The 72089-nt window shown below is 42.4% G+C and overlaps 1 protein-coding gene across 1 annotated transcript; it reads right to left on the bottom strand.

Annotated features, from left to right (window-relative positions):
* Positions 1-15258: 15258 nt before the first annotated feature.
* On the bottom strand, positions 15259-63163 carry KCTD8 (potassium channel tetramerization domain containing 8). Its single transcript, XM_035112412.3, has 2 exons — positions 61469-63163; positions 15259-17201 (listed from the first exon to the last, which is right to left on the bottom strand). The coding sequence occupies exons 1-2, from the start codon at positions 62364-62366 to the stop codon at positions 16741-16743; spliced, it is 1359 nt and encodes a 452-aa protein (XP_034968303.1). The 5' UTR covers positions 62367-63163; the 3' UTR covers positions 15259-16740.
* Between the last annotated feature and the right edge of the window lie 8926 nt (positions 63164-72089).

Below are 72089 nucleotides of genomic sequence, written 5' to 3'. Positions count from 1 at the left end.
TCCAATTCAGCAACTTCCCTTTCCAGTCTGTTCCTGAAATTTCTCTGTAATAAAACAGCTGCTTTGAGATCTTGTATAGAATGTCCTGGGAGATTGAAGTGTTCTCCTACTGGTTTTTCAGTCTTATGGTTCCTGATGTCAGATTTATGTCCATTTATCCTTTGGCGTAGGGTTTGGCCTGTTTGTCCAATATAGAGAGCTGAAGGGCACCGTTGGCATTTGATGGCATACACAATGTTAGAAGATGAGCAATTAAATAGTCCTGAGATGGTATGTTGGATGTTGTTGGGGCCAGTAATGATGTTGTCATTGCTTGAAGCATGTTTGGTTCACTAGAGGTTACGGCCTGAGGTGTTATGTGAATTGATTCCAACGAGGACTGCTGAGCACAGCCAAGATAGTATTTAAGCTTCCTGAGCCCTCTGCCTGAATTACTTTTTGTTTTCTCCAGCTCTCTTATTTATCTTCCTTCTGCAGGGAAGGATTTAGTGGACTGATAATACAGCGTGGGAAGGGCTGTGTGGCTTCCCTTTGCTCTGTGTTTGTTTGCTTTGGCATGAAGTAGTTGGGTCTGTTTGGACGGGGGGGGGGCAGCGGGAACGCAATGCCACATCAGGGCAAGCATTGAGGCAAAGGGTTAATTTGAAGCCCGCTGGTCTTAGGAGATTAGTTCAGGTTTAATTGGTGTCTTGCAGCCCTTTTCGAGCTCTGCTGAATCCCAGATGGCAAATTTCTTATTAGAGGCAAAAGCATTGCCCATGGATACCAGAACAACGGCACTCAGCCCTTCTAAGGTCTGTTTTTTGAGTGTTCAGAGAACATCATAAACATTATTTCAGCCATCCTCCCATTGCATGTTATGCACATTTGACTTGCACAATTTCCGTGCTGTGGGATTGTTACATGTCACATGTTTGTTTACATTCCAGCACTGATTATTGGAGTCTTGTGAGCGGAAAGGGAGATACGCTGTTTCCGCTCTGCATAGCTATTGTTTTTGCAGTTCTCTCTCCGAGGACCAAAGACAGGGGGAGAAGCCATGCTTTCTTCGTTCTGTTACATTTGATTTCGCGCACAATAAATTAGGCTTAGAGGTTACACCTCAAGGCTCCGCTTCTGTTTGGACTCTGCTAGTCCTTTGCTCGTGTCCTTGAATATGGGTCACATCAGTGTGATCGGACACCAGAGTGATGAATCCTGGGCGACACTGCGTTGGGGGAGGGGCACTGGCCTCGGCGTTATCCCAACATTTCAACTATATGTGGTTGAAGGCAGGCTTGTGAGAGAAAGGATCAGAGATCCTGGGCAACAACTGCTTAACATGCCAGCTCTGGTGGTACTAGGGATTCTCTCCTCCCCCTTACCAACAAGCCACGGGGCAGCTACAAGGGCAGCTACTATGAAACCAATGAAACTTAAGCATCAGGACCCCTAATTCCAGAAATACCCCAGAAGTGACTTTAGCAGGCCCAATTTGAGCGGCATGATTGATCATTTTTTGTTGTATATATTTCAACAATCCCAAAGTTTGAGAGTTGGTAGCACAGGTGTTGTAAAAGGTTGTTGTAAACAACACCACTGAAGAAGAGAACAGTGGTTACTCAGGCCTTGTTCCTGGTTGTGAAGGGGGCCCCATGAGAGTTCAAGCTTTAGGGCCTCAAAAATGTAGATCTGCCACTGCCCAAGACAGTCTTGTTACAAGAACCCATGGAACTAACAAGCCACCACCCTCCAATAATAAGCCCTGTACTCTACAACCAAGCCTACGGGTGAATTGGAAGATAATATTTGGAGGAGGGGCCATCGTAGGTAATCTGATTCTCATACAGAAGGTCCCAGGTTCTAATCTTAGCATCTCAAGGTAGGGTTGGGAATGTCCCCCAATGGAGAGCTGCCACCAGTCTGCGTAGACAGTAACTAAATGGACCAATGACCTGACTTGTCATAAGACAGCTCCCTGTGTTTCAGTGTTCCTAAATCTACTACAGTCCTTAAGATGGCTCTTGGTGTTTCTTGAGATGTATCAATGTACCTCAGGAATGAAGATTTATTTCCTTTTAAGAAGTTGGTGTCTGTCTCATGGGGAACACTTCTGCAACCCCACAACCACAATGCAGAGTGTGAGCTGGGCTTAGACCATGGAAGATGGATCTGCTGTGATTACTGTTTAAATGGCACATTTCAACCTACGTATTGCCCCTGTATTTAGACCAAAACTGAAGGAAGCCACAACAACAACAACAACTTTATTATTTGTACCCTGCCCATCTGTCTGGGTTGCCCCAGCAGCTTCCAACAAATATAAAAGTATAAAAAAGCACCAAACATTAAAAACTTCCCTACATGGGGCTGCCTATCTCCTTTTCATCTGATGGGAGGGCATTCCTCAGGGTGTGCCCCACTACTGAGAAAGCCCTCTGCCTGGTTCCCTGTACCCTCACTTCTCGCAAAGAGGGAACCACCAGAAGGCCCTCGGAGCTGGACCTCAGTGTCTAGGCTGAATGATGGGGGTGGAGACACTCCTTCAGGGATACCAGGCCGAGACCATTTAGGGCAGCCCCAACATGTACTGGGAAACGTACGTAAATGTACACGACAAGCCCATTGGAGGACTTATACCAAGGATGGGGAAACTGTGGTCCGTCAGATGTTGTTGAACTCCAGCTCCCATCAGCTCTAGCCAGCTTGGTCAATGGCCAAGGGATGATGAGAGTAGCATTCCAGCAACATCTGGAGAACCAAAGGTTCCCCAGCCATGATTCATATCAAATCTCGTGTTAATTACAAAGAATTAAAAATAAATCCATCATCCACTGAAAAGAGGGCTTGGGTTTCCCTGGATGCTCTTCCAAGCCTAGACTTTATATATACATTTGTAATGTGATGATTTGGCTGTCTCATCTGAAATATAATTTAAATTCCAGATCACAGTGTCTGCAAACCAATCATTTGCTCTTTTAGAAAAATGGATTGTTTGTGGGGTTTTCCTGTGTCTGTGTCATTTTCATTTTGCATTATGATTGTTCCAATACACAGCACTAGCCGGGCAATTCTTCACTGATACTGTTATCTGAATCTAAAATATAATTAATTACTTGATGTAAAAGAGAGAGAGAGAGGAAATGGGCACTTTCAGACAGCTCCTTATTGCCTAACATGATAGGAAATATGAAAGCTGAGATAGTTTTCCATGCTGAAATAATTGCATGTGTCAAAGAAATGGCTTGCAGAAGCATATTTAATGCTGGATTTAAAAAAAAAAACTGAGAAAAAGTCTTCATACAAGGAAAAGTTATTTCTCTTCCTTTTAATAATAAACCTGATTCTCAAAGCACTACTACCGTCAAAGAAATGAAAACAATTTTGCACCCATGGAGGCCTCATTTGACTCAGTTTGGGGCCATCATGGACACCTCAATTCTCTATTTGCTGCTATGAATGGCAGGCATCGTGGGCAGCCTCCCAAGCTGTACATCTTCTTGTAAAGGCTCTGCAATCAAACTTTAATGCAGGCATCCCCAAACTGCGGCCCTCCAGATGTTTTGGCCTACAACTCCCATGATCCCTAGCCAACAGGACCAGTGGTCAGGCATGATGGGAATTGTAGTCCAAAACATCTGGAGGGCCGAAGTTTGGGGATGCCTGCTTTAATGTAATAACCTTTTTTCTGGTGATAAAACAGATCCAGAGTCTTTCTTCTTAGGATGCAAGGTAGAGGAAAAAAATTCCAAGCTTGGGTTAGCTTTAATGGGATTTGCAAATCCATGAGCAATACTTCTCTCTCTCTCTATCTATCTATCTCTCTATCTATCTATCTCTCTATCTATCTATCTATCTATCTATATATAAAATCTTAAAACGTTTTAGAAATACAAACCCTTTAAAGAGGCCTCCACACAATTTTGAGTTTTGGGCAAGAGTCTTCATACAAGGAACGCAAATGTAAACACTCGCAATTAGCATTTCTAGTCTTCCTCGCCCCACTGCTGGTGTAGGGTGCCTTTAGTTTGTACAGATTATTCTGGGAAAAGAAAAAGGCAGAATTTCTCCCCACAGTCCTACTCTAGCAGCAGGTTAGGGGGGGCTGGAAATGCTGAATGAAGGGTCTCGGAGGAAAAAAAATAGAAAAAGAATGAAAAAAATTCAAGGAATATCTTAAAAATTATATGGAAAAAAATAGATCTGATAACAGATTAAGAGGAGTCCTGAAACCAGAAATTAGGAGGATAAGAAATTAGAGGATGAAAATAAAACAACACGGTATAATAACTGAAGGAAGATGTAACGAAATGTTGATTAAAAAGAATATAAGATGTATGTATAAAGGATACAATATGCAAGAGGTATATAGGGAAGAAATGTACATTATGGGTTAAATGATTGGAAGTCAAGCACAAAGGGTGGGTGGTGGGTGGCGGAGGGTGATGAAGCTGTGTGGGATTTCTTGATTATAATTTTGAGTATGTAAGACGATATTTGTAGGGTGAAAGAGGCATGTATGTTAATTGTTAATTGTATGTATGTATGTCAATTCTATGTATGGATGTCAACTGTTTTTAACTAATTTTCTTTATTTCTAATAAAAAAAATTAAAAAAGGAAATGCTGAATGAACTTTGTACAATTATTCTGCACAAAGGATTTTATTTGTCACTTCCACCACATAAGTACTGAGGTGGGAAGAAAGGCTGCAGTTCACTCTTAAAGAGCAGGTAGGCTTTATCTCCAAATTTAGCACTCTGGTGCTTAACACAAATATTGGAGGTAAAAAAATCCCTCAGGTAGAGCAGTTTACCTCCCAATCACTTTGTGAGATTAGGTTTTTGGGGAGGAGGGCTGGTTGGCTCAGTTTAACTGGAATTTATCTCCTTTTGATATTTTTCAAATGCATTTTAAAATTACATTTCCCCAAACATTAAGAAAACAAAAACATGTGGCTTATGTACCCCCACACCTGCATCTCAAAAGAGCAAATGGGTGGGTCTTTTCCTCACCCATCTCACCTGTCTGGTAGGTAGAAGAACAATAGCCAGAGCTGTTGTGTGAGGGAGACGAAAGCTAGAGAGACATGTCTTCTTCTGTGCTGAACCTATGATGGACTTTGGGGCTTCTCTGCAAACCTAATGGATAAGCAGGATCTGTTGGGATGTTCATGTTGTTGGGGTTCCACAGGACTTTGTGTTGTCCCAGATGCTATTCAATATCTACATGAAACCACTAGAAGTCATTCAAGAGTCTGGGCTTTGGCATTGCCAATGGGTGGATGGATGACATCTTTCATCTTCGGGTTCCAAGAAGATCAGCAAACTTTTTCAGCAAGGGGCCGGTCCACTGTCCCTCGGACCTTGGGGGGGGCCGGACTATATTTGAAAAAAATAATGATGACGATGAACGAATTCCTATGCCCCACAAATAACCCAGAGATGCATTTTAAATAAAAGGACACATTCTACTCATGTAAAAACACGTTGATTCCCGGACCGTCCGTGGGCCAGATTTAGGCGGCAATTGGGCCGGATCCGCACCCTGCCCTTAGTTTGCTAACCCATGATCTTGACTATGGAACATAATGGCTTGTTATCTGACCATGTAAAATTATCCAGATTTTAGCAATCCTTTATCATAGCACATCTCTGCGTATGCAAAGAGCCAACCACTTTAGGCTTATTTGTGCATAGTTGAGACCAAAGAGAGCGTAACTTATTTTCAATGTGGATATAAATAGTTGTCTTAAAGTGCACTCATTTGGTGTTTCGTGTGACAAACGCTATTCATGACAGCTAGGGGTTGTGTGTGTGTGTGTGTGTGTGTGTGTGTGTGTGTGTGTGTGTGAATGTGCATCAGGTACTCTCTTAGTAATAGCTCTTCAATACATGCAAGCAATGGGGACGCGGGGGGCGCTGTGGTCTAAACCACTGAGCCTAGGGCTTGCCGATTGGAAGGTTGGCGGTTCGAATCCCCACGACAGGGTGAGCTCCCATTGCTCGGTCCCAGCTCCTGCCAACCTAGCAGTTCAAAAGCACGTCAAAGTGCAAGTAGATAAATAGGTACCGCTCCGGTGGGAAGGTAAACAGCATTTCCGTGCGCTGCTCTGGTTCACCAGAAGTGGCTTAGTCATGCTGGCCACATGACCCGGAAGCTGTCTGCGGACAAATGTCGGCTCCCTCGGCCACTAAAGCGAGATGAGCGCTGCAACCCCAGAATCGTTCGCAACTGGACTTAACTGTCAGGGGTCCTTTACCTTTACATGCAAGCAATATCTTTTAATGAACAGACAAGTATTATACTGAGCAAATTTTATTTCCACCATTCCTCCATGGTTCTCAGCCACATATGACAAGACTGTGAGGTAGGTTAAGCTGAGGCTGGTGCAGAGTGAAAGCACAGATACATCCCATAACAAACAATAAATTTATAATACAAGTACTGTGTTTGTACTCGCTGGTCGCCAGGAAAGAAAACATCTGTTGCAATGGGTGCAGACTTTGCCTTCAAAGTATGCTCAATATTGTATGCACTATTTGGGGCTTTATGCCTGTTATGAGGCTTTTTTTTTTAATGCTGCCTCCCATAGACAGTGCTTCCCTTGTGCCACGTTGCAATGGGTTAAGCTGTTAGAAGTCAGTAGCCATTATAAAGGTAATTTAAACTGGGAAACAGTGATGGCAACACTTTATGAACCAATAATGGGATACTAATGTCCCGAGCAGACTCTTGTTGTTCATTGAGATTAAAAGATGCACGTTTCAAAACCCAACCCTTAATTATATGGATGATTTTCTGACTCGGAGCTTACCATGCTGTCAATGTTGGCAAGAGCTGAGCTCTGCTTCTCTGAACATTGCGGGCCTTGGGTCTCTTCACCGCAAGCAACAAAGGCAGGGCTTCCAGATCAAACAGCATTTTTGTGGGTGTGAATTTTAGTGCAAAGCAAATCCGGTGGAAATGGGTTTTTTAAAGGCCTCAGCAGGGCCTCATGGGGCAGGTTTCATCTTCAAATGCAGATCGGTGTCTTACTATTTGGCAGCATCCGCTGCAGAAATGAACGAAACACCCTAGTTTCATCGGGACAGGAAAAGCAGCTGAAAGAGTCGTGTGTGGCGTTTTGGAAGCAGTCTGTTGGCTTGCTGTTCGAAATTCCTCCATGATACGGTTGGATGCCAGAGACTTCCGTAAATATCCCAGTGGTTAGGAAATGATATAGGAGCACAAGGCTCAAAGCAATAGATAGACAGGTAGGAAGGAGAAAAGATTAGCAGATCTATTGATGGATTGCAATATAGTTTGATACAGAGGCAGACTTTCCATCTCCTTTTGGGAAGAGGTTGTAATAAAGCAAACATACATGTCTATGATTAAAATTGTAAGTGTGTGTATTTATTTATTTTCAGGGTAGTAGCGGAAATGCTTCTATATTCTGCAGAATGCTGCGATTGTTCCCTTGGAGAACACATACTTGTTACCTGCTGCTTCTTAGCTTCTGGGTGCTGGTTGTCACCTTTAAAGGCTGGATTCCTTGCATATCCTAGGGCAGAAATGGGAACCCGTATCCCTCCAGAATTTGATGGACTGCTGCCCCCATAACCCTTGACCATTCACCATGCTGGATGGGACTCCAATAAAACCAAAAGTTTTTGCATGTTTCCCACTCCTACCTTCCTGAATGCTACTTCCTGTACATCTTTTCCCAAGTCCCGAGAGAAAGCTCTCGATCCTCTTTCAGAGGTGACAGGTTGGTTTGAACACAGAGTACACTGTAATCCTGTTCTGTGGTGTCCCTCCCCCAGAACTGCTTGCCAAGATTGTTTGCTAGTTTTCTTTCTGCTGCCAAGAAGAAACATTTCTATATGCAAAGCATCTTCATTGTGCTATTTTTGTAGATGTCTCTTTAGTTGTTTTCTCATAGCTTTATATCACATTCTTAAGGTTTTTAACATGTTGAAAAGTCACTTTTTGAGAACTTAGTTTAGTGGAGAAGCTACTAATATATATATTTATATATATATTAAATGAACTGTCCACTTTAAAGAACCATCCCATGAAAGCTTAGAAAAATGGGAAGGGGAAAGAAAATTAACCGCATGCTTCATTTCTCATTGCTTTCTTCTGTTTTCTGTGATGGGGGTGTTTTGAGAATTTTATTTTCCTAGTGACTGAACAGTCACACAAAGTTGGAGGAAGAAATGCCTCGAGGAAAAGGTACTTACCACAATGGACTTACCATACGGTAGTCACCCCCGCATTGTGTTAATCTCAGCATCCATCTCAGCTTAACAACACCAATCACTGCTGGTTCTTTAGACTCCAGCCATTTGCATGGCGATCACTACTAGCTCCAGGTGGGTTGTGTGCCCAACACTAGCAAAAAAATGAAACCTTCTGTCTTAAAAGAGGCATGAGGGAAGCTGCTCCACCAGTTGTACCTATAAGATTTGTATATCCTTATTCTCACATTGCAAAGACCTATTTTCCACCATCCTGTGCCCGCTTGCCTACACACACACACACACTCTTCAATCACATCCATCTTAACAAATGAGGAGCTTTTTCTACATAAAGTTTTCCCTCCCGTTACCTTATATGGAAAGGTGGTGCAAAAATATCAGAAGTCAATGAATAAAATGAATAGGCTAGTTCACACATCATAGTGGACCCACTCAACCAGCTTGAGACCAAACAGGACCACCAGCATGCAGTGCTCATGATTTCTAGCAACTCTATGTAGATCGGGTCCTGCAGACTCAGTCCCTGGAAATCACACAAACAATTCATTGACCAACAAACATGTTCCTGAAATAAGCACATGGGAGTCACTGTGATGTGTGAACTGACCCAAATAGAAACAGCATCATTCCCCATAGGCGACAGATGTACACCGTCATAGCGATAAAGGGCTGCTTCACTCTGTTTCAAACTGGGATGCGAGATAACTTGGCCGTTCAAAGATAACACTCTGTGGATCACAAAGGAATTCAGGAGCCGCCTGGTTCTGTTCAAAGCGATAGGGTAACGTCCATCGCGCCAAGAGCGCCTCTCCAGCAAGGAGGACCAAAGCAGCGTCATCCCCGGGCAGGTGTCCATGAGGATATCAAAGTCACTGAATATTTTCAATTTTAAATCCACTGCATTACGGCAAGCAAGGTCATTCTCACCGAGCTGCACCACCAGCAGGTCAGGGTAGCCGAGTGAAGCAGCCCGGTTTTGGATGGTCGGCAGCAACATCATGCCTCTCCTTGCAATCCAAGACACTTTCACAGATTCTGGGAGGCCCCAGACTGCTCCCCAGGCCCGCCACTATCGCCCTTTCCCGGGCCCAATGGACTATGCTGTGCCCGGGTGGTCGGCAGCAACATCATGCCTCTCCTTGCGATCCAAGACACTTTCACAGATTCTGGGAGGCCCCAGACTGCTCCCCAGGCCCGCCACTATCGCCCTTTCCCGGGCCCAATGGACTATGCTGTGCCTGGCTATTCAAACGCGCACAATCTGGCCACCTGGAAAACAAAGAATGACAACCGGGGATCAGCGATGGTGACCCGGTCGACGCTACGCACGGATGTACTTATTTGTACGCGTTCAATTTCCACCTCCCCAAGTCCTGAATTCTCTCGGATGAAAGGCTCAAGTGCATGGCTGAAGTAGCTGCGCCAAACCTGAAAGAGTGGGCAGAGAATTCGCTGGGGCTATAACCGCAGGAGGCAATGGCCTTGCGCAGGACCATGGCGAATTGGTGGCGGGTAAGCCTAGCCTTGTCCAAATGAATAAGCAGGGGACCCAGGCCAGCCGGACGCAGGTAGAGGAACCTCCTGGTATCTTTTACTGGACATGGACCTGCAGTGCCTGTTGCCGGGAGGCGTATAATAATGCCTTTTCCTTTCTGGTCAGTCTTAGAGCATCGGATGTGCACCATAGCTTGGGAGTCGGACAGTGGCACATCCCCTATTATAATGCCCCGTGTGATGCCATCAGGGTGGTCCTCGCAGACCACTTCACCTACTCTGAGCGCCCTAAAGTAGGCTATCGAGAACGCTGCTGAAAATAAACGCGCTTTGAACTTTGTCCAGCAAAGGGTCCTCAGCTGCTTGTGTATCTGAACCAACATGTCAAACGTAATAGGCCGCCTAGTATCACTGGCAGGTGGCTGGAGCCGACGCCAGCCCTCCATAGCACTGCGTAAGTGGAAGTTATCACGCGGGTCTGTGAAATAGAGTGATTTAGAGAAAAAGGTTATGGCTGCTGGGTGGATGTTAAGGGTCTTTGCGGCTCGCCCAAGATTCCTTAAATGCACTATGTATTGCATGACCTCTTCCTGAGTAGGCAGGCCAGGGACGAGTCAGCAGCTCCTTTTTTCTGAAGTTAGTGAAATCCGACCAAGCCCGTTTATAAGAGCTAAGGGTGGAAGGGGCAACCGACGCAAATACTCCCTTTAGGATTTCATGCTCCCAAGGCTCCATAGGTGTTCCAGGAACGGCTCTGGCCACTGGCGCGCCTCTGGTGCCAACAAGCGGAAGTGGTCCATCTGGAAGCGAGACAAAGCATCTGCGATGTTATTATTAAACCCCAGCACAAATTTGGTCGAAAAATGCATGTTGAATTGCAAGCTCAGTAAGACAAAATGGCGTAAGAGGGTGACACTCTTGCAGATCTTGAAGATTGCAGAGTTAGGACGCTGACCACCGCTCGATTGTCGGTTCTGAAGCAGACTCGTTGATTCCTGAATTCCTCGGACCACAAATGCACGGTTACCACTATAGGGAAGAATTCTAAGAATGTTAAGTCGCGTGTAATGTCTGTACCCTCCTAGCTGGCCGGCCAACGCTGTGCACACCATTTTTCTTTGAAATAGACTCCAAAACCCAACGTACTTGCCGCGTCCGACTGCACCTGAAAGTCGGAACGCAAGACCACGTTGTCCTGCCACAGAGATACCCCATTGTAATTTGCCAGGATTCTAGGTCGGCCTTTACCCCGTGAGGGAGTCGCTTCCTGTGGAACGGTTTAGTTAGACCTACCGTGAGTCTGGCTAATCGCAGGCAGAAAGGGCGGCCCAGTGATATTACCCTACAAGCGAAATTCAGGTGACCCAGGAGTGATTGGATTTGTCTAAGGGTGAGTTTTTTACAGGGGATGAGCTGTCTAATAGTCTCCTTGAGGCCGTTAAGTTTGTCCACAGGCAAACGTCAGCACATGCTCCAGGAAGCCATACTAGCCATCAACACTTCATTGTTTTGGAACATCGTATGGTAGTAGCAGCCAGGCTCTATTTTTTTTTTTTTTTTTGGAACTCAAATGTTTCCTGATTAATCTGGTATGCATGTGCATGAAATGGCATACAGGCATTCTAGCCATCAACTGGGTGCCATAAGAATGATGCATAATAGCCTACTATGCTAACCTAATCAGGGATCTCATACTGATAAGCTGGAGAGGTCGTACCGTATAACCGAGGCCAATACCTGACTCTTTCAGGAAACCCCAGAGATTGAAAATACCTAAGAGTTGAAGTATTATTATAATTATTATAGCAGTTATTATCATTATAGTTAATATTATACTTGTTGTATATATTATTCTTATTATTGCTATTATTATTAGTGTGGGGGGGGGAAATAAAGCCCCCTGCCACCTTGAAAGGACTGCTTACCCCTGAAACAAGAGGACGCCGGATGGTTCCCTAAATGCTTCTCACAATCATGCACATTCTGATATACTATACAAGATAAATTTCATACCTCAATAAGCTGCTAGTGGTACCGGAACCTTTATAACTGATACCTCTGGTCACCTAGCTTTTGAAGCAGCATGAAATATGATGTCCCAGTTACAAATATATACTGTTAGAGAGCACTTAGAAACAAAAGGCATAGCTTGGAAACAAAAAACAAAAAACATTAGACCCCCTAGGATATGCAGCTGCCCCGCATGGGGATCAAATTGCAACCTTGGCATTATAGGCACCATGCAACAGAGCATTCAAGATGGGGGGGGGGTCTGGTACAGTACAGTGTACACTGGCCTAGGCAAGCCTGACTGAGGGCCTTCTCGGTAGTGGCACCCGCCCTGTGGAACGCCCTCGCAGCAGATGTCAAGGCAATAAGCAATTATTATACTTTTGGAGTGGAAGACAGGAGTGCCTGGCGCGCTATGGTCCATGGGGTCACGAAGAGTCGGACACGACTAAACGACTAAACAACAACAACATACTTTTGGAAGACAACTGAAGGCGGCCCTGTTTAGGGAAGTTTGTAATGTTTGATGCTGTACTGTTTTTAATATTTGGTCGGAAGCCGCCCAGAGTGGCTGGGGAAACCCGGACAGATGGGCGGGGTATAAATAATAAATTATTAATATTATTATTATATAAATTATGCAAATATTACCACAATAGCAATGCATTAAAGGGCGGCGCCCTAACTCAGTATTGTTTATACTGAACCGCAGCCGAAAATAGGGAAGCGTACATATAAGCAAAAGAGAACGTATGATTAAAATTAATGCCATTAGGACAATTAAGCTAAAGTGAATTTCATTTAAATATTCATTTATTATTATTATTATATGTCAATATGGATAGTAGTGGATCCGAAAATGTATCCCACAGGAGCAACAAACGCTTAAATAAATTCAGTTATTTTAAAGAAAGCGACACTAATGAATGCAATGAGAGTGTCAGGCTTAATGCTAAAACAGGCCGAAACAGTTAATGCAATTAGGACAATTTAAACTAGAGTGAGTTTTATTTAAGTATTCATTCATTTATTTTATTTTATTATTATTGTTATTATTGTTGTTGTTATTATTATTATTATTATTATTATTATTATTATTATTATTATGTCAGGAACAATATAGGTAGTAGTGGATCCGAAAAATGTATCCCACCGAAGCAATGAAAGCTTAAATTCAGTTATTTGAAAAAGCAAATAAATAGCCTTCAACTGAACGTAATGAATTCCATGTAAATTAAGTTGTGGAAAATTGGTTCCACCAGCCCCTTTCAAAATGTCTATTAACTTATAGTAACTGCAGAAAAATCAAACGGAATAATGCCCACTGTGTGAACAGGCAACACCAATTAGCCAAAACATAATTGAAGTAATAAAGGTATTTATCCCAAGGTCATGAGTTCGGATAGGCAGCAGGTGAACAGGATGACTCAAGATTAAATGGCATGGTCACCAGTAGAATAGAATATTTTACTCACGCACCTCCTGCGCTGGCTAGGCTAGCCCTTAAGTGTTAAAAATTAAAAAACCCTGACCCTGTACCATTAAATTCTTTCACCAAAAATATATTTCTTTAATTACAAAGAGGACAATACAGACCTCCAGCATAGTTCAGTATTGTTTATATTCCCTATAATCAGGACTGAAATGATTTCAGAGTGTCCTACTTAAAGACACAGTTACAGTTATTTAGTTTCCACATAAAGACAATCCAATAAATTAAATACACCTATTATAAATCTGGTTATTGTAAGATCAAATTATGTTAGTTTAATCTTAAGGTTGGCAGATCTAGGCTACATGTGCAGGTCACCGTGGTAAAGCAGCACCAATAAATGCAATATTTAAATCTTATGAAGTAAATTTGAAGGTATCCCCCCCCTTTTTTTAATGCAAGGGACAACTAAAGATAATGAATGGTTATACGTAAGGATGCTAGCTATAAATCTATAGCAGCCTGCTGTCTACGTTTCACAACCACAGCTTGCAAACTTTCAGCAACATAACACTTGTAGCAGTCACAGATAAGAGAAACACAAAGTAGCAATGAAGTAGCCTGCTGAGTTACGGGGACAATGTAACATTGTTACAACTACCGCTGCTGGCTCGGAAAATGCCCAGAGAGAAAAGGCATCCTCTGGTGCAGCAACAAGGTTGCAGCCCTCGAAAATAGAGCAATTAAAGGCTCACGAAGCCACCAGAAAGGCAGAGTGGAAAGTGCCGGTCCTAACGACCCCTCTGCCTCAAAGTTATAGCTGCAGAAAATGCGGGGGTGGGGGTTGTGAGATAAGTGTAAAGATAGTAAAGGGGAACATGAAAATAAATCCCTTCTTACTTCCAACGGGCATGCAAAACTTGCCAATAAGCAAATGAACTGAAGGCAAAGCCCGCTTGTAGATTGCAGCTTCTTTAATTGCAATTTGTTATTAGTAATCCCCAAACAGCCCTGCAGTACTGGAGGGACAGTGCGTGCCTCTCCTAAGATGGCCGCTGCTGCCAGGCCACGTGGCCACACTTAAAATGGAGACCGGCAAGGAGTTGTAACCATGACAACGATACAAACGCCAGGAACCATGCTCCAGCGCCCGGGAGTAAATAAACTGAACGCAGGAATTAAAGGAAACGATGGGGGAATTAAGAAGAGGGCTCCCAAAGAGGCTGAAAGGCAGCAGCGGATGAATGAGTTGGGGGGAAAGGTGGGTTAGGAAGGGAAGCTATGGGCAGCAAGCACAGGCAGGAGCTAGCTGCAGCGCTCAGTAATGCTGAAAAAATATAAACCAAGCATTAAAGATAATCAAGCACAATCATGCAATTAAAGGGAGCTTGGGGGGAGGGAAAGAAGCTGAAATCTCAGCAGCCCAGTCAGACACTCTGCAGGAAAGGGAAGGGGAGCACTGTCGGAGGGGATTAACAGCCGATCGGAAAGGTTAGATAAGAGAACGAGCCTGTAAACAACAGAACTTTTACCCGAGCACTGCAATATAAAAAAGGGGCAGCCACCAAGCCTGCACACCCACAGAGGGGAGAGCTCTGAAATTCGCCCCCCACGCACGCTCCATGCAGAACACGCTCCCCTACAGTAACGAGCACCCGCCTCCCAGCTGATTGGGGGTAACCATCGCGGCCCTTTTAAAAACCCAGCAAAAATGCCCCTTTTCCAAAACTTTGCAACCCGTTTCCCAGGTGGGCAGTGGAGAGCGCACAGCCACATAACAATACGATACCGCGAATTGTTCGCTCCGGCGAAGAGGGACGAAAGAGGGAGCTTTTCCCGCCTGCAGAGTGCTTAAAGTTGGTGGCCCCGCCCCGACCGACCTCATTGGCTGGTCGGGGGGTGACGCAGTCGGGAACCTACCATTGCGTAGGGGCTGAGCTTGCAGCCCCTACGCGATGGTACAGTCGGGCAGCCCACAACCCCACCTCCGTCGCAGGCGCGGAAGTGGCTAAACAATTCATTGACCAACAAACATGTTCCTGAAATAAGCACATGGGAGTCACTGTGATGTGTGAACTGACCCAAATAGAAACAGCATGCTTTGAAACAAGTTTATTCAGTGAACGAATCGAGCTACAAGATTTGAATGCCTGAATATTATTCAGTATAGACGTGGGGCACCAAGCAATCCTTACAGATGTGATCCACTTTGTCAAATTAGCTGAGATGCTGTTACTACTGTAAAGAAAAGCATCAGACAAAAGAAGACAAATTGCTGGTGTGTATAAAAATCTAATAATCAACAATATTTCATAAGTCTCTGCAAATTCTTCATTCATCTCAAGCGTGCCTGTTTTTGATCAGATTATTTTTGTGTCATTACGGATGAATATTAGCTTTTGTGTACTGGGAAAATAGTTCCTTTGGTCTGGTGTACCTTGTTAACGACATCTTAAATTTAGTATTTTAACAGTAATTTCACAACAGTTGTCAGAAGTATTATTTTCCTTGTCAACTCAAATTCTCATTGTGCGCTCTTGGCTGAGATTTTATCGCTACTGTACTGAGTAGTAATCAATAACATTGTTCTCCCCCCCCCCAATCACATTGAATCTCTATTGAACATTTTAATTAAAACTCCCATACCCCAAGCATTATTCATTTTCAGCTGGAATGTGTTGCTTGCAATTTGGAAGCAGAGTAGGAGCATAATGAGAACACTGCAGAAGCTCTCCTTAAAATTACTAGAAGATGCAGACAAAAGACTAATAATAATGTAAGAGCAATAAATAAATAAAAAATCTTAACAGTAGGCCCCTTTTAATAAATATGTTTAGGTCTTTTTTATTTTTCCAGCTTTGTTGGCTAACATGAAAACAGAAACTTTTCAGACTATGAAACCAGTTTTCACAATCTGGTGTTGCATTTCACAGAAATAGTCCTGACAAACATTAATAGATGAGTGTTGGTGCAATCATAAAACAGTATAAGGCATATTTACACCATCCTTACAAAACGAACACACAGCCACACACAAATCCTCACAAAGTTCAATTCCAAAGACATTTTACATTGATTGTCTTGGCATTGAACAAAATATTTATCCAAGCAGACAAACCTCTTGCTCTTTTGTGATCTACTTGTCAACTATTGTGCTCATGCAAAATAGACATTTGCTTTATTGCATTAACATTTTAAATAGTGTTCATGTTTAATTCTGTTATCATAAGCCCCATCCAGTGGAATTTTGTATCACTGCTATTGTGGATGATGAATGATGATCTCATGATATATCTCTTTCACAAATGAGAAGTTTGAAAACCAAAATTTCCTGATCATGCACGTTTTAATCTATTAAAAAAGAATCCATAATGCTTTAGTTTCGTTTTATTACTTCCTTTTTGAAAAAGGGAAGGGAAAAAAAGGGTCAACCCATGTCCTACCCAACATCCAGTTCACAGCAAGAAATAAGCAGCAGGAATCACTCCAATGAGTAGATCAAAAAGAACTACATCAGTAGAAACTGGCAACTTAATATACATCAAATGCACCACCGACAAGTCATAAAATACTGAAAAAACTATAGCCCATATTTTTGCAACAGTTCAGATTGCCATGGGCGTTTCCGTTCAGGAAAATAATCCGGAATATGGATTTCTTTAAAATCCTGAATACACTTTTTCATCTCTTCTTCAACACTTAGCTTCTCACATACCTTCCTTTTGGACAGGTTTGTTTCTCTGGACTTGCTAATGAGGGTCTGAAAAAGTTCGCTGTTCCTGCGTTTGTCTGGTGGAGGCATCCACTGTGCTGGGCCTTTCTTAGAGGGCCGATCCAATGTTAGAGTATTTGGCTGGTGCCCTGTAGATTGCTGAGCGCTGGCAGCATTTTCTTGGGGAGTGCTGCCCCCAGAGTGGCTGTCGCAACTAGAGGTGGACAACTCATTGCAGGAAGTCCCACTCTCACTTCCTTTGTCCGCAGCTTTTTCGTGCTTCTTATCTTCGTGGTCTTGTTTGGGAGACGCTGTCCTCTGTGGTGGTCCTAATAAAAGGAGGGGCGGGGAGAGAAAAAGTATGAGTAGGCAATGAATTAACTAAATAAATAATCCATAAACAACAGGACTGTTTACAGACTGATTTGTGTTTTCTTACTGTGAGCTAATTTGTAGGCTTGTTAGGCCAAAAAGAAGGGTGAAAATTTATGGGGGGGGACCCATACCTTCCAACTCCCGGTTAGAAAAATCCGGGATCAGCAGCGCTGGCACCAGAAGTCGCTTCCAGACATGGGTAGAAGCAACTTCCGGTGCCGGCGCTGCCCGATTTCTGGTGCCCAGACATGGGCAGAGCGGCACCGGAAGTCGCTTCTACGCATGTCCAGACATGCTCAGAAGCGGCTTCCGGTGCCGCTGTGCCCAATTTCTGGTGCCCAGATATGGGCAGAGAACCCGAAATTGGTTCTGCGCATGTCCAGATTTTTTCCAATCCAGGCTGCCAGCGAGAAATGGTTTAAAATACGGGGGTTTCCCGCGAAAAACGGGAGACTTGGCAGCTATGGGGAAAACCATACTCCTTAATATTACAGTACATTGAGCAGTATTCACAGTATACCCACTGAAATTCATGGGCCTAACTCAGCCAGTTGATTAATTTCGATCTGTCTACTCTGGGTAAAATGTAACGTTGACTACCCATTATATATTTTTAAAAATTCCTGCCTTTAGCCAAAGAGTTCAGAGTGAACACTGTTCTCCTTCCAATCAGGGATTTTTTTTCCAGCCAGAAATCACCGGAACAGAGTTCCGGCACCTCTCAGGTGGGCGCCATTGCCATTATAAGAGAACAAGAGAGGTGTTCGTGGTGAGTTCCGGCACCTATTTTTCTAGAAAAATGGCACTGCTCCCAATGTTACTTTTATAGCAACTCTGAAAGTGTTTAGTCACCCATTGAGCTCTGTGACCGTGAGGCTTTGAATATTCATCTCTCTGGTCCTTCCTTGAACTAATACCTCTCTCTGGTAACAAGTTCTACAGGTCCTCAGTGCATCAAGGCCCCTTTGGCTCTGAATTTAGGCCTGAAGTCAGACTGAAATGGGTCCAGATAATCATTTTCCTCCAACAACATCTGAAACGGACCACTAGCTACTAGGGATGTGTGATAAATCACCATATTGTTGAATACTGCTATTGAAATAGCATCCTTATACAGCTTCCCAGGGGGTAGCTCAGTGGAACCGATACTTTACAGGTAATTTGCAGGTAATTTGCAGGCACTGTATTTCCAGCTTTGTTTGCTCTCACCCTCCTCCCTCCTAACCAATAAGAAATCATGATAAGCCCTAGCACAGGGGTCCCCAAACTACGGCCCCCGGGCCGGATGCGGCCCAATCGGCCTTCCAATCCGGCCCGCGACGACCCCCGCCGCCCGCTGCCGCCGCCCGCTCTCACGGCGCGCGGCGCAGCGGCGATCTGAAAAATCGGCAAAAAATCGCCGAAAATCCTTTGTGCGCATGCGTACGGGCCTCTCCCGACCCGGAAGAGGTCATTTCTGGTGCACTTCCGGGTCGGGGGAGGCCCATACGCATGCGCACAAGCGATTTTCGCCGATTTTTTCCGCCCGTGTGCGTGTGCGCATGCGCACGGGTGCGCACTCCCCCGCCCTCCGGCCCGCTGCGCGCGCACTCCCCTGCAGTCCGGCCCACCGCGCGGTCGGCGCGGCGGGCACCGGCCCGCCGCTCGGTAAGTCTGGGGACCCCTGCCCTAGCACAAACCAGCACACTCTTTCAGTTTCACCAGTATCTTTCCACTTAGAGCCTGCTAACAATCCAGGAGGATAGGGAAGCAAAGAAAAGTAAACAAAGTGGAAAGCACTTCTTTCTTTCCTCTCACACACACCCCCCCACCAGTGAAAAAAGAGGGGGAAGAGTTTTTGTTTTTGTTTTCAGGTGGTGTTTATGTTGTTGGTTCCCCCTAAATACCTTTCCTCCATATCAAAAAAGAAGGGTGGGTTGTTTGGTTATTTATTTGAGACTATCTTTTTGCTTGCTTGCTTGCCCTTGCTCCCTCGCTTTGATAAAAAGGGAGAGACTGGTGGGATGAAGGCTTTGCTTGGGGGGGGGGTTGGAGGTGAGAAGACTTGCTGGCTACCTTATGCTGAAATGGGAGGTTGGGTACTATGTGAGAATGATGGGAAGGGTGTTTTTTTGGTAAGCAGTGCAAGCAAATGCATGTATACTCACAAGCAAGCCCTACTGAAGTCAACGAAGCTTACTCCCAGGAAAGTAGAAGTACAGTACTAAGTTTAGTACTTAGTACAGTACTAAGTTTAGTTGAACTTTATGCATGCACAGATTCCGTTTAGACCTCTGGGTGGGGAAGCAGATGCAACTTGACTAGTAAATCACTTAAACTACTCTTAAATTAGTTGAAAATATATTAAATATATTATATGGAAGTTTATTTAATATTTTTATTAAATCTACTACTTCCTTACATTTTAAGGCCCTCTCCACTGCCACAGGGACAAGGCCCTATGCTGCAGTGGGGAAGTGCTGCACACCCTCCACCGCCACGGGGAGTTATGGCAGGACCCTCTGCCACTGCAGGGAGACCCAGCAAGGCCCTCCACCGCAGATATATATCATGATATATCAAGATATCCAAGATATGATATTTAGCTAGTGATATATCATGATGTTGAAAACCAGATCTCGCCCAGCCCTACTAGCTACTACTGACTCAAAGGCGTTACAAAAATGGTTTTGTAAATGTATAGTTCTGTGTGTCTGTAGTTCACATACAGGGAATGCACCTTCCATCCATTGTGCTGTTGCAAAACAATGCATTTAATAACTGACAAGACACAGCTAATCCATTTTTTGTTGTTCTGGAATAAGGTTCCATGCGATTAGGAAGTTTTCTGGCAATACTCTGAGTTGCTATGCCTTTATTGAATTGTGTTCCTTGTTTTGATGGATTTGTTGTTGCCTGCTTTATTTATATGCTGTTGTGTGTAATATTATAGCGATTGCAATGTTTGCTGTTATTAATGCTATTGTGATTATTGCAAGCCGCTTTGAGCAGTGGTTGGAAAAGTGTACAAATATTATATCTTGAATCAAATCAAGATCACTGCACCACAATGACTGACTGAGACAGGATTGTACATAGACATGATCTCATGTAATCCAAATTATGCAAATAGTATAAGCATTTAGTGTAATAATTAAGCAAACAATGAGGACATAAACCTGCTTCTTTACACAAGCACAACACCCACAGAGATCCCTATAAGGCTCAAAAGAGGCCAGTTTCTTCTCTCTCCCTACCTCAGCCTGTGCAGAAGCATCGTGAGGAAGAACATTCCAGGAACTGGAAGGTCTACGCATGCTTTCTGTATTTCCACCCAGTCTGCCTTCTCTGTAGGAGAAGTGCAGAGCTGCTGCGATCTAGATCTTGAGCAACTTGAGCAACACAGAGGGGGAGAGCTGGATGAGGACATGGGTGGCCAGTACAGACCTCCTGTTACCTGCCAAGTCCTTCTGCGTGATTTGACTGGAGAGTGGGAAGAAGTGGCAGTACACGGAGCCCTATGGAGATGGATTCAAACTACAAGAAAGAAGATTCCACCTAAACATTAGGAAGAACTACCTGACAGTAAGAGCTGTTCGGCAGTGGAATTTGCTGCCAAGAAGTGTGGTGGAGTCTCCTTCTTTGAAGGTCTTTAAGCAGAGGCTTGACAGCCATATGTCAAGAATGCTTTGATGGTGTTTCCTGCTCGACAGCGGGTTGGACTAGATGGCCCTTGTGGTCTCTTCCAACTCTACGATTCTATGATTCTATGATCCTTCTACAGGGAACAAGAGTGTCCTAAATACCTGGGCATTCGCTACATCTTTGAAACATGTTCAACTCTGGATGAACATGCAGGTGTTTCCACTCGGAAGGCCTATGGCTGAAAGAGGATTGCACAGAATAACTGGGAGTTGTAAGAGAAACCTCAAAGTAACCCTATCTATAATGTAGGTCACAAGACAAATGTTGCTGTAGTGATAATTAGCTCTTTAATAGGTTTGAGAACAAAAACAAAGGGAAACTGAGAAAACATAGTGATGAGTCTGTCCAGGCAGGGCTGACAAAGGCAAAATACTGTCTTGATTTATTTCATTAGGTTTGACTACAAATAATGTTAAGTGGGCAACAAACAAACAAACAAACAAAAGCTGTTTCTCAGAATAATTACAGTTCTCTGGTGGTATTAGCACTGGTGGTGGTGCCGTCTCACTTGCTTGAGTGGAAAACAGATGACTTTCATAATTAGATTTGGCAGTTTTGTGTAAATGCTAAAGTTTTTCAGGCACATGATTATGTTCTTGGGATTGTGGGCATTTTAAAATGAGGGCCAGCTGTGTGATTGCAGTTGAAACTGGAAGATGCATTTGATTTTAAATTCTACTTGGGGATAAAAGGACGTTGCTGTGCAGAATTCTGTTGTGGTGAGTGCAATTCCCATAAGGGAAATTACTCTTTAATAGCATTGAGCTCAATGGTGTGTGACTGGTTATGTAGTGACTTGAAATGAATGAAGCAATTTATCATTCAGAACAGGACTCCATGTCTCTAAGTGATAAGCCATTCAACTAAAGCAATGCTTCCAAACTTCTGGGAGTCGTGGATTCTTCCTGGTTTAACAAGGGAACTGAGCTAGACTAACCCACACAACTTTTATGATAAGTGAGAGGAATTTCCCAGTTGTGGTGCAGTGATTACAGTTTTAGACTTAGACTTGAGAGACTAGGGACCTTTCCAGACTGGTGTTTTATTGTGGATGTACAGTATTCTGCCACAATAATAGTGCATTTGTGGTGGATTTATTCTGCTTTATTTTCTGTGATGCTTCCCAATGCTACTACATGATTGCTGTCTGGAGGGGCTCTAATAGTAATACAATAAAAGCAGGACAAAAATAAATCAGAACATTTGTGGCATAAAAAGTTACGGAATTCCAGCAGGAAGTTGCAGGATATGAACTGATTGGGAGTGAAGCTGTGTGACCACCCCAAAACCTTTGCAGGTCCAAATGGTAGGATCACATATGACTGCACAAACAGTATAATAAGCAGAAATCACCACAAATGTCGGTGTGTGTGTGTGTGTCTGTGGGAGCCCTAGAGTTCAAATTATCACTCAGCCACAAAGGCTGAGCTTCATTCAGCCTCAACCACGAAAATGCCTCACAGGGCTCTGAAGGGCAAGGAGAATAATGTGACCCTGAGCTCTTTGGAGGAAGAGATAAAAATATAATAAATGAGCACTCCTTTTTGGCATTCCACATGGTGGTCATCACCAATCTTGGTTACAAATCAAATGAAGTATGTTCCCAATTTGAAGAACGCAGCTTTAAATCAGGCTTTAATCCATCAGCTCGACCCCCTCCCCCAATTTACTGTATCATAGCTCTGCTGTAAAGGTAAAGAGAACCCTGACCATTAGGTCCAGTTGTGACCGGCTCTGGGGTTGCACGCTCATCTCACATTATTGGCCGAGGGAGCCGGCATATAGCTTCCGGGTCATGTGGCCAGGATGACAAAGCCGCTTCCGGCAAACCAGAGCAGCACATGGAAACGCTGTTTACCTTCCTGCTGTAGCGGTTCCTATTTATCTACTTGCATTTTGACGTGCTTTCGAACCGCTAGGTTGGCAGGAGCTGGGACCAAGCAACGGGAGCTCACCCCGTCACAGGGATTCGAACCGCCGACCTTCTGATCAGCAAGCCCTAGGCTCAGTGGTTTAACCACAGTGCCACCTGGGTCTATATTATGTATAGCTCTGCTGTACATAATATAAACCCTGTTCACATATATATGTGGGGATTTCAGTGCCCGGATGTAGGAGTAGAATCATGAACGCTGTCACTACCCCCAACTGCATCACCAAAGGTCTGAACAGAACTCATATCCATACAGCAGGCTCCTAGACACCAGGGTCACTAATACTGTAATATCAGGAAGTAAAATCTACCATGCCTTTTGGAGTATTGCTTGTCTCTTTGTCTGATCTCTATGCATTTGGGCACCTCTTGTGATACCATAAACAATTTTTGCATGCTGGCTTCTGAGATGAAGGAGCAGGTTCCTGTCTATCTTTGGATACTACTGGACACCATTCCGAATCAAAATGGTGGGTTGAACCTTTCAAAACTGCATGGATTTTAACCGCAGTTTTCAAAAACTGCACTGATTTTTTTTGTTTTGTAGAATTCCTGAGCAACACCAGACACTTTCTGCTAGTGACAGAAGTAAAGAATGCTAAGCGAAAATAGGATTGTTGTGTTTGTTTGTTTTTTAAAAAAGATACCGTACTAAGCCATTATATTGTGCTGTGGCAAATAAAGAGAAAGGAAACTGAGTTGAAATTGTGATGAAAATGCCTTCATGAGGTTAAAGGAGCAATTGAGCTAGTAAATATAAATGTGGACCTGAGTGATTTGACTTGGGCACACCTGGTCTATGAAGTTAATGCTCTACTGTGGGCTCAAAATGAAGGGCTAAGCACAGCTATCGCTGGCAAGTTGTGATAAGGAGGGGGACAGTTGGTTGAGAGAATGTTTTGCACAGCAGCAGTTCTGAATAACCTTGTAAATAAATCTCTATTGCTTTCAGCATAAGACATCCCCTTTGCTCCTGAATTTCTCCTCTCCCTATCTACACAACAGCACTCACCTACTGACACAACTTACACCATAAGAATTCAATAGAAACTCTTACTATGGAGAAAAATCCCTAGTTTCTCTTCACTTCCTATTTATCAGTTTTCCGGATAGGAGCCCGGTCCAAGGATTGGAGCACACATTATAGCCCCTGTAGAGACATTGGCACTGGAAACTATCTCTCCATGGTGACTGATCACCACCCAGGCCATCGTGTTCAGAAGCATTTACTGCATGGCAGTCAACCATCACTTCATGTGTCTCCAAACTCTCATTCCACATTCCTCGCAGCTGCTCACTCATGGCAAACTCAAAAGCAGATCCACTGCCTTGAGGGGAGGCGGTGGAAGAGGGCTTGGACTTGCAACTTAAAATGGCAGAATAAAGCTCTTTTCAGCAATGGACTAGCTCCAGAAGGCATGGGCAATATTCGTTGTGGCGTCTCTTCCAACATCACAGGGAGAAAGCAAATACCCTTTGGCTGTCCCAGAACAAAACTATTAATTGGAGCACTAATCAGGGATGTGATCCTGACAGCGTTAGCTCCCCCCCCACACACACACTCAAGATGTAGCCTAGAAAACACACCCTTGGAGACACATTCTAGTTGATTTAACAGCAGCATGCTCAAGTGAACCACATTAAGCTCAATATGGGGCACATTTCATATTCAACATGAGCACTGAACACATAATCAGATATAAATAAGGGTGGGGTGGGGTAGGAACTGGTTCAGCCTGAGGTGCAGTCACTCAGCACCTGAAAACACAGTTGCGTAAAAATAAAAAAATTCTCCTTTTTATAAAAAAAGGGTTTGTGAATGTTTGTTTTCCCATGAGCTGAAAAAAAAATCAGATGTATAATTGTGCATGAGAAGGCACAGATATAGCATTATTTATAGTAGCAGATTCCATGGGCATTGGATGAAAATAACAGGCCAAAATAGGGGAAGCAGCGGAAATCCAATCCTTAAAGAACACAGCACATTCCAATAGAACTTGTATATGAGTATCTCAGAACTCCATACACAAAGAGAACCAGCTTTTTTCTCCCTCCAACAACCACATTTAATCCTTGAAACTACTGAAAACAGATTGAATGGTTATTGCTACTGCTTTAATTATCCCAAGCAAATTTGACTAAAAGAAACAGGCAAAAACTGACTTCACTCTAGTTTTGTTAAGTCAGATTCCATTTACTTGGCCTTATTTTCCTCTCACAGCTTGGACAGTCACACTGGAGGTCAGGCCAGTGGAAAGTTATAATTGCCTGGGAATACTGCCACAGATATACTGCCAGGGCAGTAAACCAGCACTCCTCAGCTGAGTACTTCTAAGCAGCCATTTAGAATTAATGGAAACTCATTCAGGAAAACATTACTTCTTCTCGAAAGGATCTTCATTCCATACCATTTGGGTATGATTTTTTTTCTTCCTTTTTAAGTTTTAGCTCTACAATAAACTGAAAATTCTAAATAAAAAAAAAATCCTTCCAGTAGCACCTTAGAGACCAACTAAGTTTGTCATAGGTATGAGCTTTCGTGTGCATGCACACTTCTTCAGATACACTGGGTCTGATGACTTCTGTTTCAGTGTATCTGAAGAAGTGTGCATGCACACAAAGCTCATACCTATGACAAACTTAGCTGGTCTCTAAGGTGCTACTGGAAGGATTTTTTTAATTTAATTTTGTTTTGTTTTGACTATGTCAGACCAACATGGCTACCTACCTGAAAATTCTAAAACAGCCTGAAGATGTAAACAATTGTCATTGAGAAAAAGTAACCTTATCTTGATTTTAAAATAGTGAAGAATACTGGTGTTGCCATAAGGTACAGAGATACCAAGAATATTTGTATTTAACCATATATGGAGAAAAGCTGGCTGTAAAGACAACCACCCTGATTCAGCAAAGGACAAGTGAATGGCAAACTCCGTAAGTGCATTATGTTGCTGCTACTGACATGTTCTCCATATTCGGTCTCAAGTCTACTCTTGTTGGTGAACCAAGGACCATGCCATTGTGAGGTCTCTTGTGATTTTCTTCTGATCTAATTGAAAGAAGGAAGTTTGCCTCCTTTCTACTTCCTCCTTTCTACTTCCTGAATAATCTGTTCACCCTTAATTTTGATGTATTAGAGAAACAAAGTGGGTATCATCATCAGCATACTAATAACATTGGGTTTTTTAATCACCTAATGGCCACTCGCACTGGATTCATATAGAAGTTCTTCAAAGTTTCAGACATGTTGTGCCAGCTATAGCAAAAGTCAAATTATCTTAAAATTGCCATCTGAACTCATATAAACAAAGATGGAGTAGGCAATTAAAGCTGTTTCAAGTTCCAATACTTGTCTTTAGCCTGATCTAGCCACACGGGTGATCACATAGTCAAATTAATTTGGGACAGCATGACTGGTGCTGTATGCTTGAGTGATCCTCCTTTGAAACAAAGGGGCAGGCAGATACTGAAATATAGGCCAATCAGGAAGGATATGTTCAAACTCTCCTCATTGATACCTTGTTTTCTACATAGTGGAACGCTGAGTAATATATCCTTCACGTGTAATGTGAAGTGGTGCAGACCAGGTTTTTGTCCGGGTGTACAAAGTCCATGATGGTGACCAACCGACGGCCCATCAATAGTTCAGTGGGTGACTTGCCCGTGACAGTGCAGGGCGTGGCATGCTGCAAAAATAGCATCCAGGCAATTCGGGCTGCCCAGTCCCCCTCCAGCAGGCGAGCGATAGCCTCTTTTGCCGTCCATACCATCCGCTCTGCCTGTCCATTAGACAATGGGTGGAACGGTGCCGACGTTGCTCCCCTAATGAAGTTGTCTGCCAGGAATGCCTTAAACTCCTGAGACACAAACTCCTGAGTCAAGTATAACAAGAACAGTCTTCTTTATTGCAGTAGGAATCTTGACTGACTGGAGGGAAAGGGTGAGCTCCTTTTATACTCTCAGGAGCAGGGGTTGGGGAAAGGATACATTTAGATTTCGGTGGGAACCTATCAGAGTGAGGATCCAAATTGTGTTAACAAGTTAACCAATAGCAACTGTCACCGCACCCATTTGAATCGCCCAAGAGCGGGAAAGGTAGTTACAGGACTAGCAGAGAAACTCATGTACACAAATTAAACCAATACATAACACTTAGCATTTACTAGACCTATATTTTAAATCTGGGATATCCAGAGTGGTAGTTTTCAGATGGCTATTCCTGTCAGCCCCTCCCTGCATGTCTAGTGGACAAGGATGAGGGGAGTTGTAGTCTAACAACATCTGGAGGGAACCACATTGGCAAACCCTGCCTTTAAATGCTTCACATGTCCAACATCTCGTTCTAAGGTTAAATATTCCTTCTTTTATGCATGCTTTCCCTGCCTCCCTGCCCCCCTCTCTCTCCAAACCACACACACACACACAAAATACCGGAGAAAACTTCATCCATCCAATATGGTAAAGTGATTTTAAAAAGTGAAGCTAACAGGATAATGAGATGAGGAACACAGTCTAATTGGTGATAAAACATCAATATCCCAATAAACGTGTACCAGAAGTCCATTTGATTTAATAGGCTCCCTCCCTCTCTCCCAGCCATAAATCAGGAAAGAGACAAATTGCAATGGAAATCATCTGATTGATGTGAAACAAATACATTGCTGGAGGCAGGGTGGGGTGCTATCTCCAGAAGGTGTTAGACCCAAAGTCTCATCAGCACCAGTCAGCATGATTCCCAATTAATCAGTGAATAACACATTCAGGAGATGTATAGGAAACATACGAAGCATCTTCATTTGATGGAATAGTTATATGTAATACTACGTGTGATTGTTTAGTTAAACTGCCCAGTTCTTATTAGTTCAATGATAATGTGAATTGAGTTTTTAGATATGATTTCATTTAGTAAGGCTTCTGGAAAACAATATTAAATTGCTTTTGAAGAGAAACTGAACTCAAAAGTGGAAAATGAACTAGTATATTAGATTGGTAATGTCCCAATGTGAGCTGTTTTTCATGATACAGTAAGCCAAACTATGGCTTAGCAAGAACAGAAAAACACATGGGCTGCTAAAGAGAAGTTGCTACTGGCCTTTTGCTTAACCTGGAAAATACCTGGCTTAACCAGAGAGACTTTGGAGGGTCTGCCCAGGCTTGGCTCCAATGAGCCCCAAATACCAGTCATCCAATAAGCAGGACATTTAGGAATACACTCTGAAATCCTTTTCGTTTAGTTGCAAGCTTCAAGCCACATCTTGAACTATCCTGCACCTGATGCCAGGCCAGGGAAAGGTTAGTCCACAATGGGTGGATCAATCTCGAAGACCTGGCAGACCTTATTAAACTCATGGGCCAAAGGTTCCCCACTCCTACTTAGGTCTATCTATTGATTAAAGCTTGCAGTACACATATTCTATTTCATTTATGTAGCGGACAGGGAATCAAACTGTTATATTTTAAAGCTTGAATTATATGGCCTTGATTATAGGTACAACAAAGTGTGTTAAAGGCCTTTAGATACTGTAAAAGCTGAACAGCACACACAATGATGTTCACCCATTCACTTAAACCTCTTTGGTACCACTTCCCCCACACTCAACAGTAAGTAGAAACAGGGACAAGTAGCGTATCATATTCCTTTGCTAAACACTCATGAGTCCACAATATCACTGAGAACAAATTGCACTTTATGGTAGAAGTCAGAAGTGATTCAAACCACTCTTACTCTCTGCTGCTAGAGAGGTGTTAAAAGCATTTTAAAGAGGCTGTGCAGAATTCAGTAGATGGTAGACTGTCTCAAGACTAAGGATAGGAAGCAGCTCTGTGCAACAACCAGCAGGAGAAGCAAAAATGGAGCTTTACACTTATCTTCATTTCGGACTGCTGAGAGCCTGGGGCGGGGGGGAACACCAGCCTCAAGAGTCATCAAAGCATTTTTATTTATGATAGACCCCACTATGAGTACAGGCACATTGTATAAAGCCAGTCCAAACCAACTTCATATTAAGACAAGGAAATGCCTATTAGAGCCTTACATTTTGCATCTTATGGCCTTTGAAAGAAAGGAAGATGCTTAAAAGGGCATATGAAAGTACCGTAATTCTACCTTTTAAACATATGGGATGGAATTCAGCCTAGAGCTAAGGAGCACATCAGCACCAGCATTTTGGCTTGCCCAATGGAATGATCTCCCCTCCCTGCCCCCTGTGCTGTTCTGCTGCTCCTACCCATGTAATTACTAAATTAATAAACTAAATTAAATAAACTAAAATTAACATATTAAGCATATATGAAGATCCCCTTTTCCTGGCATGATTCCAAAGCTTTTAACAGCTGTGTGAAACAGTTTCGAAATTTATTTCTAAAAGTATCCCAGTTCTAAATGTCTTTCTGGTATCCTGTTGTTAAAGGTTCATAAGCCTTATGAGAAAAAAAGGTGACAACTTTGATTCCAATATTATTATTATTATTTATTTCACAAAATGTACGGTAGATACCATCTGAATGAAATAAAACTTCCAGGCAAAATATTTCCAAGCAGCATACGTAATTTTAGTGAAAGAAATCTGGGAGTTGCTGTTGATAAATTTGTGTACCAATGCAATGGACAACAACAACAAACAACAACAACATCTTTTTAAAGTACAAAGTACCCACTGGATTCATCAGTTGCACTGTACTAAGAACTAGGCTACTGCAAGCAGATATTTATATAGATGTTCCTTCTGATAAAGAACCATTTCTTCTTTATTCCAAAGGCATGGGAGCTCTGTGTAGTTGCAGTTCTATACAGTATGTACATGTCTTTTCAGAAGTCAGTCCCACTAAGTTCAGTGGGGCTTACTTCCAAGTAAATATGCATATGATTGCACATTGAATATGAATAATGTTTTATATGACGATACTACTGGGGAGAGGCAAGCCTTCCTCCAAATATAAAAACCTTCTAAGGAAACAGCTGCTCTAAATGAATAATATTTGTTTTCAAGCCTAAGAATGAATATACTGTAACATAGAAATAGACCCATAGCCATATGCACAGAAAACAATGGGGGATTACAATATAACACTCCCCCCCCAAAAAAATACCACTTCTTGCTTTAAAACATCTGTATTTCTGATGAATATTTCTCACTAATACTATGAATTACACTACCCTTTTACACCCCCTTGCAGGAGACTGGAGAACCTAATACTTTTTAAACTTACAAATACTGCAGATATATTACACTGAGTTTTGGTCTAAGCATACAAGTGAAATTTCTGGACTTGAAAATGAAATTAAATATTTCAGTTTCAAATGCTCACCTATATACGAAAGTCTCAGAGGCTAGGGAACCTTTTTTACCAGTCTAGAACAAATTCGCCATTAAATCAGTAAGCTGAACCACAAACATTTCATTTCCTGAATGTAAAAGAATGTATTGCTTGTGCTGGAATGTCGAAAGAGTATTTTCAGCAGAGCAGATCAAGAGAAAAAGGCATCTTGATTGTAGAAACAGCTGACATATAAAAGCTTATAGAAGTTTATATTAATAGAGTTCCTTTGCATTTTACAAAGGAAAATGTATGAATTGCCCTTGACAAATCAGAATTATTTTGAGCCAGCCTATGTCGCTATCTACGGAAAACAAAATTGGTTATAGAAGCCTAATTACAAGGGAGGGACAAGTCTTGATATGTACAATGAAAATCAGGGAGACAAGAAGCAGATGGCCTGAAATGGAATCTCTTAAGCCTTAAAATGAAATGAAAATGTAGCCTCTAAAAGGATTCTGCCTTTGGTGTTGATGTTCTTTAAATGTGTTAAGTACTTATCAATGATTCATTGATACACACACACATGTATGTATGTATGCATGTATGTACGGTATGTATGTATGTATGCTGTATGAGACAGTGTGGTATAGTGGTTAAGAGCGGTAGTTTCATAAGCTGGTGAACCGGGTTCGCGTCCCCGCTCCTCCACATGCAGCTGCTAGGTGACCTTGGGCTAGTCACACTTCTCTGAAGTCTCTCAGCCCCACTCACCTCATAGAGTGTTTGTTGTGGGAGAGGAAGGGAAAGGAGAATGTTAGCCGCTTTGAGACTCCTTAGGGTAGTGATAAAGCGGGATATCAAATCCAAACTCTTCTTCTTCTATGTATGACAAAAACAGAAAGTAGAATTCAAGGTAGTGCTAAGTGGCATATTCATATGGGGAACGAGGTCTGCAAGCACAATGAGACTTTCCTCACCCCACATGCCCTCTAAACCTGTTCTCTGTTTTCCCCCAACTCTCCAGAACAGATTTAGTGAGTGTAGGTGGAAGAGAGTGAGGGGTGGGTCCCATTGAGCAAGTGAGCCTCATTCTGTGCAAGAATCTTTCACCCATAGTTCCACATAATAATTATAAAGGTTGATACTCCTTTGCATCACACTCAGGGTATACCCACTGAAATTATTGGGCTTAAATTACTTAGTTGTAGGAGGTGATAGGATTGCTCCTCTAGTCTTAATTCCCATCTGGTGATAGTGGGGCTGAATGGAGCAGTGGGTGGGCCACCTCCACCTCCAAAGTTCTGCTCCTCATGCTGGCCAGGGTGGAAAGTGGTTATTCTCCCTTGTGGATCAGTCACACTGCCAGTAGCTGGATCCCATGGATCCTTGGCTGGCCAGCTCCACCTCTGCTGCAGAGCCAAATGGAAGGAGATCTCTGCCACAAAGAGAGAAGCATGGCAGACTGGGCATATGGATTGCTCTGCAATAGGCAGTTCCCGGTGGAAGTTCTCCCTTGTCTCCAGTGTTGCATACCTACCACACATGTGCAGAGGGCATGTAGGTGTGGATTTTGAGTTACAGTGGTACTTCAGGCTACAAACACCTCGGGTTACAAACACTTCGGGTTACAGACTCCGCTAACCCGGAAGTAGTACCTCGGGTTAAGAACTTTACCTCAGGATGAGAAGAGAAATTGCACGGCGGCCGCAGCACGAGGCCCCATTAGCTAAAGTGGTACCTCAGGTTAAGAACGGACCTCTGGAACGAATTAAGTTCATAACCAGAGGTACCACTGTATAGCATTGCAGACCAAATTGAAGCCTATGGGATGGAGATTCCTTACTGCTATGCTTCAGGCTTGCAGGACTCAAGTTTAGAATAATCTTTGCCCTGTTTGGGGACAACAATAACTTTGACCTCTTCTTATGTTTTACGGAACACATTTTGATAAATGTCATCTTTTTTAATAGTGAGGAAGCTACAGAGTAAAATATGATTGTATAATTAATTTTAATCCGTAAATACTTCCAAGACCTAGAGTTTTATTGTCCTTTTTTCTTTTCTTTTTTAGCTAATTCAGTGTTTGTTCCATTGCTATCAGAGCTTCAAGACTCTCAGCTTTGTCCTTCAATGAACGAGGTAAATATACCTTCTGCATAAAAGATTCAATACTTTCCTCACAAGCGCTCTCAGATGAATAAAGTTTAATGAAAATCTTTTTGAATTCACTTACTGTATCTCTCGGGTGTACAACTATAATCTACGTACCTCACGAAATGTTGCAGTTGCTTCTTTCTTAATTATGCTGCTAATAATCTATCCAGTTTGTTGCCTTTTTCAACTACACACAGTTTTAGAAAACATAAGAGTTGTTGTTTTTTACCTGGAAGCAATTTAGATATATCTAATTGGTTCCACACTGCTTCCAATTTTCTATATACAGCCTTTCAGCATATCCTTTTATGTTCTTCCTCCAACTGGCCTATTTGCAAAGTAATATCATTCACCTTTTTCTTTCTGTTCTTCCTTAATAAAGAAGTCTATTGTATTAATACCTCTTTGATCACAGCCTTCAATGCTCCCTAGATTAATTAAAATTTGGAGAATTATTGTACTGAAAGTATTAATCTATATTTATTGTTATATTGTACTAATTCTTCAAAGGCTTACATTTCTTTGAATTTTTGATGGCTCCTGTAATTCTGTTATTGACTATTCTTTTCATTTTTTTGTGAAAGAGTCCTTCTGTTTCCACCATACTCTTCCAGCCATGTCTTCACCAAGTAACAATTTCTTGTCTAGATTGGATTTTAAAATTTCATCTATTTTTTGACGGGTGAGAATGAAAGCACAATTCCTTAAAACGACCAAACTCAGAGAGTTTGGTTTATTCAAACTGAAGTTAGTTTAAGCTGATGTTTCCCAGACTTTGGATCTCCAGCTGTTTTTGGACTACAATTCCCATCATCCCTGACCACTGGTCCTGCTAGTTAGAGATGATGGGAGTTGTACTCCAGCAACAGCTGGAAACCCAAGTTTGGGAAACCCTGGTTTAAGCAAAGCAGTGTCGTAAAATACACTTTGATCCTGGTTTGTTTATATTAACTTTCCCATGTAATTACATCATTGCAACCCATCACTCCCGGGGGAATTGCAGTTCCACTTTCAATTATCATGGCAGCGATCGATGTTTTCTACCCACTTCCTACCAATCTGGCTTTGATCCGATTCTTCAGTTATGTGGTTATATCCAGGGCTTGACTGTAGACAGTGGAATTTGTGATGTTTCTGGGTGGAAGCTGGAAGCACGTAGTTATGATTACCTTCCAGCAACTGCATCCATTCAGATTCACCAGACAGAGACTCACACTTAAAAGAAATTACATCAAGCATTCTTTAGATTACTATACTTACCCAACAAAGTGGAGAAAACCAGAAGGAAAGGCCAATAACAATGTACTACAAGGACAGCACTAGATAAGAAAAGGACAGCACTAGATAAGAAAAGGACAGGCCACTCTCACTTAAAACCATATCCTCTATTATCTACAGTCCATCCTGGACAAAGACACTTCTCTCTGCACTTGCTTACAGACACACACACACAAACACACACACACACACACAAACCCAACATGGATACAGGCACAGGGAATAGACCCTGGAGCAGACCCAGATGCTAACTCTGTCCCCATATTTACTCTGACAGCAGTATTACAGGACTTAAAAATGCCATCCAAAGCATCCGGGGTTCATTCACGTCCTTCCAATGTGATATATGTCATCATCAACCAACAATACACATTTCTCAAGGTGCCCCTATGCCACCACCCGCTATTAATGCCCTCTGCATTCTACATAGGGCAAACAGGTCAGTCACAACTCTGGCAACATAGAGAAGCTATAGATAAATGTTTCACCCTCCAAGAACTTAAAGCTGCCATCCTTAAACAAAGGAACTTCAAAGGGAGTATGCACTCTGAAACCACTGAATTAGAATATATGCAGAGGTTCAATACAGGTTGAATTGGCACAATGGATTTTATCACACTGCATGTGTTAATTGGCTTTATCGATAGCAGCAAGTCTGTGTCATGGAATATTCTGGTCTGAGGGAATAATCACATGCCGAACTTTTCTGCATTTTGTTTCCAACTGGCCTCACTGTTTGCCCACCCACCCACAAAAATAACAATTAACTCAAAAGCTTATGCCATAATAATTTGTCAGTGGTTAACATGCCACGAGACTGTTACTTTTACAAGAAACAAAAAGTTTTGAAACAACAACAACAACCTGCAAACAGAATGCATGAATGCAAAGTAAAATTAATGAGTAAAATTAATGAGTGGAGTAAGGTGGAAACAAAATATTACTTGGTTCAGGCAGCCCCCTCCCCCCAATTTTAGGTCTTTCTTGGAGGGGGGCATACAAGAAAGAAAGCATTATTAACATCATCTAACTTTTTCCTAATTCTATAAAATCTGGTTTTACAGCAGACAGGAGATGAATTTTTTTATCAGATTCTACACTTCACTTGACTTCACGTGGTGAGATTCTTATTTTCAGGGGAATAATCCAGATAGTTTGGTTTGAAACCCATCAGCGTTAAGAGTTCTAGCTGATCTGAGCTGCATTTACCAATTTGCATTATGCTTCTCCATGCTCAGCAGTTTTGAAACAGTATTACAAATTAATTCATAGGGGAAAGTGAAGGAAATCCACCCAGAAAAATTTAAATAGATTACGTATGACATAAAACAATGCATGATATAAAGAACAGCAGGGTTTAAGCAGAGCAAACTAAGAAATAAAAACAGGCAAAAGCAAATTTATGATGACTCAAGAATGCCTAGAATATGTTATTTTGTAGTATTAGCTTGCAGTGAAAGAAAGGACCATGAAGGAACATGAAAATGGTAAAAACAGTTGACAGAGTAATTTAATCAGTCTACACTGCATTGCTGTTTGCTTTGTGGTTTTTGTTCTTGTTTTTATCATGTATTTTTATATTGTATTTGATGTTGTGATGTGAACTGCCCTAAGATCTACAGATGAAGGGCAGTATACAAGAAAGGAGCAACGCATGTTGTTGATTCCTCTCCAGGAGCCCATACATTTCTGTAGTTAGAGAAAGCTAGAGTTTGGCTTACTGTGCTGTGCAAACTAGGAATGACCAATTTCATACCTAATGCTTAACCATGGTTTAGCATAGTGTGCATGAGCCTCCATGAGCCCAAGCAGTGCCAGCTCACCCCCACTTCTGCCTCCTTTCATCTTGGAGAGAGAGGACCTCTTGCAAGTTCAGTTTTGCTTTTAACCATGACAATTCTTTCAAGGAACTTTTTTTTTGTTAATATTTTTAGTTTGAAATAGCAGTATTTCCTACATGTTTTTTAAAGGCTAAAATTTTATGACTTGGGAGTCTGCATCAGTTCAAGAGACTAATCTCACAATTATAAATCTCTTCTTTAAGTCTACTTCAATAAGGAGATGTTTAGACTTTAAAATTCCATTAATTTAAATGGGCATGTTAAGCATGTGCATAACTGTCTCCAGACTTGCTTAACTCTGTATTTCATCTCTGGATAATGTGTTATACACATAAAAAGTATAAAAGTTATCATGTGAAATGTGAATTCGTGTGAAATTATATATTAATCTTGCCTGATTTATCTTTTTTTCACTTTTCAGCTTTGAGGCAACTAGTAAATATGTCTATGGAAAGAACTAACTTTACACCAGACAGAATTTACAAATTAAATTCATTGTTGTGGAGCCTTAGAATTGAAAATTCACATTCTGTACCTGCATAGGAATGAATAACAAAATCATCATAAATTGTTTATATAATACTGCTGAAACTGAGAAAATTTAGGTACATGTAACACCTGATGAGGCATCTGGAAGTTTGCCACTGACATCCAAGGTTAAATTTTCAAATACTTACACCAAAAATAAATATATTATTATCCTAAAAGAAAATTATGAGCAGTATGAATTTTTCATATGCACTGAAATTACTAATGCTTAGTTTTTATTCTTCAAGGTCTTGTTTGCGGGTGGGTAAGACACTTTCTTGTGCTGCTGCTTATGCACAAGTTCCTATGGAAAAAATATGCAGAGTGTATATTAAAATATACAGAACAAATGAATTTATCAGACGTTTCCTGTTCTATTAGATGTCTATATCCCAGGTGGTTTCATTTTGACATTGCTCTATCCATAGAGCTCAAAACAAAAGGATGTGGGCGATCCATGCCATTCCTCTCCGAACTAATTGCTGGACAAGGCAGGGGGCAAGGGTGGGTGTGTATAGTTCATCATCATCATCAAACCTTTTATTGGCATCACATACAAACATCCAAAACAAATCAATACAGAATTACCACTTCCCAAGTGGCACAAAACATTTGCTAAAAGAAAGGAGGCAGAGAGGTCTATCATCACATTTGTAGGTCTCCAGGGAGATCAGACGTCTGCAGTGTATTTCGACGACAAAAAAACCAAATACGGTAGAGATATTTAGCCACTAACTTGGTGAGCTTCTGATCATTCCCCAGTAATAGAAAATGTATGACCTCCAACTCTGGTTTCCATTTGGGGATGCAGAGTTGATCTAGAAATTGCTGATGGAGATCAGCATATAGTTTACAATTAAGAACCATATGTGTAAGGGTTTCCACCAGGTGGTCTTCACATGGGCAAGTTCTTTCTCCTTCCACCATACTCTGGTTTCACCTCAGATCGTGTGTATAGTTGTGGGCTGTGTGCATGGTTACAGTGCCCACAACAATTTCGCCAAGTTGCAAATGTGTCAACAGGTCTCAAAAGCTTGGTGGCCCCTGATCTAGTGAATCCACTTTAGGCATAGAAAGGAAGAAGTGTATGCAACATTGCTCGCTTCACTTGGGAGGCATGATGATGCCTGTGGAGTAGCCAGGACTACTCTAACTCATACAAGGTTGGCTTTCTGCCCTTGTCTGATCCACAGAGATGTGCTATGCTTCAAGTTTCAACATAGCCTTTATTTGGGCTCCAGCTAAGATAGCCCTCTAGCTCCGATTCCTTCCAGCTCAATATATCAGCTGTGGAATGAACTCAGGGACACTAGGTAAGAGAACAGAACCTTCAGGGTTCTGGCAAAAACAAACTGGTCGTTGGCCACTGTCTCATAGCTAACAACTTTTGAGGCTATCTTGCTGCCTTGTGAGTGAATCTGGTATACATTGCCATCTAATCACACAAAATTTACTAAAGTATGTTAGTGTCTAAGTTATCATCATGTAGCTCTTGCACATATTATTAGTCTTGTGGGCAAGCTGACTTGAACAAGTGAGAAGGATTTAAAGTGGAAGCTTGACATGTGTCTAGGGGAAGGTGTCAGGGAGCTGTTAATGGCTCCCTGATTCACTGTCTTCCACAATTTCAAGCAATGTCCATAGTTTTGACTCATGCTGCAACAACCTGAAACCCCCAATGAGCTAAACGCCAGCTTGGAACTGGCAGAGCAACCTTAGTGTTGCTTTTAAAATTTCTGGCACACTCTCACAACACATGGGAGGCACTGAAATGAATAACTAACTAGCCCACCAACAGACGCAAACTTCCCAATGGGGAAATTATTTTTACACACTCATTAGTCCATGAATACTCTCAATTTTTATTATTATTTTTAAAAAAAACTCAATTCCAGGCAGTGACTACAGCTCAAACATACACTGTATAGAAGTCTTACACATTCTTTTCCACCACCACATATTATAAAATACTGGATATAAACCTTATTGTTCTGGATCCAATACATAAAGCTGTTGGATATTAATATTTCTCTACCTTTGCTTTCAGCTACCTAAAACTGTCAGTGTTTTTCAACCAGAAGGTTTCTAGCTGCAAGAAAGAAAGCTATAAATAATTGATTCACAACAGTTTATTTCCTATTTTATCCTCACTTCTTCCATTCTGTCTTTTATTTCAGTTGTGGGATTCCTCACACTGCCTCAGTCGTTTCTTTTTCGTGTGAATACAGTTTTAGCCAGCATTTTTTTAAAAATAGTATTATTTCTGTGTTTTAGCTGTAGCAAATTGTCAAGTGTGTGAGGCTATTTTGTGCTGAAAACTGGATGCAGAAAGTCTGGCTCGAGTTTAGGCAGCTTCTACAGTGAAGTGTTGCTTCACTGAATGAAATTACTGAATGAAATTAAGCCATTCACAGTTGCATTTCTGTACCACACATCACATTCAGAGTGATTTCCAACCACATAAAAAGCATTCAATGTTTTGCAAACATTAATAATAAAAAAACACCCTAGTTTGAGGGAAATTGTTCCTGGATGGCACTAGTTATCTGGATCCACTTCAGTCTGGGTTCAGGCCTGGTTTCGGGACTGAAATAGCTTTAGTCGCCCTGATGGAGGACCTATATCAGGAGACAAAAGGGGGAGTGTGACGCTGCTTCTACTACAGAATCTCTCAGTGACTTTCCCCCCCAAAAAATAATTTTTATTGATTTTACAAATAAACACAACAATTTAAACACTACAAACAGAAATAACAATAAAAAACAATAAAAAATCAAAATACCATAATCGTTTTCCATTAACATTGTAAAAGGGGGACTTCCTCGAGATCCCCCTATCTGCGGTTCATTTCTCATTCATCTTTAGCAATTTCCAATTCATTGTTTGGAAACTCCTTCCTATTTCAAATCTCACATACATCAATTTATTTAACATAATTCTCATATCCGCAGTTTCTATGAACTTCTAGATCTAAACTCAATATGCAATTTTACCATATATATTTTTAATAAACTTTAAAATCTTTCCAATCTTCTTCTGTCGCTTCTTCTCCCCGGTCACATAGTCTCCTGGTCATTTCAGCTAGTTCCATGTACTCCATCATTTTCATTTGCCAATCTTCCATTGTTGGTAATTCTTGAGTCTTCCAGTTCTTAGCTAATAATACTCTTGCCGCCGTTGTAGCATACAGAAAAAAAAGTTACGGTACATCTTTCTTGGGAATCAGAATCTCTCAGTGACTTTTGACACCATAGAGCATGGTATCCTTCAAAGTTAACTGTGTGGGATGGTATTGGAAGCATTGTACTGCATCCTGCCTGCATGGTCAAGTCCAGAGAACAGCACTGGGAGAGTGATCTTTGACTCCCTTGCACCTATGCTATGGCGTTCAGAAGAGCTGATATACAAAGCCCTGAACATTTTGGGTCCAGGATATCTTAAGGACCACCTGAGCTTTAATATCCCAGCTTATATCATATGGAGGAATGTTGTTAGTTGTCCCTGTGTAACCAAGGCCCAACTGACCTCAGCCAGAAGTTTGGCATTTAGTGCTACTGCTCCAAAGTTGTGGAACATTTCCAGCAAAGATCTGGAAGGCACCCTTGCTTTTGACTTTCACGAGACTTCTTTTTGTGAACAGGCCTATGCAGTTGTATAAAATGTCTCCAGTCATTTCAACTATTTTTTTAAAATTGCTTTTAAATGTTTTATGTACGGTACATTGCCCTGAAGTTTTGCAAGAGGGTGGTATGCAAATCAATCAATCCATCAATAAAAAAATCTATTGCTAAGATCTAACAATGACAGCAGAAATCTCAATGCCCCTCAGCTGCTGAATTGCTTGTTTCTAGGTAGGTTGAGTCTGTATCTATGGATGGAGTATTACCTATGCTTACTGCTTAAAACCACATAGTCCTACTCTATTCCGCCAGAAGTAGAAAACTTTATACAGCAACTAAGGTAAAGGTAAAGGGACCATTAGGTCCAGTCGTGACCAACTCTGGGGTTGCGGTGCTCATCTCGCATTATTGGCCGAGGGAGCCGGCGTACAGCTTCCAGGTCATGTGGCCAGCATGGCAAAGCCGCTTCTGGAGAACCAGAGCAGCACACGGAAACGCTGTTTGCCTTCCCGCTATTTATCTACTTGCACTTTGACGTGCTTTCGAACTGCTAGGTTGGCAGGAGCAGGGACCGAGCAACGGAAGCTCACCCCGTCACGGGGATTTGAACCGCCGACCTTCTGATCAACAAGCCCTAGGCTCTGTGGTTTAACCCACAGCGCCACCCGCGTCCCTATACAGCAAATAGGCTGGGGTAATTTTATAATTTTACTTATTATATAGAATATGCATCACACCCTTTCTCTAAGGAGTATCTGGAGTGTATCTGATCTTATTCATTTCTTCCCCCACCCCCAATCCCCACATAACCCTGCAGGGTGAGAGAAATAAAGGAACTGTCCCGAAGCCTCCAGAGTCCAAATCCGGCATTCTAACCACTTTGAGAACATAACTCTCATCCTGCCCTGCCAAACTTTCCTGATAAAACCAAAACCCAAGAACTTGGATTCAGAGGGCAACATTTCAGATGGCAATTTACCAATATATACATGTAATCAACTGCTCATCTGTATCGTACTGCCGATTGGCGAGGAATATTTTCTTGGCCTTCCTTCCTTGTTGCTTTTCCAACATAATTTCTCCATGCCAAAAAAAGAGGAAGTTTGCTTCTGCTTCCTGAATGTAGTCATCTCCTTAACGTATAGAATTTATTATACAAGGAGCAACATCAATTCAGGACAACTGCTCAGGACTTTCAACTTGTGTGCCAGTATCATTTTATAGCACCCATTAATACTTAGCTGAGGAAGGCATCTTGTAAAAAGGTGTGAAATCAAAAAGCTCATGCTTCTTCTTGTGCACTGCAAAGTGAAGTTTTTCTGCATGGCATTCTGAAATACACTTCCTTATCCATTTCCTACAGAATTACTTTACAGTAATAATTTAAATTCACTTTGCTCCAAAAGACCCCAGGCAAGCAAGCAAAATTTCCAAGATAGTAGCAAAAGAGACTTTTTGTTACTAACACACCGCTGCAGTCCTAATTCTGGATACAAATGAAAGCTAGCAGCTGCTTTTAAAAAACAAGTTCAGGAATGAGGAAAGATGAAAAGTTTTCTCAACAAAATAATTTTTACCATATATATAAATTAAAAGGTGGGCATGGTCCAGTTTACAAATATTTTGAATGAATATTTACACTCTCACTGTTCGATCTTGATAGAAGGAAAGTTGTAGCTTTCTCCTTCAGTTTTAATGAAAACAGGTTCCCATTAATTACAAATTTGTGTAACTGTTGCATATTGTAACCCCAGTTTTTTTGTGGGCGGACAAAACAGTATCAAATTAGAAAAGAGAATAGTACTACCACGCAGAGTTAAAAGATGCAACTTGAATTTTCCTAGTCTTAGATTATATTATCACATCAATTGTTTACCCTGGATTATAGAGTGGGTTGATGAATCACTTAAAACTGGGTGTTACAAAAAGTTCGAACATTGTACTTCAAAAGTTACAAGACATTTTATGACTAAATAATAAAGGTAGAAAGAAGAATTATAAGGCCCCAAATTTTATGAAATCATTGCTAGAAAGATATAAGGAAAGAATAAATCTGAGTAAATCACCTAGAGGGTCTGTAAAAGGTGATCCAGAATTTTATTTAAATAATATATAGGAGCACTTTAGTCATGCAAACCAGTGCTTTTTCATACTTATTAAGTATTGTTAAGCCATGAACATTTTGTTTAACTTTAGATCTAAAAATATTGCCAGATAACATTAGTCTTTCATGATCTGAATATGTAATCAAACTAAAGCATCAGGGTTTTCAAGTGAGAGTTTTGAAAAGTTTTACTTGTCCAATGTAAGAGAATAGTATGTGTTAAGAATTAACATTCTGTGAGTATTTTTTGTGAAGAAAAATGAAGTACATGCTGAAATGGGGGCATTTGTTTTTATATTCAAAATGAATAGTTAGATGCAACTCTATACAGGTTGGCCCAAAAGTAAGTCCTATTAAATTACATGGGGCATATTCCCAGATTACATTGCAAGTACAAAGTAAGTACGTAGTAGTGAAAGAATGTGTGTGCCTGAACGAGAGATTGCATGGCCTTCTTGGACAGGAGCAGTTTCCTACTCAGGTACCTAAATCTCATTTAAGGGCACTTGCTACTTGCCCAAGCCAAACACCCAGTTGCAAGACTGACTTAGAATGACAAGAAACACACCCCTCAAACTATGAGACATGCTCTGCAAGCACCCCTCAAATTCTGAGAGAAGAACACATGCTCTGCAAGCAAAAGATCCAGGGTTCAACCCTTGGTGTTTGCAGGCAGAGCTGGGACAGATACTTGCATGAAACCTGAAGAGCCATTGCTGCCCCGTGTCGACAGTACTGACCCAGATGGGCCAATGGCCTCACCCATGGGTCAGCAAACAAAGGTCTGCAGGCCGGATCAGGCCCAACTGCCTTCTGGATCTGGCCCGCGGATGGTCCGGGAATCGCACTGTGGATCGCCAGTGCATGTGTTCTTTCCCTCTCCCTCACACGGCACTGGCGCCTCCTCCTGGCTTCTCCCTGCCCTGCCTAGAGGAGGAAGGGGGCTGGGCTTTGCTGGTGTCAGCAGCAGCAGCAGCACTTGAGCAGCTGCCATTATAAGCAGCCCCTCTCCAGAGCCCTTTTATGTGCTGCTCATTGTCCCTCCGCCGCTGTCGCTGCCACCGCCAGCCCCTGCCACTCGCAAGACACAGGTAAGCAGCCACTGGGCCTTGTGGTGCTCTTGCATCATCATCCCCCCAGCCCCCCACAAGGTCTGAGGGACAGTGGACTGGCCCCCTGCTGAAAAAGTTTGCTGACCCCTGGATGAAAAGCACCTTCTTATGCTCCTGTGATTCTGCAGTTGTTTTGGTCCTGACTACTCATTGTGATTGCCCAATTCCTACTCCAAGTGACACTGCTGTTTAAATTTAAATGCCTATATGCAAATCACACTTAAAAGGAAAAGGTATACAATAGTTAATAATAAAAATATTAATCTATGCATATAACCCTGTATTTTTAACTCATTATTTCTCTTCTTTCTCCTATTAAAATTCAGGGCCGTTGCTCTAAGAAAAATATTTGACATCTTATAGCTTGAAGACGCAGAATACCTCAACTGTACTACATGCAGTCAAATGCTTTTCTTCATATAGTTAAAAATAATTAGACCAATACTTTTGTAGACGGAAATACACCATTACAATCTCAGTGGGGTGCAACCTTGGCCTTTAGCTTGAGAGAGAGAGAGAAATCACCAAGTTACTTTCCTAATAAACAATGCAATATTAATAAGCACAGTTGGGGTCCAGTGTTCTGAAAACTCACAGCAGGTATTGAAATTGTTGCTTGATTTAGCTTGGAAATTCACTATTCTTTATAAATGGACAATGCTGATTGCAAGTAACAGAAGGGCAAATGTAGAGCATAATCAATTAAAGGATTAAAAAAAGAAAAAGAAACCACCAGTAGTTTTGAAGTAATAATTCTACTCTATTCTGTGCTGGTCAAATCATATTTGGAGAAATGTACTGAGCTCTGTTAACCATATTGTAAGGAGGACATTGTATATATGTGCAAATAAACCATATATCATAAAGACACCACAGTCTCCACTGTGCCTGAAGGAAACGTGAAGCCTGGGATAGCGTCTGGAACCCCTGGAATCTCACACCACTCAAGAGATTGGGGTGGTATGCAACGGTATGATTTCAAATCCATTAGGAGTTTAAAAGGCGCACAAATTACAAGGCTAGAATAAGTGAAATGCATAAACTGTAGGCATTTATTTATGACCAGAAATTGAGAAACCCTTCAAGTATAAACTGATGGCACTTGCTGTGTGCCAGGTCCAAGCAATTGGGATATTTTTCAGTTTATGGCAGACACTAGATTAAAAGTGCCATCTGAGAAACATGGCCACTAATTGCCAAGGCATCATGGGATTCATCCCAGAATTATGTAAGATACTTTGCCAACACAGATGGTAAGGTTATCGAGAGGCCAAATTATATGTGAGACCAAGTTCCTCAACAGTGTTGTTGTTTGACTGAAAAGCAGCCTGAGAAGGCTACAATCCTGCCTAACATATGTATATTTGTTCTCATGCAGTGAAAATCAGCTTGTGTGTAACTTCAACCTTTCCCAGCCAATTTCTCATTTTAAAAATGTCTAATTTAGCCCTGTAGCTCAATGAGTTAAAAACATATTTACTCTTAAGGGTCAAAGAAAGTAATGCGAACTAGTAGACAGTATTTTAAAATGTGGTCTTATTTCAGGAAGGCCCTTCAGTTTGTTCGTCCTCAGTAAAATAGATTAGTGGTGACAATCCTTTCAAGAAGTTCTAAGCTTTGGGTCAAATCTTTGAACAACCACATGGAAAGTTCTAGAAATCTTTTGCTTTCAGGTTACTCGTTACATGGATGAGGATGATCACATGGAGAGTTTCAGCATAAACACTTGCAGCCACTGATGCAGAAGTTCTCCACATGATTCTCCACTTTGTGAGAAACTTGGATGTATTTGCCCCTCCCCCTTCTCTCTCTCTCCCCCATCCACCCCCACATATTTCTATTGGACTTTCTGTAGTGGCTGTAATATTTGAGTCAGTTAGGGTTGCCAGACTCAATAGTGGACAGGACTTCTGTGCCTTTAATTGCCCTGCTCTCTTTTGAGTCTGGAAACCTTAAAGAGAAACCAGCAGACCCTTTGTTTAATTTCCAAGCAAAGGGTCTGCTGGTTTCTCTTTAAGGTTTCCAGACTCAAAAGAGAGCAGGGCAATTAAAGGCACAGAAGTCCTGTCCTCTATTGAGTCTGGCAACTCTAGAGTTAGTTGCAAGTTTCAACTTCTATGCAACCTATGGTAAGTAGCTTTTGAGGTTCAGAACTGCATCTAATGAATAATGAAACTTCCAGAGCAGAGAGCATTTAAAACATTTCTGTTTCTTAAAGTAAAACACACAATGTTCTTCCAAATCTTTCCAGTAAAGATAAGCTGGTTTAGATACAATAGCACCAAAGCATGAAACAATTATTGCTATTTGCTTATTAGGAAATGAGCAAATTGCACAAGCTGAATGTTGTCTGGGCTTCTGAGAAAGAAAAGAAAGAAGAATCACAATCTTCATGGGGCCAGGCTCCCCCCCCCCAAGCAATATGGTAAGCCAGAGGCTTCTGACCCAGGGATGAGCTGGCTATAGGTCAGAGAGGTGAGTCAAGTACAATTCCAAAATACATTTCCCTGGAAGTGGGGGGATGGGGGACGAGTGCATAAAGATGCTTAATGAAGGGGAACCAGGGAAAGAATGCCATGGTGAGAGAGTAAAGCAGGAATAGGTATGGGGAAAGTCTAAAGATGTGAAGCTAAAGATGTCAAGAGAGCTCCCAGAGAAGGAGGATACCAGACTAAACGGACCCTTGGTTTGATGTAGAAGAGAAGTTGAGAAGGGAAAGCGTGAAAAATGCACTACTCGAATTCCCGTGAATTGGTGTTTGGCAGGAAAAAAGAGAGTAATCGAGTCTGCATAGAGTCTCTCCGGAAGGTATGTGGCTAGTTCTCATAAGCATGAGAGAGAAAGATCATCTGCAGTTCTTCCGTTCTCTGCATATGCAAAGGAAAACAGTAAATGAGATTATCTCTCCCTTAACCTTGAGAAAGCTGGTTATTAAACCATTCTAGATTACCAAACCATCCTACTGGTGTACTGCCATCTAGTGTAGATCAAAACCACTCTGTAAAACTACTCAGGAAAAAGAACGACTAAAGAAAAATCTGAGCCCGAAAGTAGCAGAATGGCAGCTCGACCACTTCTGTGAACTGTGTGCACTCTGCATTGTAAAGGTATTTCTAGGACTCAGGTCTCTTCCTGATGGCCTAGCTTTCTAGGTGCACTGGGTTTTTTACAATGGGTTAATCAATCAAATACAGGGTGATGTACAATCAAAGGGCTTAAATGGCACAATCCTGACAAGAGTTTAACCACCTTTGTTTCCTAGCTTGCTATGGAAAGATCCGTAGCTACTTTTTCTTTGAGAACAAAATTTGATAAGCTAGGATTTAGGTAACAACAAATCGCCAAATAGGAGAGTAAAGCACTGCTGAGTGGAACAGGAATGTGGAAACCAGAAGTTTCTTATGCTGTTTTGCCACTGTAAATATGCTATCTGTATGCCACGGTTGTATTATTGCTTTTTCTGTTTTATGTAAACTTCTATGGCAATTTCTTTTTCCAAGAGTGGAATAACAATCCTTAAATTAAATAAATAATTGAAAATTGTTCTTGATTATTAAACGATGTCCAAAAGAGTACATATTTCAATACACTTGAGAGTTATTTATAACACTGGAATATTTTGTAAATTTCTAAACCTCTTTGCACTAAACATGGCTCCCCAAAACCACTCTCTAGTTATGTTGTCAACTATAGCTACTACAGTCGTACCTTGGTTGTCGAATGCCCTGGGACTTGGACGTTTTGGCTCCCAAACACCTCAAACCCGGAAGTGATTGTTCCAGTTTGCAAACATTCTTCCGTGGCTTCTGACTGGCTGCAGGAGCTTCCTGCAGCCAGTCAGAAGCTGCAATGCAATTTGGTTTTCAAAGTCAAATGGACTTCCAAAACGGATTCCATTCGATTTCCAAGGTACGACGGTATAATAGCTTCTCCAGTCTCAAAAAAGAAAAAAAGAAAAAGAAAGGCTAAGTGAACTACATGTACAAGTTTGGATCTTGTTTAACTGATTTTCAGAAAATTCCCTTTCTAAAAAATGAGATGAAAGAAGAAAAATTAGCTTTTTATTTTGTATTGTAATCCAATCCAAAAAGCTAACTGTCATTCCCTCCAATACCAAACTCAGATGGGCCAAGTGGGATATCCAAAAACAAGGTATGGTTTATAGTTCCACATACTTGAGGAAATGCATGAATTTAAATTCATTTTAAATATTAAAAAAAAGCCAAATGGACTGGCATGGACCTACATACCTATATAACCTAGGTATTGAAAGCATAGAAAGACAGGAAGGCACCTTACAACAAGTCAAACCATGGTCTACCTAGATCTCTATGCTTCACATAGTCGCTCTCTGCAGTTTCATGCAGGAGTATTTCCCAACCCTACCTGGTGTCAGGGAGCTGAAAAGGAGAACAGCTCATTCGCAGATCAGAGAAAGTCAGGGAAACACCAGCTAACTTGCAGTTGAGTTTATTTAGTATAAGGAAGAACAGAGCAGAGAACATACAGAGACCTCGGAGGTATGCTCCCACCTTGACCTTCGCAATTGCTTGGTCTTGCTTGTACCTCCCACTTCACTCCATTCCCTCTGTCTACAGGGAGCCCTAAGGGACCCTTCTCTGTTTCTGCCTGGCTCTCTGCTCTGTGATATGAATAAAATGCCTTGGGTTTTTGGTGTGTGGGGGGGGGAGGCTTGCATTCTGTCAGCAGAAAAACTGTAATGGTGGCTCTGTGGTGAAGCTGCTGATTCCCGTCTTCGCTCTGTGCTGGGGCACCTGCCTGCTTCCTCCTTTTCCTCATCCTCCAAGCTCCCAATCTCCAGTACTTCCCAGCTCTTCCCCTCCTCTAGGGTGTGTCCATTTGTCCACCAAGAGCTGGGATTCAAATCCTCTCCCTCTTCTTTCCCTGGGGGGCGGGCTCTTTGTCCTACAGTTTCCACCACTTCTTTTTAAAAAAAAAAAATTATTGAAAATAATAAAAAAAATAAAAAAATTTTTTTTACAAATCATAAATTTACAAACCTTAATAGATAATAGGTAAAATTATAGATATACTCTATTACACAACTCCAGCTTGCTCTATCATACCACTCCATTATCCTTTTCTATCTAATCATTTTTCAGACTAGATCGAATTAAACCATCATATGATAAATGAACATACTATACAAAGCAAAATAAAACAAATAAAATTGTCCTCTCCTCCCATACGACTTCCACTTATCTTCATCCCAGGTTAACTAAATTAAACTAGTTACAGGTAGGTAGCCGTATTGGTCTGAGTCGAAGCAAAATAAAACACCATTACACCATTATCAGCCCATCACCCCCATTCCCACCCACCACCACCACCTCTGTATATACATAAGGGTCTGGCTCTTCTGTTTCAAGTGTATCTGAAGAAGTATGCATGCACACGAAAGCTCATACCAAAATAAAAACTTAGTTGGTCTTTAAGATGCTACTGAAGGATTTTTTTTTAATTAAACTAGTTACTGCTTCCATTAACTTAATATACTTCCCTGATTGTTCCTCTTATGAACATAATTTTGTGAACAATACAGGTTATTAGAAACCTACGGTTTCCAACACTTCTTATCTAGCCAGTTTCTGACACCCAGGGAGCTGCCAGGGAATTTATCTGGGATTCTTGCATACAAAGTATATGCTCTCCCCCCTGAGTTTCAGCCCAGTTTATCCATGGAATGTTATGGTGCAAATTAGGGCAGAAGGAGACAGAGAAGGAATTACCTGTGTTCAAGCTCCCTAACCTTGTCCTGGAAAGGGTGGTGAGGTGGGAATGCTGTGAAGCTAAAAAATTGTGTCTCGGCACTATTCCGCAACGTTATCAGGAGGGAGCGACTGAGAGTGAGTTGCTTGTGTAAGGCTACCTAGCGACTTCATGGCAAAAGACTGATTAGGGCAGATTATTCTGCAGTATTGTCAGGAATTAGTCCCCAGGCACAAACCAGCTGCATGCATCATAGGCTGCCTTCATTAAGATTCATACTATTCAGAGCTTCACAACAGCCAACAAGTAACTGCTCAAAGTTCTCCAAGAAGCTACACTGGTAACTCATGGAAAAAAAATATTGCTTTCCAACAACGCTGCTGCTTTCCTTCAGTCTCTTTTGCCACTGATTGGGAACAGCCAAGCGCTACAAAGTTTGCAAAATTCTTCTGGACCCACCTGCTAATATTAAACAAGCAAAACCTTTGTCATTGGGGGGGGGGGGAGGCTGGAATTCGACTTGCAATCTGATCCAAGTAACAATATAGTTCATACATTTCAAACATCTTTTGCATTTCCTCAATTGAGTCACTGCAGCTTTTTATCAACAGATTCCCCATGAAGTGATCAAAGGGGAGGGGGGATCTTTAAGGTGCCAGGAGGTAAGAGTAGTATCAGTTACTGAATTTCCAGCAATGGAACCTTATTACTATGCATGATGTTTATTCTGCAGCATCTGTTTCTTGTTGAGCAAAGACCTCTTTTACAATGATGATATAAGCCCTGTAGCTTTTCCACTAAAGGAAACATCACAGCATAAATTCAGACATCTTTATAGAGCAGTATCAATAAGTATATCCCATCTATTCAGAACATTCTAAAGAGCTCATTACTATGGTGCTAAAATCCCCCTCCTGGTCCTCTAGGTTACTTTTTTTTTGGCAGTAGTGCATAGAGTCAGGTTATATTCTGTTAAGCATAGTACAATTTTTTAAAAATAAGATTTAGGTCTATAGATATATTTATTACCGTGAAAGTTTTCAGGCTAGGAACAGAATAGGCAGTAAAACATTTTACTAAGACAATGTTGCCAAATATGTATATTAATTCAAATATATGTAGGGCAATTAGATGGTAATTACAAGTCCGGCTGCGTCACTCCTTATAAGTGTACTTGGAACTGAAATTTTTACACACATAAAAGGCACCAGATTTCATGTGTTGATGGTTGCACTTTGTATAGTTCCAGGCAAGCTTCGCACCTGAAGTTGGCATGGCTGCCCAAACACCATTCTGAACTACATACAGTGGAACCTCGGTTTATGAACACCTCGGTTTACAAATGCCGCAGACCCATCTGGAACGGATTAATTCACTTTCCATTACTGTCAATGGGAAAGTTCACTTTAGTTTATGAATGCTTCAGGTTAAGTACGGACTTCCGGAACCAATTACACCCATGCTTCGGGTTAAGTACGCTTCAGGTTGAGTACTCCGTGGACCCGTCTGGAACGGATTAATCCACTTTCCATTACTTTCAATGGGAAAGTTCGCTTCAGTTTATGAACGCTTCAGTTTAAATACTCCGCGGACCTTCTGGAACAGATTAATCCACTTTCCATTACTTTCAATGGGAAAGTTCGCTTCAGTTTATGAACGCTTCAGTTTATGAACAGACTTCCAGAACCAATTGTGTTCATAAACCGATGTACCACTGTAATTGTTGTGACACCTGTGGTATACTCCAACTTCCCAGCAGCAAGCAAGCGCGGCTAGCCCCTATTGCCTATACGAAATGGGAGAGAAAGTGTAGAACAAATATAGCACAAGCTACAGACAATTCCATCCTGTGTTTGCTCTACACTGCCAGGATCAGCTGCCACCACTTATCTTTAACTCCCTCTCACAACAGCTCTCCTCTTCCTTGCTGCCCACTCGGTATATAAGATAGGAGAGTCAGATGGCAGTGAGAAGATGGGAGAGAAAAACTGATGCTGACATTTTTAAAAAGTTGTGAGCAGCACCAAGAATGGCAACACTAGCACCATTTTCACTCACTCAGGAAGAGTCTCCATCATGAATTATGTCAACGAAGTGTCAACGAAGAGCAGGCAACCACACAGAATTGCTGCTGCATGCTTTACCTTGTTTTCTGCGTTCATCTTTTCTTGAGGAAGCAGCCAAGATAAGTAATAAGTTCACACACATTTGCTGGATGTGAGGCATTCTTTCATCCTTGGAAGTCTAAAAAGCCCAGTATGCATGTGGGGAAAAAAATATTATAGGGCTACACTTGTGGTCCTGTGTTAAGGGTAGTAAGCAGAACTGCATTCTGCCATTATCATGAGAAATTGGGGTGGGGGTGGGGGCAGAAGTCGGTCCTATAGCTTATACCTAGAAAATGTTTGATATGAAACTTGGCAGTGTAGGAGAGGCAAGGTTGAAGATCTGGGTTAGGTCCACCACTCTGTCACTGACAGCCATCCATCTTCCGAGGTAGTAGTGAAGCTGGAACTAACCACAGGATAGGATACCATACCATAATATCTATATTGCCTAAATAACATGTCTGTTAAAGGTGTCATCTTTAACAGCTGTAATTTTGCAGCATTTTGGAGCTTGACTGAACATGAAAAGCTATTAACACGACATGTTAAACTGAAAGTTTTATTAATTGATTTGCATTTTAGCTCTAATGAAAATAATCCATATATGTTGCCATCTAAGTAAGGGGCACCTCGCCTTCTTAACATGTGGAGTATTAAAACAAGACCGCTTCTGAGCATGGGTAGAATGTATGTTCCCAACAAAGCAATAATAATAATAATCACATCCAACCATGTGTTTTAAATGATGGGAGGAATATAGTTTCCACATCAATGATTATCTAACTCGTACCAAAATAAGCTGGTAGTTAATGTATTTTCAAGATCCACATTGGGCAAAATCTATGTTTTAAATGTCATTTAAGATCATTAGAAGATCAATTAGCATTTGAAATCAAGGGGGCTTTAAAAGGATGAAAATTATGGTCAAATTACTTTCTTTGATGTAAATATTGCTACACTATTATTATTATTATTATTATTATTATTATTATTATTATTACATATTTTCTATGTCATAGTCAATAGAAACATTTGTCTTGGGGCACAACTCAAACCCTGACCACTGCAGAGTGGAGAATAAGGCAAACAGATGTGTCCCAGGAGAGTAATTCAAGTATTCAGCCATCGGCTCTCATTTGACTCCCCTCATTAATTCAAAGAAAGCTGTCCCACAATGAAACATCTACCCTGAAAATTATGTAAAACTCTTTGTTAACATTTAACCATTTTATTTTGTCACTCTGAAAGCAACAATAAAATGTTTTTGGATAAGCTCTGCCTAGCCACACTAGCATTATTTGAAAACAAAACTAGTTTCCAGCACTTTTTTTTTTAAAAAAAGTTAAATTTCTTGATATTATTTTGAGAATTTGAATTTAATATTTGTGGCTTGCTTCCATCTACTAGGCTTCTCTCACGCACTCTTCAAGATTGCTACATGGGATATATTAAGTGAAAAGGCTGTAATTGCCAGAAAAAGGTGTGTATTTCCAACAAACCTAATCACAGTAATTTTCAGGATTGAAAAGGGGGAACAGTGACACCTAGGTATTTGAAATACTTTTTTTATCCAGCACTAGAAATGTGCATGATATTTTACCCTGCAGATAATTCTGAAAAGATGCACTAAAATTTTACTTTGGTTTCACTTCTAAACTGTAGTGGCAACAGTTACAGTATTCAGCTTTACTTCCTCCTCTGTGCAAAACCAGAAGTGATAAACCCATGGCAACGTTTTGCTGTCTGAAAGTACAGTCATACCTCGGTTTACAACCGCCTCGGTTTACAAACACCTTGGTTTACAAACACCGCGGACCCATCTGGAATGGATTAATTCACTTTACATTACTTTCAATGGGAAAGTTTGCTTCAGGTTAAGTACGCTTCAGGTTAAGTACAGACTTCCAGAACCAATTACACTCATACTTCGGGTTAAGTATGCTTCAGGTTGAGTACTCCACGGACCCGTCTGAAACGGATTAATCCACTTTCCATTACTTTCAATGGGAAAGTTTGCTTCAGGTTAAGTATGCTTCAGGTTAAGTACGGACTTCCGGAACCAACTACACTCATACCTTGGGTTAAGTACGCTTCAGGTTAAGTACAGACTTCCCGGAACCAATTGTGGTTGTAAACTGAGGTACCACTGTATCCAGTACTGTACAGTCATACCTTGGGTTCCGAATGCTGCAGGTTATGTGTTTGCAGGTTGCGCTCTGCGCCGAACCCAGAAGTACCGGAATGGGTTACTTCTGGGTTTCTGCGCTCGCGCATGCGCAGAAACACAAAATAACGTCATGTGCATGCGCAGAGGCGCTGAATCGCGTCACACGCATGCGCAGACACTGTGGGTTGTGAACGCGCCTCCTGCATGGATCACGTTTGTGACCCGAGGTATGACAGTATTAACAGTGGATTAGTTATGGGGTCAACACCACCCTTGTCATGTCAAATGATTTGTTGCCCTCTGGCAGAGGGTGATGAGAGAAGCCCCATGTTCTTCTGTGGCTTGGAGCCAAGAAGTAAGACTTCGTTTGTGCTGTTATAGTGACATATTGTTACCCAAGGTTTAATTGTATTAGTAAGTAGAATAGTTTTGCCTTATCCAGGAGAACCAATATTGGGTTTTATAGCTTTGAGTTTACTGATAACTGGTAGCTATTAACTTTGAACGCTCAAGGTAAACCTAAATAAATAAATCTGGCTATTCCCTGATGCATAGTGTATGTACATGAAAAAATATGCATCACAAGAAGGTATTTACCTGCACACACTTGTTCACTAGCATACAGGTGACACTATCACTAAAATTAAAAACAACAACACCATTTGGAAACAACATGCTCCACCCCACCCCCCAAAAAGGATGCTAATTGTTGGATAACGTTGCGTGTATTTATTTGGAAACCTATATGTTATTGATATGAATTGACTTTTGACAGTCAAAATATAAACCATAAAACAAAACTGGAAACTTTGACAAAATGCTGCACTGTTGTATGAAGAGTTAGGTAGAACTAATGCTTTACTCCATAGCAACAGAGCAACAAAAACAACAGAATAGTAAAAGGCAAACTTTATTGCCTCCATTTTTGCACACATTAGTCAACAAACAAACCTCCCCATCTTTACTTGTCTATAGTCACCTTAGGTGAGGGCTGTAAGTATATGCATTAGAATGTGCATTGTGCTCATACAAACCCCTGAACTGAATCAAGCCACTTCAGAGAGATTTGGGGGGGGGGGTCTTCCGAGGTGCTACGCAGGTGTGCACTGAGGCACCCCAAACAAAATAAGGCTGCTTTTTGTCTAACAACTCTAGTTTCCAAGGAGACTCAAAACTATTTTCATTCGCCATAACTCCCTAATCGCAGTGCCTATCCCCTCAGGAAGGCAATTTGTATACAAATTACACACACGACAAAGGCATCCCTAGGTAAATAACGTGCAAAACTGGTCCACCCAATTTGGGCAGTTAGAATCCCTGATTTGAAGGAACACATGGTTCAATACATGGTTCGTGAGTTGAGACGCCATTTTGCATCTGGCTCTCCCTCCTTCAAGACTGTTTTGCACCTGGCTTCTAGTGAAAAAGTAGATCCTGCAAGCCTGAAGAATGACCATGAATGTCTAGAACACTGGTTTTAAACAAGTGGATCAGGAATACAACATGGACATGATGCAACCTAGGGGAGTTTCATGTTCGCTTCCCCACTCCCCGGGGAGTTGCCAAAAAAGGAAAGAGAAAGAAAGGATACAGAGGGAGGAGAGAGTAGGAAAGAACAGAATAAGAGAGCAGAGGAACTGAGGGCTCACCTAGACTTTGCTTGCCTCACAAGTTCTATCAGAACAAACATCAAGCGGGTTTTATCTGGATTGGCATGTGCCCTGATTTAAAGCTAATGAGTGCACTTTTCATGCCTAGAAAGTGTGGGTCCAGCAGAAAACCACTCACACCTATGCTTTCTAGGCATGAGGCAAGTGGAAGTGTGTCTGAGCCCTGAGACAAGTACTGTATGGTACAAAATAGTTCCCATGCTGCATGTTTTGTCTTAGGGAAGGTTCCTGGTCTGAACAAGTTGAAGACTCCTGTTCTAGAATGAATGCAAGAGCGGTCCAAACAGTTGAATACTTTTTTCACAAAACATACTGTAAGAAAGCAACTCCCCTAAGTAGTAAGATGCAAAGGATAGAGCAGAGTTCAGATATGTATCTTCAGAACTTATTACGATTAACTATTAGCTTCAGTCATACACACCCTGGTTGCATCCATGCTAGATTCCTATAATACTTTAGACCACGACAGTCAATTTGAAAACTTCCACTGGTATAGATTGCAGCAGCCAAGATGATGCTTGTGGCAGATGAGAGTTTGAACTATGTGATACTAATGTACCAGTTGCGACAGTTCTGTGTTTGCTTCTGGGCCCACTTTCAACTGCTAGTTTAGTTCTTAATGGCCTTATATAGTTGGGGTCCAGAAGGATTGCCTCCAGCACAGACCTGGAGATGAACTCAGAGGTTCTGTCCCCAGTGCCATCAGGTTGGCAGGTACCATGGACAAGGACTTTTCAGTAGTGGCCTCATAGTTCCCTGGAGAGGGAGTTCTCATGGCACTCTCGCGAATGACTTTTAATTGGATTGTAAACACTCTTTTATTTGATTTGGCATTTGACTTCTGGCTTTATGCTGGCTTTCATGTTTTAATTGATGCTGTTTTATTTAATTTCTTATTTTGATAATTTATATACAGCTTGACTGCAGTTGTCTCTAAGCTATGCACAAGTAACTTGTTTTACAACTTGTTTGCAGGTTACTTGAACTTGTTTTTATATATATATATATGGTTGTTTGATTATATTTTTGCTGGCCACCTTCAGAGGGTTTGTCCCTCAATATCAGGTTATAAAAAACAAACAAACTTTGTGATTACAGAACAGTTTTGATGCTACCATTTGGCAAAGGTAGACTTATGAAAAGTCTGTCCTGACACTTTCCCTTTTAATTTTTTTTTTAAAAAAACTTTAAGTTACATCTAATAATCAATATGATAACAATGCCTTTCGCTTCTTCAGGATATTCAGTGGTATTATAAAGTCAACAGATTCAGAAAGAAAATATTTCATCACTTCCAGTGATGCATTTATGTTTGTAGTCTGCCCTCCAACAGTTTCGAGACAGGTGTCACGTGTTTTATAGGTATATATTAAGAAAAGAATATGATGAGCTCATGTCCCAAAAGGGCTGATGATAAAATACTTTTGCTTGGCTGTGACAATTTCCACAACCACCAATGCAGAGGGAGCACAGACTTGTAATTCCAGATGGAAAACTAAGCAACATTATAGGGACAGATTTTTTTTAAAAAAGTTATATTTTGAATACATTTATTGCAAGAATAAACCTAAGCTTAGCACAGTAGCACAGAATAGATAGCCCCAGAATCTTTCACGTGTTAAATGTGAAATCCATTAAGATCCACTGGGTTTTTCAAACGAAGGAGGACATTAGCAGCCATGTGCAAACAATATTTTATGGAGAAGCAAACTGAATTTGAGCACCCCTTTTACCATTAAAAAAAAGGAACCCTGACCTTGTAAACACATTAGCCGAAGAGCTGTCTCAACGACTGTGAGAACGGGATGCCGAATTAGGTGGGGCATTGGCAGCAAGCTGACACATTAATACAAAGCATGTAGCTCAGATAATGGTTTCACTGCACATAAGGCAGGCCTGCAACTGAAACTAAGCAAGTCTGATTCAGTAAGCGGCCTCCATGTTAGAAATGCCCCCCCTGCCCCGGCAGACTCCAGCATAGCACCTAAAAGGTTGCTAGTCATAGACAGAGGCTCTTCCCATGAAACGCAGAGTGGTATCCAAAGGCACTATAGTTTTTGGGAGAATTTTATTTATTAAAGCCATTTCTATCCCAAACCTCTGCCTCGATATGAGACACTCAAGGTGGTTCACAAGTCTGAGACAAGCCCAAAGTACAAAAATAATCAAAGAAACAAAAAGCAAACACATGCAAATATTACAGCAAAAGGACCTTGGGTACACAACGTAATATTAGGGTCAGCAAAGCCACATATCCAAAGCCCTGTTGGATTTTTTTATTTATTTTTAAAGTCTCCAGCGCAGAACAGAATGCCATAAGCAGAAACATAAGACCAATCTGTTGGGGAAGGGTAACCCAGAGCTAGGGCACCACAACAAAGGTGGCTATGTCCAATGTCCCCACCAAGAGAGCCTCTGATATCAATGAGCTTACCTAGCATGTATTTATTTAAAAAGACTTACAGAGCACCCCCGCCCCCAACTCAAAGTGCTATACAAAATAAAACTGAACCATTTTAGTAAATAGAACAGTAGCCACGAATTTGAAAATGAATAGAAATTACCAACAAAACACAGATAAAATCAGTAGAACGCTCTTATAACAGAGTGCACTTCAGTAATCCGGTCTTGGAGTTACCAATGTCTGAATTACTGTGATTAACCTTTCCTGGTTCAGGAATGATTACAGCTCTGGTACCAACTGAAGCTAGTAAACCAGCCTCACTGAAATCTCCTGGGCCTCCAATTACAAAGCTGGATCGAGGAGCAAACCCAGGCTGCCTGCCTACTCCTTCAGAGTGAGTACAATTCCCTCCAGGGCAGGCTGTTGGCCAAGTTCTCAGATGCAAGAACCAATCACCCACAGAGTCTCTGCCTTGCCAGGATTTACAAGTAGCTTAATATGGCAGGTAGAAGTCCTTGTAAATATTTCTAGTTACCAGTTGGGAGCCGTGTTGGTCTGCCATAGTCAAAATAAAAATTTTAAAATCCTTCCAGTAGCATCTTAGAGACCAACTAAGTATGTTATTGGTATGAACTTTCATGTGCATGCACACTTCTTCAGATACTAAAGTGTATCTCCACCCCCATCATTCTGAGGTCCAGTACCGAGGGCCTTCTGACGGTTCCCTCGTTGTGAGAAGCCAAGTTGCAGGGAACCAGGCAGAGGGCCTTCTCGGTGGTGGTGCCTGCCATGTGGAACGCCCTCCCATCAGATGTCAAAGAGAAAAACAGCTACCAGATATTTAGACATAGCTGCCAAGTTCTCCCTTTTTTAAGGGAAATTCCCTTATGCTGAATAGGCTTCCTCATGAGAAAAGGGAAAACTTGGCAGCTATGTTTTTAGAAGACATATGAAGCCTCCTATTTAGGGAGGCTTTTAATGTTTAATTGTTTTATTTCATTTTTCTGTTGTAAGCCGCCCAGAGTGGCTGAGGAAACCCAGCCAGATGGGCGGGGTATAAATAATAAATTATTATTATTATATCTGAAGAATACTACTGCAAAGTGTATCTGAAGAAGTGTGCATGCACATGAAAGCTCGTACTAATAACAAACTTAGTTGGTCTCTAAGGTGCTACTGGAAAGAATTTTTTTATCTTGTAAAAATTGTTCCTGATACAGGAGGTAGTAAGAGAGTAATTAAGTCTAGATAGTATGTTAGAGCAGAAGTCAAAGTTGAGAAAAAAAATTAGTAGTTGCACACTCAGTGTTCAACAGGACTCTGAAACACAAACATTATTCCGATAGTTATTTTTACACCTATAAAAAAGCTGGAATAATAGATTTGGAGACTTATTTGTAAGCATGCAGATTTTGAGAACAAGTGGCAAAAAACAAATGGCACCATCATGCCACCATCTTCCATTGGCCTACCCCTCTGGAGCTGTTTTCATGAGACACAAACCAAACTGAAAATAATTGGAGGTACCAGGGAGAGTCTGCTCATTTAATGTTTGCAGCCCATATTTGCAGAGAAACCTTTGGACATCAAGGAGATGGAACCAGATAGGTGGAGGGCAGAAAGCAGCCCAGGATTTGACCGGGGACATCAAAGTGGAAGAAATGGGGTTAAAGGTCAAAATGAACCACAAGGAGGGGCACAGACTAGAGGTGTAAAAGTGGGGTGGGATAGGGAGGACACTGACAGGAAAAGAAGGGTGAGGGGGTGCAGAATGGAATGAGCTGTGAGCTGCATGACGAAGTGGTACGCTTAGTGCTGGACTGGCAGAAATTGAGGCTTCTCTTCCAGTACAAGTAGCAGCTGGGGGTATTTTGTGGGACCCGTGAAAGGGTTAAACTCTCCCTGTCCACTCCCTGTGGTTCCAATGCTACCTCAAGTTCCCTGTGACTGCTGTTTACATACTAGTATTCTAAAGTGTGTGTTAACTATATTCATAAAATTAGGTTTGTGTCTAGTTTGGCCCTCAACGTCGATCCACGTGACCACCAAGCTCAAGGAGGTCTCTTTAAATCACTGCAACCAGCAGCTGCCGCCATATGAAATGTGGGAAGCCTTTTCAATATCACTGCAAAAAAGGGTCAGATGTGTAATGGCCTGCAACATGTTTTCTCCAGCACATGGTCACAGGTAGGAAGCTGGCACATGCAGCAATTTCAAAAAAAATAATGGGTGCTTGAGTTGTCCTCAGCTGCTGCTTAATATGCCAATCAGTGAAAATCTATAAATGACTTCCCATTATATTTTGTTTGATTTGTTTAAAAGTGCTAAATTGCAGTCATTTCCAAGTCACTAGAGTGCTCCAATTTCCTCTATCCATATCTCTCTCCTTTGCAAAAGCATAAACACACAGGCTCCTCCACAAAAGCAAGTGAATAGGAAAAATTACACTCACTCTCTCTCTCTCATATACAGGACTTAACTCAAACCCTTTCAAACATTTTTAAAAAGACCTAAAGCTTACTGAGCCTTGGGAAGGAAAAGTCTGCCAAACAGACATTCCCATCTGGAATCCAGTTATGCTTTTCTTTAGTTCAAATCACTTCCTATTTATCGTTCAACACGACATGTACTTTGTGAGATTTAAGGATGCTGTCTAGCAGTATGCAGCTACAGTTTATTTTTTTCATTTGTAAATGTCTTGAAGTTTCAACAGTACACTTATGCACACTGAACCTAAGAGAGAGTTTTATTTAAAGAATTTTTCCTACTGAGAAGCTTCTTGCTTCTTCTTTTTGAGGTTTATCTTTACAGTAGCCTTTGGAAAACTGAGACTCTTCTTGCTGTTCTGTCCTCCACTGAAATGTGTCCAGATGGAGTCTGTTTACTTTGTAGTTAATGAGAATGGAAGGAAATGTAGTGATGAAATATTAAAAACCCTTCCTTACTTCTAGCATTGCCAGCTTTAATCTTGTGCAAAGCTTCCTTCAACAAACCTGTGAAATCTTCAAAGTCTCAAACAGCATCTCTCTCTAAACCTTTCTTTTAAAGGTTTTTTTGGGCTTCAAATAGTTTCGCTAGGCAGGGACGGGGAGCTCCAAACTTTGTGCATGGAAAAATATTAAAACCTTAAATATAAGAACCCGTCCACCAATTTCCAAAGACTGACAATTGCAACAACCATAATATTCATAAGCTGTTAGTGACTTGGTGCCACCACAGTAAGTTTAAACTTGATCCTCTTGATTTAAGTTACTGGTTCAAAGTAAAATGATCAAGAACAACTTGCATCAGGTCAAGACAACTTATTGGAGTACTAAAAATACGGGTTGAGTTCCACTTCACACGTGCATATTCACACACTCAAGTACAAAGTGATGATATACATCACCACATATGGACCTTTTTCAGATCATCCAGTTTCAAGTTAAGGAATACTTTCCTAGGAAAACAGTTCACATATTTGGCTTTGAGTTATCAAGAATAGTGAGCTGGTGGGCGATGAACATGGATATGCCTTGGGATGAGACAATGCCAGGAGTCCTTAAACTCATCTGGGAAGAGCTTTCCCATCCTGAAAAAGTCAAATTTGCCCTCCTACTGGTATTTCACTGCACAGGTGCCCAATGTATAAATGGTATGCAAATCTCGATGAATTTGTTCAAAAAGTGTTAATAATAATAATTTTATTATTTATACCCCGTCTGGCTAGGTTTCCAGGACTATGTTCTGTTTCAAGTCAAAATAGAATACACATTAGAGACTGAGGGCTTAGGGGCTCTCTTTTTTCCTGCCACACACATTTAAATGCTATAGGGATAAAGATTTGTAGTATACTTGGTGCAGTAGTAGCTAATGGATAAGTTGTAACTTATTTAGCTACTTTCCACATGGAAATTTCTCTTCCTCTGCAGTATAGATGAGCCTAAGTGGGCTTTACAAGGAAAAGATCCTTTGCAATGAGACATTTCTACGCATAAGTGCCCGCAGCACTGGGCAAATTAATGCAGAATTCTAAAAGGGACCAACTAAATCTTTGAAGCGATGAAATGAAAGAAAATATTTTCAATTACCTAGCAACCCCTAACCAGCACTAAAGCCAGCACTGTCAGGGATTGAGCCTGACCTCATACACAGGGTTTTGGGGGTTCCCAGCAGCATCTGGTTGGAAACTCTTCGAAAGAGAATGCAGGAGTGCATGGAAAGCTTCCAGGTTTTCCCTGTTCTTTCATCCTTGCCCCTTGTCCTTTAGGAGGGAGACTAAAATGCACTCTGCACATGTTTAGAGACCGATTTAGCTCCGTATCTCACTATGGAGCCTTCAAAAAAAAAGTTTATAAATCACTTTTGTGAGCCCTGGAGTGGCTGAGGAAACCCAGCCAGATGGGCAGGGTAGAAACAGAATCATATAATTGTAGAGTTGGAAGGGGCTTTGAGCATCATCTAGTCCGACCCCCTGCAATGCCGGACTATGCGGCTGCCCCATAAGGGGATCAAAACTGCAACCTTGGCTTTATCAGCACCATGCTCTAACACCAACTGAGCTCTCCAGGCAAGTCTTAATAATAATAAGCATTAAGCCTCCACCTTCAGCTTCTCACCGCAGGGGAAGGAAGAGGGGAGAGACTTACTGTAAAAGATGTACTCGGTGTAGCTGCTCCAGATCTTGTCCTCTCGGTACTGGTTGATGAAGGCGGCGGTGCCGGTGGAGTTACAAGCCACCATGTGGAAGCCGGCTTCGGAGAGGCGGTCGAAGGCCTGCTCCAGGTAGGTGAACTTCAGGTAGAAGCGCGACGTGTACTTCTCGGGCGGGCGGTCCGGGTCGCGGCTCTCGTTGAGCGTCTCGCCGAAGATCTCCTTGGCCAGGGCGATGCGGCCGCACACCATGATGCGCGCCACGCGGCGGAACTTGGCGTCGGCCTGGTTCTCGCGCACCGTGGTGTACGAGCCGCGGTAGCCCACGGTGATGAAGCCGGCGCGCTTCTCTCCGGCGCTTCCGGCGCTGCGCTGGTGGGGCGCCACCAGGAGCTCCCCGCTGCCGGGCGAGTTGGCGTCCTCCAGGTCGCTCTGGCAGCCCTCGTCGTTGAGCGAGCTCTGCTTGGCCACCTTGGGCGACAGCAGCTTGACCAGCTCGGCCAGCTGGAAGAACTCTGCTTCGCGGAGCAGGCGCTCCTTCTCTGGGAAGTGCTCGGGCAGCGCCAGCTGCTTGTCGCGCAGGTAATCCAGCACGTACCTGAAGAGGAAGCCGTCGCGGTCGATGAAGAAGCGCGCGCGGCTGTCCCGGGGCAGCTCCCGCGGGGCGCTCCGCCGGGGCGAGAACATGCGCGCCAAGGTGCTGTCCGGCACGCTCAGCAGCGTCGCGTGCTTGGTCACGTACACCTGCCCGCCCACGTTCAGCTCCACCACCTCAGGGAAGGCACAGACCCCCGGCGCCGACGGAGAGGAGCACGACGACACCATGTCGCTGATGGGCAGGATAGTGGCGCCGCCGCCGCTCACCCCTCCGCCGCCGGCGTCCTTGAGGGCCATGGCTGAGGCCGCCGCTTTGCCTCCGCGAGCCGCGCGCAGAGCGGGAAGGGACAGCGGCGCCCGCCGCCGCCGCTCAACGAGTGCCTCCGGACGAAGCACGCGCAGCAGCCGCGGAAGGCGGGCGGGCTCGCCCAACCCACTCGCCTTCCTCCGTGGCCACGTGCGCGCTCGTCGCCCCCTTCCCGCGCCCGAGCTGCTTTCTCAATTGGCCAAGAAGCAACTCTGTGGCACAACCCCGATTGCGCGCGCGCGCCTCCCCCTGCTCTCTCTAGGCGCCTCGTCCGATTCCCTCTGACGAAAGGGGCTTCTCGAGCGCTCCTCCGCTTATCCCGCCTTTTTGCTCCTCACAGGGCGTTTTTCCCCCCCGCCGCCTGCCGCGGGACGCCTTTCTTGGAGAAGCGGTTTCTTCCTTTCTGGGAGAAGCGGGTTCATTCGTTTTCTCCCCACAAGACACGTCCCGTTTCATTCAGCACTGGAGGAGTGGTGGTGGTGGAGAATGAAGACCGCTTTGAGGGTTCAAATCTTCTCTGGAGGGAGCGCCTTACTCCTGGACATCCCGCGCCCAGGTGTCCCCTCTTGTCGGCGTCTCGGCTCCCTTTGAGGAGGAGCAGGAGGAGGAAGACTCCTCCCGCTCCTCTGCCGTGAGCTAAATGCACCACTCCGCGGGTTCTGGCGCAGCGGCGTGCCACCAGCGGCGCCTTCCGGACCGAGCAGCAGCCCGAGGTTGGGTGGGAGGGGGGGAGCGCAGCGAAGGAATCAGCTTCTGGTGAGGCAACAGCGTCGCTCTCTCTCTCTCTGAGCCTCAGCAACTCCCAACCCGCCGCGACGGCAACTCGAGAAAGGCGCGCTGACGTCAAGCCCAGCCTGCCAAAAAAAAAAAAAAAACCGAAAGAAGCGGCTGGGACGTTGTGAACAGAACAGCTGTTGTGTTTCTTGGGAAGCGCGGGGTGGCGGGCAGACTGGGCAGGCGCACTTCGGTGCTGGGATGAGGGAGCGGGGTGCTGCTGCTGGGAAGGGGGTCTTGTTGTTTTGGGTCCTCCATCCACCTCTCGGTTTATGAGTGAGGGAATATTGGAGAGGTGAAGTAGAAACACATTGAGGAGCTGCTCCTCTAGATCAGGAGCCGGGCCCAGGAGGGTTCACCTGCCACCCGAATCTAAGCAGTTTTACACGGAAATATAAGGTCCGCTAAGTCCCATGAGAGTAAGAATGCAAGGTTTAGGACGGCAACCTCTTAAAGCGCATGCGCGCTCGCCGGGGTTTTTGTTTTTACTTTGCCCATGCCTGGGACATAGCTGCCAAGTTATCCCTTTTTTTAAGGGATTTTCCCTTATGCTGAATAGGCTTCCTCGCGAGAAAAGGGAAAACTTGGCAGCTATGGCCTGGGACCAGCGTTTAGCTGGGGGAAGTGTTTCAGGGCGGGAAAGTGGCTGGCGAGGGAAGGGTTAAACGCACCTCTTCAGATGCAACTACTGTAGTATATTTGGAGGAAGAACAGCTATTAAAGGTTCCCTACGCAGAGCTCGGGCTCAAGTGGTATTTAACCCTTCAATGGAGCTGTTGGGTGCAATTCTGTGCAGGTACTTGCCCCCATCCCCAGTAGTCATGCAGTGTTGGCATTTGCTAGTTTTGGGGAGGGGGAAATCCCATTCAGTTATTAGCAGGAAATTTGAACTGAAATTGAAATATTAATTCCTTCAGCCACAATGGAATTTTGCCAGTGTCTAGGAGATGACAATGACGATGACATCATGGAAGAACATTGGAGGAGCACTGTGCAAAGTACAAATGCATCTTTGAGAAAGTGATACATATTAGTCCTATAAATATTAGATTCTCAGCAAATGTATAGCCCTTCAAGTGCAGGGCTCATACTTGCAGACAGGGGAACAGTTTCTGTCCATGGAATAAAAAGTTGCCTTCCGTTTGGTTATGTTAATGAACGAATCAGTATATAAATCTGAATGGCCAGAACTAGCTGATGCATGAGAACCAAGTGGCTGAAGATGGATGCATTGCCTTCTGGAAGTTCAATGATAGAGTTGGGCACAGTTGCAACACAAAACCAATAAGGATGCAGAGGTAGCTAAGTTTTATTACTGTGGCAATTAAAGTATAGGCTAAATCTCATATAATAATATTACACCGATTTTTGCATATTTTACCCACACTGAAAAATAGAGGCAGGGAGTTGCTAGAGGAATGATGTCAGACTTTCATTTGATTATGTTGCAATTATATACATTGGAAGTTTCCCTGGTATTTTTCAATGTTCAAGGGAAAGTACTGTTTTAAAATGTTTTACAGTTTTCCTGATCCAAAGGTATGATTGACATGATATCCAAACTTGAAGTGAAAACTTTTATACTGACTTCACTGCAACTTTAATTCTGATAGCTCATTCATCAAGGCAGATATCACACTGTGGTATCTTCTGCATTTTCCTCACCCTTCTTTTAAATATAGGTGTGGAGGTCAAGCTGAAGGTGGAACTGCAAACCAAAAAACTGTTGTAGAAGTGTACATCAAATTTAATTGCAATATATCAATACTCAAGGGAGATATTGCATTACTGGGTGCTTTTATATATATCATGGGCCCTTTGTGGTGGTGTAGAACCATTGCTTTTAGAACTTTAAGTTCCAGTTTATCTTGAGTTTGCACATAGTAGAACTTGTATCTTCGATGGCTTCCAAGTATCAACATAGCCCCATTCGAAACCTTTTCTTTCCTCAAAAAAATATCATTCAAGTTGTATATTTCTCCACAGGGGGCCATACTTGCAGAATCTATTATCATATCTTCCACAAAGCTGCATTATATAGCTCTCCCAGCCATCTATCTGCCTTGGCTCTGGGTGCACTGCATTTACAGCTGCATTCTAAAACAGAAATAATTTACTCTTTTCAGTACTGTCCACACTCCATGCAACAATGGAGCACAAATTATTCCCATTCACTTATGGGCAAGATAAGGTATTATACGGCTGCTGTTATTGCAAGAGTCAGCTATATCGGTGTAAAGTTTTATAGGTAAAAACCAGCACTTTGAATTGGCCCGGGGAACTAATTGGCAACCAAAGCAGTTAGGCCAGGATTGCTGTAATATGCACAGACCATCTTGTGCTGCTGAGCAACCTGGCCACCAACCTGGTCACCTAGCAGAAGTTTACAAACTATCTTCAGAGGCAGCCCTACATACAATGCATTGCAGTAATCTAACCTAGAGGTTTGCCAGAACATAGACAACAGAAGTTAGGCTATCCATTTCCAGATAGGGGCACAATGTGGCCACCAATCAGAGCTGGTGGAAGCCTCAAGTGAGAGCAAAGGATCTAGATGAACCCCCAAGCTATGCACCCGCTCCTTCAGAGGGAGTGCAACCTCATCAGAAGCAGGCAACCTTCCATCCATCCAGTTTAGGGAACCAGCCACTAACAGTGCCTTCATTCTTATCTGGATTGAACTTCAGTTTGTTGGCTCTCATCCAGTCCAAGGGGGCTGTGTGTCGTCAGCATATTGCTGACAGTGCACCGCAAAACTCCTGAGGAACTCCACATTGAAGGCTCCGTGGGGTTGAAAAGCACTCCCCCCCCCCAGCATCACCCTCTGGAAACGATAATCCAAGTAGAATCAAAGCAGTGCCACCCACCCCCAATTCAGATAGCTGCCCCAGGAGGAGACCACGGGTGATGGTATTGAAAGCATCTAAGAGGTCTAGGAGAATTAACAGGGACACATTTCTCCTCTCTCCTGGCAGAGGTCATCGTACAGGGCGACCAAAGCAGTTTCTGTACCAAAACTGGGCCTCTACACCAATTGAAATGGATTTACAAAAGCCGTTTCCTCCCAGAGCGCCTGGATCTAGCCCCTGATCACCCAGTCAAGACCCTTGCCCAAGAAGGTGAAATTGGCAACTGTCCACCAGACTGCTTCATAGTGAAATGCTACTGTTAGGAAGACTCCATTATCAAGAATAAAACTGGTTAGAACTGTCCTTTAGAAGATTATGTGTATTTATATGTATTATGTGTATTATGTATTTATATGTATTTACATATATTTATATGTATTTATATGTATTTATATGTATACTCACTTTCTCTCTCTTGTACACACACACAGAGAGAGAAATGTTTTGTAAAAAAAAGGGTATTATAATAAACACAATAGGTTTTGCCGAAGTACAGTTATGTATGAAAAGGAATCATAAGCAAGGACTACTCCCCCCCCCCCCAACATCATAATACTACAGTGAAGCAATGTAATCAGAATGTAAACTTCGTCTTGCAAGGTGCTGCATTTAAAAGCAGCAGTCTCCCAAATGCATCATAAGGATAAATTAATGTTAGTGCTGCAATACATGAATAAGGTTAAAGGTGACAAGCTCTACAGAGCAGCTTAATAAGCTAACATATGTAAATGCAGAATTCAGTGGCGTCTTTCTCATAATAATGCACATCTACTGTAACTTTACCATCAAGTCCATGGCTGAGGAAACTGGCATCAGAAACATGACAGGAAAATGCAATACAGAGAAATTTGCAAGAGGAGATTTACCCCACAGTCTTGTGAACATGACACTCAGAATGAGTCAAACTATTGGTCAATTTAGCTCAATAATAACTTGCAATTGCACCTCAGGATCTTTTGTCTTTTCCTGAGATTCTTAACTCAGTGGTGGGGAACCTGTCACTATTCAGATGTTGTGGACTCCAGCTTCCATAGGTCACAACCAGCATTGCCAATGGTCAGCGATGATGGGAGTTGCAGTCTTGTGATATCTAGAAGGTCATGGATTCCTCACTCCCCGATTCAACTGGAGATGCCAGTGATAGAACCTAGTGCCTTCTGTCTGCATGTATGTGTCCTCCCTTGGGATCAATGGTCCTCCTGGCATAGGGAGGAGGTGAAAGAAGCTTGTTAGGTCGCACATTCCAGCTTTAGTCCCTAACATCTTAAGTTGGGAGGAGTTGGTGGCATCTGCCGTGTCTCAAGAGACTATGGAGTGCGGCTCTGGAGGTGGAGTCAAACCGCTACACATTAAAGTGTCACACCGAATATAACTGATCCGTAGAAAGGACTTTATGATCTGAAAATAGAGGCGATGTATGTACTTTTGTAACTCAAGAAAAATCTTATGTTAGTAAAATTAATTCGCACCAAAGTGAGACCTCTGCCGGAATGCAGGCCTGGTCAGCATGTATGGACATCATGGGCTGGGGACTGACACTTAAAGCACATGTCTTCCCCAGGCCGGATTTAGGTTTGATGAGGCCCTAAGGTAATGGGGTCCTTTATATGTCCAGCTGTCCTTTGTCAACAACAAATTGTCAGTTTTTTGTGTTGAATATATGATATGATAGGAAGATCAAACTTATCCATTCTGAAGGAAATCAGCCCTGAGTGCTCACTGGAAGGACAGATCCTGAAGCTGAGGCTCCAGTACTTTGGCCACCTCATGAGAAGAGAAGACTCCCTGGAAAAGACCCTGATGTTGGGAAAGATGGAGGGCACAAGGGGACGACAGAGGACAAGATGACTGGACAGTGTTCTTGAAGCTACAAACATGAGTTTGACCAAACTGCGGGAGGCAGTGGAAGACAAGAGTGCCTGGCGTGTTATGGTCCATGGGGTCACGAAGAGTCGGACACGACCGACTAAACAACAACAATTTATGAACCTAATAGGCTAGCAGGCGGGGCCCATGACTTACATAATAAGAGCCTACACAACACACAACACTATTGCTGTATGTAGGTTTTATTTTATTTGTTTTTTATCTTACATTTTGGAAATGTATATCCAGTTTTTTCCCCTTTATTTTTTTTTGGGGGGGGAAGCCCCCAAGAGAGTAGGGCCCTAAGCGATAGCTTGTTTAGCCTATACGTAATTCTGGCACTGGTCTTCCCCCAAGGAATCATGAGTACTGATTTCAAAGGATTTTTTTTAAAAAAAAAAAGTAGTGGGAAACCATTCATAGGTGAGGATAAAATATGCTAGAAACACTTCAAATCACCCAACAATGCTCTCTATGCTCTGTGTTCTGAATGACGACTTTGATTCTTGCCAACCCTTCAAAGTTTGGCATGTTTAGTGGGGGGAAATGTATTTTTAGAACCCACATCAATCAATGAGCGGCTCAGCGTTTTTCCTGCACTATGAGATCACGTCATTTTTAGAAAGCTAACTTGCTCTATGATAAATAAGGCTGTTTACCTATGTATTGGCATAGTAGGACTCCCCCACCCACCCACCCAAGGATCCTCAAATCTTTATGGAGTGGCATCTCTATAAATAGATACATAAAAATAATGGAAATGTAAAAGAGCTTGTGAAGGAGACATTAAAAGGAAATGCAATCTTAAAAGTGAAAACGTGCCGTATAATTGATTCATATGGGGTTTATAAACATTAATATCCAAGATTCTAAGCTCTATAACAGAACACTGTTAAAATGCTACATAAAAAATGAAAAGAAGTTGCTGCTGATTTGTTATAAAAAGAAAAGTAGTATGGTTATAACTTTAAACCTGCTAGAAGATTACATAAATTCGGCTATTAAATGATAAAGGGTCTGTGCAAGATCAGATTATAGCCAAAAATACAGAAAGAGATTATAGATGAGTTTAGTCATTAGATACTGGGAGTGGCTGTATATACTGTAGAACAAGAAATCCCATTTGTTTGGATTGAGTAGACTAGACTAGTCATAATATCAACCACATCATTTCACTTACTGGAATTATTATTATTATCAATGTTTAGAGTAGGCAAGGCGAAAGAAATAACACATACACATTACCTCAGCAATGATGCTTTGGAGGCGGAAAATAATGTTATGAGTGAGGTGGATGTGAAATAATGTTCTGAATGAAGTCAGAATAGCACAAGACAAAGTCGTGTTGGCAAAAGCTATAAGTAACAATCCTAATGAAATGAGACAAGTGCAAAAGGTCATTTGACAATATGTCTCAAGGAAAAGTGGGATAAATTTAGTAAACTAAAAAAAGCAGGGTGGGGGGCGAAGGGTTGGACAAATTAGATGAATAATTAAAATGCTGATGGTATAGTGAGGAAAAAATATTTAGGGAATCGTAGCTCAGTGAAAGGATCAGATCAACTGTTTGATGGATAAAGCAAGCAGGCAATGTGCCATCTTGGCCATACATGCTCCTAAGGGCAAGAACGTCTCTTGTTGGGTTGGACACAGTTGGGTAACCTTTCTGTGGCTCCTGTTGCCAGTGGCACCCAAGGTTCTTCGATGCCTCCTATGTGGTCCTTTCCCTGGATTACCACTTCCCTCAGTGAGGAGAAGAGCCATCCTCCTTTCCTGAACCATGGGTGATATTTAACTAAGTTTTACTCAGAACAGACCCATTGAAATACAAGGCTAGGCACTGAACAATTCTAAGTTAGGTCCATTAATTTCAATAGATCTATTCTGAATAAGACTTAGTGAAATCCCACCCTGTTGGGCAGCTTCCAACAGGATATTAAAAACACAATAAAATATCAAACATTAAAAACTTCCCTAAACAGGGCTGCCTTCAGATGTCTGCAAAAAGTCAGATAGTTGTCAATTTCCTTGACATCTGACGGGAGGGCGTTCTACAGGGCGGATGCCACTGCCGAGAAGGCCCGCCGCCCGATTCCCTATAACCTCACTTCTCACAGTGAGGGAACCGCCAGAAGGCCCTTGGTGCTGGACCTCAGTGCAGGGCCGGCTCTAGGTATAGTTCCGGTGGCGCGGGGTGCCAGGGCGCCAGGCCGGCAGGCGGGGCACCACGTGGCAAAGCTGCACGGAAGCCATGCTGCGCTCTGTGAGGGGGGGGAGCGCCGGAGCGATCGCCGCACCTCAGCGCCAGGGCGCCCGACCTGCTCGAGACTGCCCTGCCTCAGTGTCTGGGCAGAATGATGGGGGTGGAGACGCTCCTTTAGGTGTACTTGGCCAAGGCTGTTTAGGGCTTTAAAAGTCAGCCCCAACACTTTGAATTGGGGCTGAAACATATTGGGAGCCAATGTAGATCTTTCAGGACCAGTGTTATGTGGTCTCAGTGGCCAGTCCCAGTCACCAGTTATTAAGAATGTCAGTGCTCTGATCAAGTATCCCTCAGGAACCTATACTGATAGAGACCTCATTCACATTCAGAAATCTTAAAGTCAGTGATGGGAAGGATCCCACACTGAGAGCCAGTGTGGTGTAGTGGTTAAGAGCAGTGGACTCGTAATCTGGGGAACTGGGTTCGTTTTCCCACTCCTCCACATGCAGCTGCTGGGTGACCTTGGGCTAGTCACACTTCTTTGAAGTCTCTCAGCCCCACTCACCTCACAGAGTGTTTGTTGTGGGGGAGGAAGGGAAGGCGAATGTTAGTTGCTTTGAGACTCCTTCGGGTAGTAATAAAGCGGAATATCAAATCCAAACTCTTCTTCTTCCAAGGAGGTCATCCAGAGCAACCAACTTCAAACTCACAGCACTCTTGAGATTGATATTTGGTGAAAATGCACTATGGTAGCACATTTTCAAGCTTTTAACACCTGACGGTCAATCAAGACTTCTCTGGATGTGCTGCAGCCACAACTATCTGACTTTTAGAAGACATCTGAAAGCAGCCCTGTTTGGGGAAGTTTTTAATGTTTGATATTTTATCGTGTTTTTAATATTCTGTTGGGAGCCACCCAGGGTGCTGGGGAAACCTAGCCAGATGAGCGGGGTATAAATAAAATTATTATTGTTATTATTATTACATGTGGGATGCACCCAACCACCCATACATATTCAGGGGCATCCATAACACAGCTGAGCAGTGTCACAAGCAGCCCCCCACTGAACGTGGTGGTATTTGAGCAACAGGTATGACTATATCTTGGACCTAATCACATTGATTCCTTGCTCTTTGCTAGGGAAGACAGTAGAGAAAGTGATCATTGCTGATTCGGTAATGGAACGGATTTGAAAGGGACTTCGTGGCATGGGAGCATTTTGTATCCCGCCTTCTTCAAAGAGAGCAGCTGAACTGTGAAATGAGTGCATAAATGAGAAAGGCATATGAAAAGGTCGGAGGTGTCACAGCAGTAAATGGGAGCATTTCTTAGCCTGGTGATGGATGTGGTAGTATTAACTGGCAAGACTGAAGCTGGCTCCGTGTGGCTGCACACAGATATGGCGCGGAGCTGCATTTCGGCTCAGGTTCCATCCTAATCTGAGCAAGAGTAATTGTCGAGTGAGCGGCAAACCCCCTACAAACAAAACATGCATGGAGGGCAGAATGCAGAGATTGCTTCGGTCTAAGGTTTCAGACGGGAGAAATAAATTAGGATGGAAGATCCACAATTAAAAAGCAACCAGTCAAATGGGGCGATCAAATGGAAGGATGGATATCGTGGAGAGTGAAATCCAGTTGAAGATGATAAGCCGGTAAATGGCTGCAAATAAAGGAAGCCCCAAACGACATGAGTTACAGTGTCCTGATTTTGCTGTTCCCTCAACGGATTTACGATGCTAGCTATTGGCCTTGACAAAACTTTGGGCTACATGCAAATATGCTGACGAGCTGCAGAATGACAGACCACCTTGACCGATAAAAGCCACTTCCAATTACTGGGATCAGCAGCAGAGAGGAGGCAGATGGGAGGGAGGGCCTCACCATTTCCCAGCCTGTTATTTCCCCACTCCAAATTGCTGCCCACACATGCACCCATAATATTTTAAATCTGACTGCAT

Source organism: Zootoca vivipara, chromosome Z1 (genome assembly GCF_965207765.1).
Source record: "Zootoca vivipara chromosome Z1, rZooViv2.hap1.1, whole genome shotgun sequence".
Taxonomy (NCBI): Eukaryota; Metazoa; Chordata; class Lepidosauria; order Squamata; family Lacertidae; genus Zootoca; species Zootoca vivipara.
This window is presented reverse-complemented; position numbering and strand designations above follow the sequence as displayed.

What these genes read in the sequence shown, in the direction of transcription:
- KCTD8 (XM_035112412.3), bottom strand. Translation starts at nt 62,366, where the DNA reads ATGGCCCTCAAGGACGCCGGCGGCGGAGGGGTGAGCGGCGGCGGCGCC. An exon ending in CACCGAGTACATCTTTTACA is followed by an intron (nt 17,202 to 61,468) that starts GTAAGTCTCTCC and finishes TCCTTTTATTAG; the next exon opens with GACCACCACAGAGGACAGCG.